The sequence below is a fragment of the Mauremys mutica genome, unplaced genomic scaffold (assembly GCF_020497125.1).
Source record: "Mauremys mutica isolate MM-2020 ecotype Southern unplaced genomic scaffold, ASM2049712v1 Super-Scaffold_100350, whole genome shotgun sequence".
Taxonomy (NCBI): domain Eukaryota; kingdom Metazoa; phylum Chordata; order Testudines; family Geoemydidae; genus Mauremys; species Mauremys mutica.
In genome coordinates this window covers 70,770-139,008 of record NW_025423321.1, presented here as the reverse complement: position 1 = coordinate 139,008, position 68,239 = coordinate 70,770, and the positions used below count along the sequence as shown (strand labels likewise).

Here is a 68,239-nt window from a genome sequence, read left to right as displayed (position 1 = left end):
GATCAGTAGCAATAACTATGAAATGACGGAGTGCTTTCTCCTCTGTGCTGACATGATTGAATTGTGTTACTTTACTGTGAGAATAAGCTTTAAAATATCCTGCTCTAATTTCAGGATGCATCTGTAACCATAACTGGACCCTGTGGCCTCTGGATAGTGATCTTTGGGCAGAGCTGGCTGAAGAGCCTTCCTACTCACCAGGAGATCCTGGCTTGGCCTGACAGTTCCTCCTTGCAGAACCTGGCTTGTCTGTCAGGCTCCTTTTTTGTATCTCTTCTCATACAAAGAAAAGACCTCACTGCACAATCCTTGTAAGTGCTTGTTCAAGACACAGAGACCCTTCCTTGCAGCTAAGTCTTGGAAAGTGTTAAATGGTAAGTCTGGAGCTGATGGAAAGGTTACCATGACTCAGAGTTGAGCTGAAGCTGCTGTGACTGAAACACAGAGCACTAATCAGTATCTGATCACGGCAGCTTGTGGGAGAAGCGCATGTTAGAAGCCCTCTGTCAACTCAGCTGTGGCTTTCTGTTCACAGAGAGCCAGACAGCAAAAAGTCTGCAAGTCTTGAAGGAAATGGGGAATGTCTGTACTTTGGAATTTGAAGGTGTAGTCTTGGACCATCAAGTGGAATGATTGCAAATACTCCACAGGGGCAGGCACCGTGGTTTAGCTGGCTAAAGCACCTGTTTAATAAACAGGAGATCCAGGGTTCAATTCCCAGTGGTGCCTTGGTGTATGGCTTCTACCTTCTCTACTCACATTTTCCTGTGTCTTCCTAGGAAACAGATGAGACCTCCCTTGCCAATCCAAGTAATTGCTTGCTAAGGAAAAGGCTTCTTTGCAGAGGAGCATTGAAGAGAATCAAGTCACCAGCCTGGAGTTGATGAAAAGGCCATTGCGGAGGCAAGGAGGTTGCTTAGACTGCAATTGCTGTGACTCGAGAGCCTGTGTTGCGCCCATGCAATTCGCTGGGAATATCTATGCACAGAGCCCCTTCTAGAGGGTTCTCTGCAGGGCTTGCAGGAAATGGAGAATTACTGTCCTTTCACCTTTCATTTTATTGTTGTTGATGAAACACGGAGCAGTTAGGGGAGAAGTCCCAGCGAGTGGCACCATGGCAGAGCTTGCCAAGAGAGCTGCTGGATAAAGAGCAGATTCAGGATCCAGCATCCAGTGCTGCCTTGCTGAACGTGCCTCCTCTTGTCACCTTTTGGTCAATCTTTTTTGTTAATGGAGAAGCCCAACTCTGGCTAGCTATAGAAATGCTTGCAAAAGAAACGGGTCTTTTTGCTGACAACTGTCAAAAGGAGGCTTTGGATAAACATGGAAACAAGGTCAAGGTCACTGAAACTCATCTTGCATGTGCAGCTGTTGAAACTACAAGGCAGAGCACTAAGCACAGTATTACCCATGGCTGGTCACAGCAGGATCTCTGTGTGGTGGGATCCGCGGGGTACAATCCCAAACTGTGGAACTGCTCTGTCCTCTTATCTCTCCAGCCTGGGTTGTGTCTTACAATGCTTCACTAGTGACAAGCAGCAAAACCCCCTCCATGTGCTGTGATCACTCAACCAACAACATGCAGCAATGTACCCAACTAAGTGGCATGAATGCTCTATAAGCCACTCCTCAATTATACATAGAGAGACACCAGCATATCTCCCCAGCCCTCAGCCTTGCACCTCAGAAATGTACCGTCTTACACTGCTCAAAACCTCTTGAAAAGTGCAAGCTCATTAATTAATTCACCACTTCCTCAAAAAGAAAGTGAACATGCACCAGCCTTTTTAATCTGAGCAGCTTTCCCAAGCACTTTGAACAATTTCACAAGTAAGTATAAAACATTAAAATAAGTTTATTAACTAAAGAAAGATAGATTGCAAGTGATTATAAGTGTTAGGCAGAGAGGTCAAAGTTGGTTACATAAATGAAAATAGAATCTCAGTGTGACATTCTAGACCTTTGGGGGAGTGGGCTGTAACCCCCATATTCCTCATTTTCATATAATCGTGATCTTACATATAGAGCATGACTTGTAAGGTATCAGGGGAAAGGATATGATCTGCTGAAAGTCATTTCTCTACCCATCTATGTATACCATTCATGCATATGAAGTTATGAGAATTGTGCAGTATGGTTGTCACTATGCTGTAAGTTGGGGGAATCAGCCATCACCTGCATGAGGCCAGACGAGGGGAATTGCTCAACCTTGCTTGGAGAGACGCAGTGATGCTCACCTGACTCTGAAGAGGGCCACAAAGCCAATGGGGAAGGAAGGACATGATAAAAGGAGAGTCATTCGCTAAGCTTTATCTCTCTCTTCCACCTCCACCTACTGACACCACCACACCAAGCGACTGAGGAGCTGATCAAAGGGGAGACCCCGGCTGAAAAGCAACCAGCCAGCCTGTGGTGAGAAGCATCTAAGTTTGTAAGGGCACTGAAAGGGTTAAAATCAGCTTAGAATGCGTTTTGCTTTTATTTCACGAAAACAGCGAGGAGTCTGGTGGCACCGTAAGGACTAAGAGATTTATTTGGGCATAAGCGTTCGTGGGTCAAAAACCCACTTCCCCAGATGCATGGAGTGAAAATTGCAGATACAGGCATAAATATATATTGGAACATGACATGAAGGGACCTTACAAGGGGAGAACCAGTGTTGAAGGCCAATTCAGTCAGGGTGGATATGGTCCACTGCCAATAATTGATGGGGAGGTGTCAATACCAAGAGAGGGAAAATTGCTTTTGTACTGAGCCAGCCACTCCCAGTCCCTATTCAAGCTCAAATTAATGGTGTGAAGTTTGCAAATAAATTGTAACTCTGCAATTTCTCTTTGAAGTCTGTTTTTGAAGTTTTTTGAAAGGCTACTTTTAAATGTTAATGAATGTGAATGTGTGAATGTGTTAGTGAATGTGTAAATGGATTATTGCTTGTGCAAGTTCCATATGGTCTACTGATCAGGGTTCCTGGTTTTTACGCAGGTGGCCTGGGTTCAATTCCCAGTGTGGGAACAGAGGGAAGGCAGGAAATGAAAAGAATGGGAAGGGATCTGGCCAGCAGGGGAGTTGGACAGTGTTCAGAGGGGATCCCAGAAGTGGGGATGGGGGGCAGACATCTGAAGGGAGATCAGGGAAGGATCCCAGCTGTAAGGGAAGTTGACACTCTGGAGAGCACAGGCCTGGCATGGGCAGTGGGAAGAGTGACTCTGTCCCGCTAAACTCACCACCAGCAGACTAGGCAGGCTTGGAAGAATTACGTATTTGTTGGTGAATGTCAATTTCTGTGTAAACACACGACCCAATGGCAAAATATTTCCATCGATAATAATCAAAATTGACAGATGGGCAAAGTAAGAAACCTGCTGCTTGAGAACGTGTCCTGTTCTCATCCTATAGGGGTCCCTTCTGCCTTAGGCACCACCATGTGGGCGTTTCATTTCCCTCCCCATTTTCACACAGAGACACAATTTCCTTTGCATGGATCCATGAACAGCAAAACCTCCCTGTGTCTCTTGCCTGAGCCAGGGCATTCGATTCCATTGAAACCTTCTCTCCTGCAATGGCAATGGTCAGACAGAGGGGATGTGTCCACCTTCCCCCCCATCCCCTCCGGCAGTGAGATATTCCCTCTCCTCCTCATGCTGCTGTTGTTATTCCATGAGTCATCAAGGATGGAATAAAAAGCTGAGGTTACTCCAGGGTGAGGAAAGAAAGGAGCCACCAACTCCCTGAAAAATCTCAGTGCCCAGAGAAAACCTGCCCTGCTATCGGACTCACAGAGGTGCTGACGAGACGACGGGAAAAGGGACTGTCTGAATTGTCAAGGCAGGGAATGAACAATCTACAGCAACATCTTTAACCACAAACACACTCTAACCATGCTCCAGCCAGTAGGGAAATGGGCAGGAATTCTTGCTGTTCAGCCATGGCCACACGTACAGAGCTGCACAGCAGTGAGTGTGCTGGGGAAACTGGTCTGAGCAAACAATTGGAAATGACCTTTCAGTGAGAACAGAATCATAGTGTAGAAAGGCCCCTGTGTTAAGTGGCTGTGGCTGAAATCTAAGGGAGCTGGGCTAGAAAACCATGAGTGTCTTTCTGTGGAGGCTTGATTCTTGCTAGCAAGGCAAGGCTGGTGTGTGGTACCTTCATGGTTGTACTTTCAGTGTCAGATCACCCACAGTGCGCCAAGTCTAGACGTATTCAGAGGCTAAGGACAAGTCAACATTTAAAACATTGAGTCTATATCACTGCAGCTCATTAATGGAGATGCTCTATGCCAGAGTTTCTCAAACGTCCTTTCACTACAACCCCCTTGTGCCAAAAAACTTACTACATGGTTCCTGGGAAGGGAGGTGGAAGGATGCCATATCTTATACTGACATATGCCAACTTCTCATAAACTCAAGGCTGGATCTGTGGGAAGACCATCTCCCTACAGAAGGGACTAACACAATAGGAACAAGGATTCTTTGTTCAATCTGCAACTCTGAATAAGACACAATTCTTTAGTTCTTAGCTCCAACACCTGGCAATTTGCTGACCAGGCCTATCCTAGCAAGCAAGGCTTTCTGTTTACCCCAGCTTTCTCTTAGCTGATCACGATTTGTTAGGCCTCTGGTCCCTTGACCATACTCTGGACTTTGGGTCTGGAAAAGAGCTGGCACAATCCATACACCAGGTTGTTATATAAAATGCACATGGATTTTAACCCTTCACATTTAGTAATGGCAAAGTTCTTGGTTCAGGCTTGTAGCAGTGATGGAATAAACTGCAAGTTCAAATCAAGTCTCTGGAGTCCATCCACAGCTGGGATGGGTCATTCAGTCCTTTGTCTAGAGCTTCAGCTTGTAGCAAAGTCCCTCTAGAGGTATGAAGCAGGATTGAAGACAAGATGGAGATGAGGCATCAGCCTTGTATAGACTCTTGCCATGTGGTCTTTGCTTTCTTTGTCTCAAGGACACTCTATCCAGCATGTGGCATAGAAAAACTTAAGAGTTGTGTCCATAGGCAGGTCCCTGCATACCTTGCTGAGGCACAAGGCGTATCTGCCTTCTCTCAGTGGGTTGATTGTATAGCTGATGGTCCTTAATGGGCCATCAAGCAGGTTAGGCAGAACTGACACCAACTTGTATGGCTGGGGTGTTCCCCGGAAGCATAGCACAAGTTTGAAATACGGGCAGCATAGACCCAATGTTCATAATGTCAACTACAAAAAGGATACACATATAGAGATAGCATCATTATAATCAGCCAATCAGAACCTCTCCATAGACCCCTCACACGACAACCTTTCTACCATATTGGCTGCAAATATAGAACAGTGGTCCCAACGGTGATCTATACAGTTACAGATTATGTCAATAACGTCACAGGAGGTGACATGGCATCAGCGAGACTGATACTGGAATACTGCCTCCAGTTTTGGTGTGTTCGTTTGAAAAAGATGTTGTGAAATTGGAGCTGGGGTAACAAAGAGCCACCAAATGTTCTGAGGGCTGGAGAAAAATGCCTTCTAGGGAGCTATTGAACGAGCTCAACCTGTTTAGCTTATCAAAAGAAGATTGAAAGGTGACTTCATTGAAGTGTTGAAGGGCCTTAATGGAGAGAAAAGATTGGGTATGAAAGCAGAGAAAGGCATAACAAACCCCAATGGCTGGAAGGTGAAAAGAGACAAATTCATATTACAACTAAGGCACAAATATTCAACAGCGAGGATGATTCACCACAGGAACAAGCTACCAAGGAAAGTGGTGGATTCTCCATCTCCTGATGTCATTTAATGAAGACTAGATGCCTTTCTGGAATGTGTTTGCCCTAAAAGTAGTTATTGTGTCATACAGGAGGCCTGTGATATGCAGGGGGTCAGATTAGATGCTCTAATGGTCTCCTCTGGCCATAAAGTCGACTAATTTCTGAAAAACTGAGTGTAGCATTGGGAGCAGCGTCTGATGTTTTCCTGTCTAGCCGGCTTGCTTCCTAGAACGAACGCTCCTTGAGTGGGGTGATCCACAGGGAGTAGCTCAAACCTCCAAAGTGCCTGGCCAGGGGCAGGACATTAGCACAGCAAGGGAGGGGTGTAGCAGTGACATCACAAAGGCCTTTTACAGGACATCAGACTATTGGTCAAAGGTGGTGGGGAGGTGGTGACATCACAGAGAGATGCTGACATCAGCCAGGCAGGACAGGAGCGGGGGGCCAGGGAAGCCTCAGAGACCCCTGTGGCTTTGCTTCAGCAAGTCTCCTTCTCCAGGTCTCTCTTTGAGGACTGAGAGAGTATTTGGGTTCAGGTACGTGAGCGCCAGGAGGAACCTCTTTTGAGTTTTCTCCTTCCCTTTTCCTGATTTTACTAGAAAACAGATGTCCCTGTTTAGAAGGTAAGAGCCACCTCGAGGTTTGAAACCTGTTCAGTCTGATCCATCTGGTGATAGTTGAATTCTACGCATGGAAAACACGAGCTTAAGGGGGCCGAATTTTATTCTGCACCTGGGATTTTGTCCCTTAGAATCACTGGGGACATTAGGGTTTGTCCTTTTTGTTTCACCTTTTCCTCCATCAATCCCTTCCTCCTTTCTCTTTGTCTCTTGCTTCTTTTGTCCTTTCTCCTGTTCCCCTCCCAACACCAGGAGGTGTGTGTGTGTGTGTTTTGCGGGGGAGTGCTCGGCAGCTCCCACTGTGGGTGGTCCACCCAAAAATGTGGGGCTGAAATAGTGCTCGGGCAGTGATCCCCACCAGTGACCTGGGCCATCCTTTGGGCTCTCTGGTGAGAACCCTCAGCCTCCCGTCCTCTGTCTCTACCCTGATTGGCTGAGCAGGGGGTTATTGACAGGGAGGAGACTCAGGTCCTTGTTCTTCTCTTTTAAAACCAAGTAAATAAGTCAGAACCAGTCATATGTTTGACAAATTTTGCTGCTTTCTGCATTAATGGTCTCTGAGCAGTTCATGATTCTCTCTAACATTGCAGTTCTCCTCAAATACTTGCTGAATAATTACTGTGCACTGTTGTTGGTGTGGAACTCATCTGAGAGCACTTTATTCAGGTCATTCAGTGTGTGAAATTCAAGATCCGATGGTTAGTTTGAAAATCAGGGCTCTTGGGTCCTATTCCCAACTCTGCCACTGGCTGGCCGTATGACCTAAGACAAGTCAATTCTCCTTTCTCAGCCTTTGCTTCTCCCTCTTTCAAGTAGGGATAATAATGATCCGCCCCTGCCTACCTCACGGTGGGTGGAGGATGGGGCTCCATTGGAGAGTGTCACTAGGAGTAGTGCATAATATGAGGTGTCCTATCACGTTTACACAGAGCAGATTAACACATAATAGAATAGCTGAAATAGTCTATTTGATTTGTATTTTTTATTTTGAAATTGTTAAGAGCAGCAACTACATAGCTCAGAGTGAAGCATCTTATCTAATTTTCAAGATCTACGTGTCTCTTCTTTGTGTGCGAGGAGACAATTTAACACACTATGAGAAACAGGAGATGCTTTTGTTTTGCAACAACATATTTTTGCAAAGAACTTTCATCCCACTTGTTATGATTTTGAGAAACAAACTGGTTTAGTCTGAATGGGCTTTTCTGACAGAAACGGTTTCAATGAAATTTCCCCACCATCTCGATTCCTGGGCTCTATCCCTGCCTTGGGCGGGGGGGGGGGGGCGTGTTTGTCTGTTAGAACAGGAGTCAGGGCCGGTGGCTTCTCTTTCTGGCTCTGCCACCATCTTGCTGGGTAGGTCACTTCCCTTCTCTGTACCTCAAGCTCCTCCCCATCTGCCCAATGGGAACAGGGATAATTCTAGAACTCTGGGCAGTTTTGAGCCTGAGTGAGATAAGGGGCGTTAAAACCCTCTGTGAAGGAGAAAGGGGAGTTTCACAGAGTTTAGCACCAAGGAATTCTAAAGTTTGCTAAAATGTGTAGTCTGCGGAAACAAGAAACCACTGCCTTTTTAAAGCCCATTCAGGTATGTGAGTCCCTGTCTTTTAGGTACCTGGGGTTCTTTGCCAGCAGGAGAGAAGAGGTTCCTGCCTCCATTTTTGTGGCCTTAACAAACCAGGTGTTGTGCCCCAGTTCTCGTCTGAGATCCCTGGAAAAAAAATCCTCCCATCCATGAACAAGACAGGTCCTATCTTTAAAATTGGAACAAAGAGACCCCTGGGACTTACAGACTAGCTAGCCCGTCACAGCCTGGGGCAGGGAGATATTGGGGGAGGGAGAGAACCAGCCCCGTAGACCCTAGCCCCACTCCCTCTCAGGGTGCGCTGTGCAGCGTGGCTGGGGATTGTGCAATGGCCTCGCACCAGGCAACGCAGAATGGACACCACATGCCCTGCTCTGCCTCACCTGAGCTGCTCTCCAGGTGCATTGGAGCCCAGCACCCCACACCTTAGCACTCCTGCCCCACAGGGGGTGAGCTGCAGCCCCACCACACTCCGCAGAGGGGAGACAGGTCAGGCCAGCCAGCCTTTGTAAGATGGGGAAATCACCATTGGGGTTGACGGTACGGGGGCTGTGACATACGGAGAAATGGTTGTCGTGCCGGCAGAGGGCAGCAGAGCATGCACATGCACACACAATTGCAAACATACACAAACACATGCATGAATCCAGCCACATACACACAATTGCTAATATACACAAACACCCGCACAAATCCAGCCAATACCAACACAAGCATGGGAGCCAGGGGAGCAGAGCAGGCTGGGGCCGGGTCACTCCACTTCCCGCAGGAAGTAGCCATCCCCCCTGGTCCCACGGTGGCCTGGGGCCAGCCCCCCTCTGCTTCCCCCCATGGAGGCCTGGGGCCCCAGCCTGCTCTGCTCCCCTGGCTCACAAACTTGGGGGGGGGGGGAACTGCCCCACAGCACTTGCTGGCGGCGTGGCTGGGAGCCAGGGCAGTGGACCAGGCTGGGGCTGGGTCACTCCACTTACCATGCAGTGAGTGCAGGGGTGGGGGCCATGAGGAAGAGCCGGGCAGCCCCCACTGCAGCAGCTCCCCACCCAACCTCACCTCTGCTCCGCCTTCTCCCCTGAGCACGCCGGCGCTGCTCAACTTCTCCCACCTCCCAGGCTTGTGGTGCCAATCAGCTGTTTAGTGCGGCAAGCCTGGGAGGGGAGGAGAATCAGAGCGGGGGCGGTGTGCTCAGGGGAGAAGACGGAGCAGAGGTGAGCTGGCACAGGGAGCGGTTCACCTGCACACACACACCCGCCCCCTGTTATTGCTGCAGGCAGCCCTCCCTCTCCGCCCCACCCCCAGACCCCTGCCCCAGCTCACCTCCACTCCACTGCCCCCCCTGAGTGTGCTTTTTGGTGCCCCCAACCACTTGGCACCCTGGGTGGCCGACTAGTTCACCTAGTGGTTGCACCGGCCCTGGACACTGCCTGTCAGCAGGATTCCTCCTCCTCCTCAGTGAGAATAAATCTCCGCACCTAGACAGCCGGTCCGTCCGCTGCACCCCAATTCCCCATGCCTGAGCCTCCCTGCCAAAGCCCTGCACCTGGCTCCAGATAATTAAGTCTCACGTGTCGCTGGGAACTCGACTTCTTGTGCCCAGAGAGTCTCAGCCCCCTCAGTAGCTGACATGAGAAACACAGTGTCTGAAAAAGCAGCAAAGAGTCGTGTGGCACCTTATAGACTGACAGACGTATTGGAGCATGAGCTTTCGTGGGTGAATACCCACTTTGTCGGATGCGTCAGTTTCGGCCTTTTCCAAAGAAGTGCCTGGAGGGCCTTTTTCTGTTTGTCCACGTGGCCTAACAGATAAGGCGTCTGATTTCGGATCAGGCGATTGAGGGTTCGAATCCCTTCGTGGTTGTGCTTGCGCAGTTTTACCGTTGTGCTGAAAGTCCTGCTCCCTTCAGGGCTGGAGCCTCTTCTTGGCTGCTCAGGCCAATGCTCTGGCTTCAGCTAGAGCCCCGGGAAGGAGTTGGGGATTGGGTGTCACAAAGGCTGGGGCATGAGCCCCAGGTGCTTCCAGTCTCGCCTTTGCCATTCCTGACTTGCCAAAGAAAATGGGCAGCTGCCCGGGCTAGCGTGTGGAGCAGTTTCCCTCTTCCAAGTGTGCGCCTGTCCCTGTGCTTGAGGGGGGTTGCTACATAGCACCTTTGGAGCCTGGGTGTTTCTCTGCTTCTCGCCAGCTGGGGAAAAGCCTCTTGGGGTAAAATCTCCTGCCCCACTGCCAAAGTGAGCACCTGGAGTGGGAACAGTAAGAGGCCCCACCAGGGGGGGCTGGCCCTGCTTTCCTACCATCTTCTGATGTTGGCCACAAAGCATCAGCAGCCGCCCCACATGCTGGTCTGTGGGTGGCCTTCAGTGGGTGTTTGGCATGGCAGGGAGCAGGCTGGCTAGGGGTCTTTGTCGCTGTCTGCTGGCCACACATAGGCATGGTCCTCCCCTCCTCTGAACAGCCAGAGTTAATCTGTGCTTAGAAAGCAGAGACACAGGAGACTCAAGACAAGAGGGTGAGAAAGATTGAGAAAGGACCTATGAAGACAGCCCACACTACAGGGACACTGCCTGGTTAAGGGATGTGGAGGCACCAAATTGCCCCAAATTTCCTGGTGCCCTACGCAGCTGCATACTTCTCCAGCGGCGAACTCAATCCCCCGGCTGGCTGAGCCGGCCAGGAAAGCTGCCCCTGCCCCTGCTCTGCCTCTTCCCCACAGCCCCCACCCCTGGTCTGCCCCCACCCCCCTCTTCCCACCTCTGCTCCACCCCATCCCCCCCACTCCGCCCCTTCCCCTGAGCTACACCCCGGTGGACGGCAGGAGGGATCAGGCGCACCCGGCACTCACCGGGCGGTGGGAAGTGGAACGACCTGTCCCCAGCCTGCTCTGCTCCACCAGCTCCCAGCCGCGCCACTGGTGAGTGCTGGGGGGTGTTTTCCCCCCATCCTCCAACTTCCAAGGCTGGGAGCAGAGTGCAGCAGGCTGTGGCCGGATCACTCCACTTCCCGATGCCCCGTGAGTGTGGGGTCGGGCCTGCCCTGCAATTACCGGGCGGCGGGAAGTGGAGTGACCTGGCCCCAGCCTGCTTCGCTCTGCCAGCTCGGGCTGGGGGACGGGGGTGCTGTGTAGGGCACCAAAATGTCTAGGGACAACCCTGAATAGATCATTTTCCCACAGGGGCCGATGGCTGTTAGAATACAGAGATTCAGACTGCCTGTACAGGCCTAGACTTTAAGAACTTAGGTGTATTTTTATCACTTAGCTAGTGACAGGGGTATAACACAAAGACCCAAAATCCCAGTCTGCCTGTGTCTGGGCCTTCTCTCCCTAGGAGAGTCTGAGCCTTGTTCGTAGGCGAAGGCCTTTGGCTAAGCAGCAGGGGCAGCCATAAGCTGGGAAGCGAACGGTCCCATCCTCACCTCCCAAACCCGTCACACTGAACTACGGTGGGGTTGGGCTGTTAGGAAGACGATCCTGTCCCGATAGTGCCCATCACCACCAGATAAAGAAACAGATCTTAAGGGAGCATCCGGTCTGGCAAGAAATCCCTTCTCAATGGTTGTGGTTGTGAAACCCTCATTTCTGTAGGGTTTATCTTTCTGGCCCCCACTTTTCTATTGTCAGTCTGTCTGGTCCTCTAATTGTTTCTGTCTGTTGCCAAATTAATTTTGCTGGGTGTAAGTTAATTAGGGGAGTGGGAAGTAATTGGTTAGAGAATTCTGTTACAATAGGTTAGAATTGGTTAGTTACAATCATTGGTTAAGGTCTAGCTGAGAATATTACTGTGTAAACTGGGGTCAGACAGGAAGTGGAAGAGGAAATTGGAATCATGCTAATGGGGGGATGGGAATAGGGAACGGGGAACAGGGACACAGGCCAGGCTCTGCGGTGTCAGAGCTGGGAAGGGGGACGTGGGGTAAACACGCTGCAGTGTCAGAGCTCATAGACTCATCGACTTTAAGGTCAGAAGGGACCATTATGATCGTCTAGTCCGACCTCCTGCACAACGCAGGCCACAGACTCTCACCCACCCACTCCTGTAACAAACCCCTGGCCTATGTCTGAGCTATCGAAGTCCTCAACTCGTTGTTTAAAGACTTCAAGGTGCAGAGAATCCTCCAGCAAGTGACCCGTGCCCCACGCTGCAGAGGAAGGTGAACCCGCCCCCGCCCCAGGGTCTCTGCCAATCTGCCCTGGAGGAAAATTCCTTCCCAACCCCAAATATGGGGATCAGCTAAACCCGGAGCATGTGGGCAGGACTCACCCGCCGGCACCCAGGGAAGAATTGTCTGTAGGGATGTGGGGTAAACGCTCTGCGGTGTCAGAGCTGGGAAGGGGGACACTGGGGAACAGACTCTGTGGGTGTATAGAGATAAGCCCGACTTTGTGAAGGGCTTTGAAATCTGCTTGCTTGGAAACTAAAGCCAGTATCCATCCCTTTGTCTGCGCTTCCGACTTCTGGTCTTTTGCTGCTTGCTGTCTGCGTGACAAGAGCCAGGGAAGTGGGCGGGGGAATGGAAAGCCCTCTAACAATGGCTCCTTGCTCCTCTCCCTCCAGGCTCAGGGGTCAAGGATGGGCAGGACTCTAGGCTCTGCTTGACAGATCCTGGCACAGGGGCTGCAGGGGGGGGGGCAGAAAGGATTGCAGGTTCTGACTTGTGCTCTAGAGAAGAGGTAATAGGTAAAGGGGGTGTTTTTGACTCTTCCCCTGCCTCAGGGTCCCCAGGGCTAGAATTCTACCTTCCACAGGGCCAAATAACTGGGTGAAGCCATTTGGCTAATGAAAACCAGTGCTCTCGGTGCGGCTTGAACTCACAACCTGAGCATAGCTCCTCTCAGCACTGCCCTATAAGTACAGCGGGCTAACCAATTGCACCACTGGAGCACCTGTTAACTGGGATTCTCCAAAATCCCTAGGTTGATACAGGCAAGGAGTGACCCCAAAACATTCTCAGTGGAGCTGAGAGCAGGTAGCGATAAGTGTTGTACTCGGTGGGGTGGATTCTTCTTAAGGGTTCCAGGCACCATTTGACCCTTTTGTTCTTCTCTGTGTAATAACAGAGCTGATTAATACTCAATGTAGAGTCTTGCTGCAGACCAACAGATCTGAAATCACTGATAGCCAGCTCTAAGCATTAGGGGACCAGGAAGCACTGCAGCCTCATTCCAGGACAGGAGGACCTCGCCACACCCAGGCCTGCCTCTTGCCTTCAGCCCAGGGAGCCAGAGGCGCCAGGGAGCTCCATGGCAGGCCGCCGCTTCGCTTCAGCCACCTCTTGCCTCATGGCCCAGGCTCTCGGTGGTTTCGATCCATCAACCTCTAGGTTATGGGCCCAGCACGCTCCCGCTGCGCCACTCTGCTGCTTCTTTAAACCCTCCCCCTGCCACCTAGCCGCCACTATCCGGATTAGTGCCTTACACGCTCTCGCTCTGGCAGACAGATGCGCAGGCTGCTAGGCAGCTGCCCTGGTCACAGGATTTTACAGCTAGCTTCTACAGGGTAGAAAGGATTTATTTGGGGTTTGGACCCCATTGGGAGCTGGGTAGCTGAGTGCGGGAGACGGGAGCACCTCTTAAACTGTTTTCAGTTACGCTTTCAAGCTTGTGGGGGACGAGGTTCAGCCTTGGATCCGTGTCTGCAGCAGGCAAGTACCTCTGGCTCAATCGCTCCCCGCCGTATTAGCAGACTAAAACGCGGAGCGAACTCACACACGTTGCAATGGAACAGGAGCCGGGATCTCAAACAAAAGTCAACATTTTATTAAGATGAGGTTCAAAGAAAAAAAAAGTGTACGGTACAGAGTTTCGGCGTAGAAGTTTCTGGTGCTCGGGGAACAACATACAGCTTACCCAAGGGGTGCGAAATTCGGTTTAAAATGGGGTGGAGTAAGTAATACATAATCTGCAATAGCCCGGACTGGGGGTAAAAGGTTAACGTACAGACACTGAATTAGGAGGGTATGTTGTCCATATGAGGGCTACGTTCGGGTGTGGAGTATAACGAGCGGTTACGACGATGAGGATGGATTGACCACCGTTAGGTGAGTTTTAAGGTTCGGTGTTTTGGAATCTTTGCCACAATCTAGTCGAAGCAGGGTCAGTATGAAGTCTGCCCTGCCATCTGTTGGTGATCTGTCGTCAAGGCCTTTTGGGGCTGATGTCATTTGCATGGTTACACCCACCCCGGATTGTATGATGGGAGTGCTTGTCCAAACGGTCATTTCAGCTGCTGCGGGATCCCCAGTCTCTTTGTTATTGGGGCAGGAGTAATCCAGTGTATTTTCCTGTTGATTTTGGGTCAACTTTGAGCTCAGATCATGTGTAGTACCTGGCATTTGAGGCCTGAGAGCGTCACCCTCGTCTGAAAAGTACTCACCATTAAGGGGTATGGGTTCCTAACGGCAGCCCTTGGAGGGAGGTAGAAATGGATGTTTGTATGTCCTTTCTGTTGTCCCTGGTGTGGAAAGGCAGAGGTGGTTTTGAATTTCTTAAAATTGTTATTAGTGCTGCAGTTGCTCACCCTAAGCTTATGTTGTTAGATCTCTTTCACGGTGTATTTTGGTCCTGAGAGGTAAAAGGTGTGTTGTTAGGGAGTGAGGTAGCAAACGTTAGTTGCAGAGGTGGTGCATGTGCCACAGAAGTCGTGTGCCCCTTCCCTGCTCCCATCCAAGAGTCCAGTATTTGCATAAACCCACCAACTGACCTGTGACTAACAATCTCACTCTGCTAACTCTTCCAGCAAAACTGTTCTGCCAGGTTCTCATTCCGCCCTATATTCCTGCAAACTTAAGCTTTTAAGTAGCATCAGATACCACCTGCTTCAGTATAACTAAAATTTTTATTTATTTGTCTGAGATTTTAGGTGTATGTTATATTACATTATTTGTAATAGGATAATAATTAATTCTATTTTTCAACTAAAGAGAGAAGAAAACCTTAAAATGTGCATTTAGAAAGTTCAGAAGAATCTCAGAATGTTAAACACAAATATTTTATTTTCAAACTCTCTTAAATTGCTATTCTTTGGAACCCATGTCCCTTGTCTAACGATTTTTATGTAGGTTCGGGTGAGTCCTGAAATCATGAATTGCTAAGTACCGTTCTACTGTTTTTGATTCATATGACCAGGATTACTACACTTTATTACTCCTGCCCTATTAAGAAAGAATTTGGGGATCCCACAGCAGCCAAAATCACCATTTGGACAATCACCCCCATCATGCAATGCGGGGTGGGTGTGACCATGCACATCAGCAACAAAAGGCCTTTACAACACATCACCAACAGATGGCAGGGTAGAGGTCATTCTGACCCTGCTTACATCCTCCTCCAGCCAAGAATTGGTGATCCTGATAAATCACACTCCTTATACCAGCTCACTGGTATTGAATGCTGAAGTTATGGCTAGCAAAAGTAGCCACCCATCTCTGCCCTGTAGCATCCAGCTTAGCCCTTGTTAACACACATGTCAGTTGATTGTTCTCTGTCCATACCTGAAACTGAGCTCCGGACAAGTAGTCTCGAAATTTCTCAGTGATGGCCCATTTCAAGGCCAAGAACTGCAGCTGGTGGATGGGATAGTGAGTTTCGCTATCAGACAGTCCTCAGCTGGCAAAGGCCACAGATTTACATTTGCCTTCCACTTCCTGGTAGGAGACTGCTCCTAGACCCTCCAAACTGGCATCAGCATGCAGGATAAACAGTTTGTTGGGTCAGCAGGGACTAGGACTGGCACATGAATCAGGCAAATAATGATTTCCCATAAAGCCCTGTCACATCTCTCATCCCGCCATGTCCCCAATGGAGAGGTGAGGAGCCCCTCCCCTGTCCCAGGCCAGCCACACCAGATCTTTGGGGGGAGATGTCCATGGCCTAGCCCAGGTGTGCTGGAGCTGCTGGGCAGATAAGTTCTTTCCTCAGCTCAAGCCCACCACTGATGTTGCAGTGGGGGAGAGATGTCTCTCACCTGGTTTTTAGATGCTCGGATGAGAGGGAGCAGGTAGAAGATTTTTCTTCTTCTTCCATTTCAAACTCTTCACCCCCCCCAACCACTTTCTGCTCTAGCCTGATCTCTCTCTCATGTCTCCAGGGCCATCCTTTGCCATAGGCAGCCGCCTAGGGCACCACTAGGTCTGGGGGCACTGCTCTGCTGGGAGCCTGGACAGATGGGAAGCAGTGGAGCATGTAAGAGCAGGGCTGCTGGGTCCTAGAGAGAGCCGAATGCAGCACAGTCTGAGGGAGGGGATTGTCTGCTGGGGTCTCGGGGAGGGGGAGGGGATAGAAGTTGGGGAAGGAGCTCACCTGTGAGTGTGACTCTTCCCCCGGCTGAGGTGAGGTGAGGCAAGCTCTGCGGCTCTGGAACCAGTATCCTCTGTTGTCCCCCATAACATCCATTCTTCTCCCGCCCCTGCCCCATGGAGCACCCCCTCCTTTCTCCCTCCTCCCCAGGAGCATCCCTCTCTCTCTCCTCCCTCTCCTCCGTCAGGGCTGGGTTGGGTGAGGTGCTGGGGGGTACGTGGGGGGAGGAGGCTGGCTGGCTGCCTGCTGAGGAATGAAAGTGAAAGTAACTCACTTCCTGGCAGTGAGCCAGGATTGGAATGTCACACAGGGCTGGGCTGGGGTTAGCCAGATGTGTGAAAAATCAAGACAGGGGGTTGGGGTAGGGTGAGCAGATATCCCTATTTTATAGGGCCAGTCCCAATTGTGGGGTCTTTTTCTTATATAGGCTCCTTTTTACCCCCCACCCCCGTCCTGATTTTTCACACTTGCTGTCTGGTCACTCTAGGTGGGGGTAATTGGTGCCTATATAAGACAAAGCCCCAAATATCGGGACTGGCCCTATAAAATCAGGACATCTGGATCTGGTCACCCTAGCTGGGGAGCGCCTCTCCCCCGGGCTGGCAGCTGCCAGCGATCCATCTCATCCTGGGGGAGCTGCACTGGGCAGGATGAGCTGCTGTGGCTCCATGGGTGACCTGTCCCTGAGCTCAGATGCTGTGCTAACTTCACCATGGTCCGTAAGGCTGGTGGTGCCCATTGGCGTGTGATTGGACCTGAGGGTTTGCTGCTGCTGCTGCCACTCTGCAGAATCCCAGGCTGGTAGCGGGCTGAGGGGAGCCTGTTACTCCTGATAAGAGCCCTCCAACAACTGTAATATGCTCATCTCCTTACTGGTGTATAGAGCAGGGGTCGGCAACCTACGGCACATGTGCCAAAGGTGGCAGGTGAGCTCATTTTTGGTGGTACGCAGCAGCAGGCTGAGCGGCTCAGCCCATCACTGCTCTGGGGTTCCGGCTGCTGCCCTATTGCCAGCTGGGATACCGGCCGTCGGCCCCACTCAGCACCTGCTGCTGGCCTGGGGACCCCCAAGGAACCCCAGGCTGGCAGCGGGCTGAGCAGGCCGGCTGAACCACTCAACCTGCTGTCAGCCTGGGGTTCCATTCACTCAGCCGGCAGCGGGCTGAGTGGGCTGGTGGCGGGCTGAGCAGGGCCGGTGGGGGGGTTGAGTGGCTCAGTCTGCTGCCAGTCTGGGGTGCTGGCAGCACTCAGGCTACTGCTACTCCGGGGTTCCAGCTGCCAGCCCCTTGCCAGTCAGGAGCCCAGCCGCCGGCCCCACTCTGCCTCCTGCCAGCCTGGGTGAGCAGAATCCCAGGTTGGTAGCGGGCTGAGGGGAGTTGGCGGCCGGGATCCTGGCTGGCAGGAGTTGGTGGTCAGAACCCCAGACCAGCAGGGGGCTGAGCAGGGCCTGGGATACTTGTCTAGGGTTCCAGCCACCAGCCCCGCTCAGCTTGCTGCCGGTCTGGGGTTTCATTTACTCAGCTGGCAGTGGCCTGAGCAGGACCAGTGGCCAGGACCTCAGATAATAACAATAGTTTATTTATATAATATAGAGATAGAGAGAGACCTTCTACAAACGTTAAAATGTATTACTGGCACGAGAAACCTTAAATTACAGTGAACTTGGCACACCACTTCTGAAAGGTTGTCGACCCCTGGTATAGACTGACCATATGTTGTACTAAGATTCTCCTGCTTTTTTTTTTTCCTGTGAGTCAGTATAGCTTTTGCCAGCCCAGAAGTTGGGCAGCCAATGTTTTACGTTTTCACAATGTTTTCTCCAACTTTCATAAAGTAATTACATAGTTAATATGAGTTAAAAAGGCCAGGGACACTTCCTTGTGAAGAATCTGTACAGCAGATCATGCTAGAGCTGTGAAAATGTCAGTTTTTGATGGAACTTTAGAGGCAGTGATTTATCATGTATTTTATCATGTGACTGTGCTGCTATTGCTAATGTCTTTCCAAACAAAAATAAGGCACAATAGGACTTCTGTAACATTTCTGTGCTACCTTAATCTAGATTAGATGATTCTGTGCTGACTTCATTTTGGTCACTTTGTCGTTTACCTAGCAGTAAAACTAGGGTTATATTTTCCCACTGTTTGGAGACCCAGCTTATTAAACTGATTTTGCAGCCAAAAAAGCCAGAAAGATTGCTTTTAATTAAAAACAAATCTTTGTTTCAATACCTCTTCATATACATTTCCAATAAAATTTTGACAAAATTAAAAAAATTATACTATTTGCATCATTCTGTCAAATCAGAATTTTTTCTATAGTGCTACTTCTTTAGTGCCAGTGCATCAGCATTACATTGTGCTTCATTAAATTAAACTGGTTTTAATAACGTGAATGTGGCAAGTTTTTCAATACTGTATGCTTATATTTGTGTTGCTAAGAGCAGATCAGGCACAGGGGCACCAGTTTCATAATCTCGCCTAGGGCACCATAAATACTAAGGATGGCCCTGCATGCCTCAATTCTCTTTTTCCTGGCCTTGTTCCAGAGCCCTCACAGCCCAATTCTCTGCCCTAACATTGAGCCCTCTACTGCACCCTGAACCTCTCATTCCAACCCGACCCCAAAGCCTGCACCCCCTAGCCAGTGCTCTCATCCCCCTGCACTCCAACTCTCTGTCCCATGTAGCCTGATTTAGGGTGTACTAATAATATTAATTTGGAAAATATGATGAAAATTTAATTTATTAGCTTACATTTTATTTAATTTAATTGAGTTATAAAGTTACAGTTGCATTACTGCTATTCAAAAGATACATATGGCATATATGCAACAAAGTTTTGGTTAATATACTCACACCCTTCCTTGATAACCTGGTGGTAAGAGACACAGAACCAGCCTTGCAGTTCAGGTTTCTCAATTCTTGAGTGAAAGATGCAGTGCTTAGAAAAAGCTAATGTTTACTTGAATAAGTTAAACTTAAAATCAAATCCTAATAAACAAAGAATAAAAACTTAGGGAAATCGAGCTTAGCCGAGTTACTTTGAAACTTAAAGTTTAAGAACAAGTACAGCCTACTGATAGTAGATAGAGAGAGAGTGGAGGAAGTAAGTCAGAATGATACAGCGAAGTGTTCTAGTGAGGTGTGTTACCTCTTTTATAGGGCACAAGTGCCGGAAATCCTTCCTCCTATGCCCAAATTTCATTCCTTACCCACAAAACATTAGGGTACGCTTACTTCATAGGCTAGTATGTTTGTGCGTGTTGATGACATGTACATATGCACATAAGTTCCCTTGTGGTGTACGTGTTAATTCTGTGGGTACAACACTGAAAAACCCCTTATGCCATTCTCCATTGTCGATTGGTCTAGGTAAAGCTCTTAGACAGGCGTGGGTACTTCTCTCTTTAAGTAACAAGCTAGAGGTCAATTTTCCTTTCTGAGTAAAAGGTCACACTATAGAGATGCTAACTTTACCTTATCTTAACATACAGGATATGGCCTGTAGGTCCTCTTAAGTCATGTGCCCCAGTCCCCTAATCATTTTTATTGCCCTCTGCTGGACTCTCTCCAGTTTGTCCACATCCCTTCTCATGTGGGTCCCAACCCCAAAAGTACTCACATTTCACCCCAATGGCTCCAAAATGTACATAGGGTGCTGCCATGGTCAAGTCACTCCCGAGCTCTCCAGTGGAGCCTGCTGGCAGAGAACAAGGTGAAAATTAGCCAGGACGTTGCTCAGTCAATTCCCTCTGCTCCCAGCAGGTGGTATCGGAAACCTCCAAGATCACTCACTTCCCTTTCTCTCATCAGTTTCAAGCCCCAGGGTTACAAATGCACAAACCAGTTGAGATTCTCCCCTGGGCTCAGGGTGTGGGGCTGCTCTGAGGGGATGGACTTGCACATTTGGGATATTAGTGCAAAGATACAATTTCAATTTCTCATAGAGAAAACTGAGGGCATTGGGAAAAGTTTTCAACTAGCAATAATCACGCCTCGGATTAACCTCATTGGCTATGATACTGCCACTTCTTATTTAGTGAAAGGAAAGCTGCAGTGACAGCCTGGTTACTGAGATGCAAAACACTTTCCTCCTGGGAGAAACAAGAAGTTAGAATTAGAAATTTACATAGTTTGTTCCAATGTTGGCACAGGTTTAATTTTGCTTCTGTGTAGGTTTGTTTCAGGCTGTGACTGTTTTGGTTTATTGGGTTGTTTTGTTTTTTTTAATTGGAATGGAGCTTTTAATTGACATTTTCTGGATTCGAATGGCTGACCTGCAACACCAGTTTTGACATAGTTCTGCATATTTTATACAGATTTGGCCAGTATTCAAGGATTCAATTCCTTTATAGGAGGCTTTAGTGGTCAGGCTTATTTATTTTATGTTATTTTCTCATCCTGCTGTAGCACACCTTTTGGATAAAATGTTGAAATTATTAATTTATGGCATTTGTTAGTTTTTATTTTTAAAAACAAAGTTTTTCTTAATGTTTGGGTTTTAAATTAAGCATTGTTTTTGGTTTCAATTTTTCATTTAGGTTTTTGTTGTTGATGGGATCTTTAAGAACTTTGGATTTAAATAATTTAAATAATTTAAATAAAGAGTGGGGCGGAGCTAAGGAGAGAGCAGGAGCCCGAGAAGAGCTGGGGAGCAGAGCTGCACCAGCCAGGGAGAACCAGAGCAGATCTGTGCTGGGAGCCGAGCCAGAGCAGCACGAGCCGTAGAAGCTGCCCAGGGAGCAGATCTGTGCTAGGAGAAGAGCTGCAGCAAGCGGAGCCAGAGGAGCAGCCCAGGGAGCTGGAGGCAGAGCTGCAGCAGCACTGGGGCTGGAGGTGGGTGCAGTGAGCAGCGTGGGAGAGGGAAGGGGACCCTGGGCAGAAGGCCCAGTGCAAGGAGATGCCACCCATCAAGAGATCTTGCAGGCCAGACTTTTGGGGGTGGGGGGATCATATCCCCTACATGGGGGCTGACACTGGGAACAAGGGGCCTGTCACCTAGAGCATGTGGCCACTGCCAGAGCAAGTGTCCAGCCTGTGGTGTCCCTGCAGCACAGCCAGGGCCTGGGGAGGAGGCCTGGGACATGTGAGGGAGAGACTGTGACCTGCCCTGACCCTCCAGAGACGCTGGTTGTGATCTCCCTGCGCCACAGAACAGGGTGATGTGTTTTCCTTTCCCATCTTTCCTTGTGTTTTACATTGATTGCTGGGTAATAAATGGTGTTTGCTTGAAGCACATGCAATGAGGAGTGGGTCAGGGAAGTGCCCAGAGTGGGGACACTGTAGCCCTGTTCAAGTGATCATGACAAGATTGGGGGTCATCAAACCCCCCAGGATTCCTGGGCCCAGCCTTGTTGGGGTTACGAGGTCTCTGCCACACAGGAGAGTATAAAGAGCGTCCTTGGGGTCAGGCAGCCTCTGGGTAAGGGGGTGGGGACTCAGATCCTTTCTCTGGCCAATTCCACCAGGGTCATGTATAAACCAGGGAAGTTCCCCACAATTGCCAGACCTGAACCCCCTGCACACTTGTGCTCTGTCCTCATTGCTTCTCTGTCTCTTTTCCCCTCATCTCTGCTGCTCCCCCTCTGGGCTTTCTCAGCACCTGGCCCCACAGCGCTTCCTGCCAGCCAGAGACTGTGTGTTCCAGGCCTGCTCCTGTGGATGTGGCCTCTCTCCTGATTCCTGAGGAAAGGAACCTTTCCAGGAAATGGCCACAGCTTCTGGGAATCCGCATGTGGCAGGTGGACAGCACCAGGAATCATTTGGCTCCTGGCGCACAAGGCAACTTAAAAGCTGAGTGCCCAGAAAGGGGCTTGAACCTTGGACCCTCAGATTAAGAGCCTGATGTGCTACCAGTTGAGCTACCTGGCCTTGTTGAGACCATCTTCACCATTCAGCACAAGAGCAAACAGGCAGGCAAAAGAGAGGCAAAAAAAGTCCCAGGAACCCCTCCTCTTTTTCTGCACAGCCACTGCCTGTCAGCAGGATTCCTCCTCCTCCTCCCTCCTGTGCCTCAGTGCGACTAAATCTCCGCACCTAGACAGCCGCTCCATCCGCTGCACCCCAATCCCCCATGCCTGAGCCTCCCTGCCAAAACCCTGCACCCGGCTCCATAGAATTAAGTCTCACGTGTCGCTGGGAACTCGACTTCTTGTGCCCAGAGAGTCTCGGCCCCCCTCAGCAGATGACCTGAGAAACACAATGTCGCCTTTTCCAAAGAAGTGCTTGGAGTGGTTTTTCTCATGTTACCATGTGGCCTAATGGATAAGGCATCTGAGTGTGGATTGAGGGTTTAAGTCCTTTGGTGGTTGTGTTTCTGCAATTTTACCGTTGTGCTGAACGTCCTGCTCCTTGCAGGGCTGGAACCTCTTCTTGGCCGCTCCGGCCAATGCTCTGGCTTCAGCTAGAGCCCCGGGAAGGAGTTGGGGGGTGGGCGTCACAAAGGCTGGGACATGAGCCCCAGGTGCTTCCAGTCTAGGCTTTGCCCTTCCTGACTTGCCAAAGAAAATGGGTGTTTGGCATGGCAGGGAGCAGCCTGGCTGCGGGTTTTTGTGCCTGTCTGAAGGCCACACATAGGCATGGTCCTGCCCTCCTCTAGCCCTGACCTCAGTTGCTCTGTGGCTTTTAAGCCTTCCCTTCTCAGCCGCCTCTGCTCTAGGTGCCCAGAGGAGGAGAGATGTTGCTGGGTCACTTTTACAGATGCCCCTTCCCTGGTACTGCCCTTGCTCAGCTGCGTAGAGGAGCTTCCATCCCCAATCCCTGCCTGTCACTGCCCAGCAGCCCTCTGGCACCATTCCTGAGGGTCACCCTGCCTCACTCTCTCCCTGCCGTCTTTGGGAAAGACAGCTCCCATCTCTCCTTGTTAAAGGTCAGGTGGGCCAACTAGGGGCAGAAGCCCATTCTATGTTTTCCTACTGCAGAGCCCAAGCTCAGGAACTCAGCTTGGGTGCAGACACTGCTGTGCTCCCAGAAAACAAGCCACCCCTGCACAAAGAGAGATGAAAGGGCCTGCCAAAGCCTGGGATTGAGCCAAGGACTTCTAGATCTTCAGTCTAACACTCTCCCAGCTGAAATACTTTGGCAGATACATGGTAGTATTTTGGCCTGTTGCTTCTCTGTCTGGGATGTTTTTGTCAGCAGTTGCACACAAAAAGAACAGGAAAACGAACGGCTGCTCCACACCCCCACCGGAGGAACCCGACGCCCTTAGCTGTGGGGAGTAAGAAGTGGCTGTTGGCTGACAGGGCCTGTCCCCGAGCAGCTGGAACAGCAGCTGCTGCCTCCCCCTCGGCTTCAGGCTGTGGGAAATGCTCATTGCCTGGCTGCATGGGCGGCTGCTGCTCCGTGCTCTGGAGAGCGTCTGTATTGCTCTGTCAACCCCCCGTCTTCACTGAGCCAGTCTGGTAAGGTCCCAAGTGCCCCCTCCGGCCTGGCAGCTGAGAGTCTGTGCAGACATCAGCCCCCCTCCCAGCCCCACAGGCAGCAGCAGCGCCAGCCCCCCAGCACCACAGGGGCACTCGATGCACTTCCTGTGGGGAAATGGCTCCTTGGCGTCCAGCTGCTAGAGTGAGAGCCAGGAGAGAGCAGTGTCTTGCTCACCGTGGGGGAGAGAAGAGACCTGGTGAGTGCGGATCTCCCTCAGCCTCCCCAGCAATGCTGGTGAGTTTTATTGTCACTGTGATAGTCGGTGCTTCCCTGCAGGGCCGGCCCAGAACAAACCCCCCCCTTTCCTCCCCAGGCCCTGCCCCCACTCCACCCCTTCCCCCAAGCTCCCACCTCTTCCTCTCCTTGCTCCTCCCCCTCCCCCGCCAGCACCTCCTGCACCCCACTGAACAGCTGATCACTGGCAGGTGGGAGGAGCTGAAGGGGAAGAGGAGGAGCTTGTCAGCAAGGCCTGTAGTAGGGGGGTGGGGCGGAGCTGGCTGCCAGTGGGTGCTGAGCACCTATTTTTTAATTGTTGGTTCTGCAGCCCCGTAGCTCCTATGGATTTGCTGACTCAGCTCCTTTCGCACTCTAGAGAGAGGAGCAGAACCAGGGCTATGGCTGATCTATGGGGCACCAGGTGAGTGGCAGAGGCTACAGGTGCTGAGAGTTTGCCTGACCCCTCAGGGACACAGTGTGAGGGGGTGTCCCAGGGATCTCTAGGAAAGGAGCAGAACAGGATTTCCTTGGGGTGGGGAGAGAATTGAGAGTGTCTCAGGGGGTTGTACAGAGGTGTTGCCCGGGTGAGAGACTGGCTAAAACACAGGCCTCGCTGTGAGCAGGATTCAAACCTGTGCAGGGGAACCCTATTGGATTTCAACTCTAACACCTTAACCACTCGGCCATCACAGCTGTGAGCACAAAACTGCCCCAATGCCAGAGAAACTGGTAAAGAATCACAATGCCCAGGCTTGAAGTCATCTGAACTACAGAATTCCCACCACAAACCTGGCTCCCAAAGCACAGGGGGGATTGGGGGTTTGTTCTGTTTGCTTAGCCATGTGCAGTAGCTCATGCTCCAATACGTCTGTTAGTCTATAAGGTGCCACAGGACTCTTTGCTGCTTTTACAGATCCAGACTAACACGGCTACCCCTCTGATACTCCTAGTGACACTCTCCAGTGGATCCCCATCCTCCACCCACCGTGAGGTAGGTAGGAGCGGATCATTATTATCCCTTCTTGAAAGAGGGAGAAGTTAAGGCTGAGAAAGGAGAATTGACTTGTCTTAGGTCACACAGCCAGCCAGTGGCAGAGTTGGGAATAGGACCTAAGAGCCCTGATTTTCAAACTAACCATCAGACCTTGAATTTCACACATGGAATGACCTGATTAAAGTGCTCTCAGATGAGCTCCAGACCAACAACAGTGCACAGTAATTATTCAGCAAGTATTTGAGGAGAACTGCAATGTTAGAGAGAATCATGAACTGCTCAGAGACCATTAATGCAGCGAAGCAGCAAAATTTGTCAAACATATAACAGGTTATGACTTATTTCCTTGGGCTTAAAAGAGAACAACAAGGACCCGAGTATCCTCCCTGTCAATAACCCCCTGCTCAGCCAATCAGGGTAGAGAATGAGGACGGGAGGCTGAGGGTTCTCACCAGAGAGCCCAAAGGATGGCCCAGGTCACTGATGGGGATCACTGCCCGAGCACTATTTCAGCCCCACATTTTGGGTGGACCTCCCACAGTGGGAGCTGCAGAGCACTCCCCTGCAACACACACACACACACACACACACACACACACACACACACACAGCTCCTGGTGTTGGGAGGAGAACAGGTGAAAGGACAAAAGAAGCAAGAGACAAAGAGAAAGGAGGAAGGGATGGATGGAGGAAAAGGTGAAACAAAAAGGACAAACCCTAATGACCCCAGTGGTTCTAAGGGACAAAATCCCAGGTGCGGAATAAAATTCTGTCTCTTAAGCTAGTGTTTTCCATGTCTAAAATTCAACTGTCACCAGATGGACCAGACTGAACAGGTTTCAAACCTCGAGGAGGCTCTTACCTTCTAAACAGGGATGGTTGTTTTCTAGTAAAATCAGGAAAAGGGAAGGAGAAAACTCAAAAGAGGTTCCTCCTGGCGCTCACGTACGTGAACCCGAATACTCTCTCAGTCCTCAAAGAGAGACCTGGAGAAGGAGACTTGCTGAAGCAAAGCCACAGGGGTCTCTGAGGTTTCCCTGGCCCCTCGCCCCTGTCCTGCCTGGCTGATGTCAGCATCTCTCTGTGAGGTCACCACCTCCCCACCACCTTTGACCAATAGTCTGAGGTCCTGCAAAAGGCCTTTGTGATGTCACTGCCACACCCCTCCCTTGCTGTGCTAATGTCCTGCCCCTGGCCAGGCACTTTGGAGGTTTAAGCTACTCCCTGTGGATCACCCCATTCAAGGAGCGTTCGTTCTAGGAAGCAAGCCGGCTAGACAGGAAAACATCAGACGCTGCTCCCAATGCTACACTCAGTTTTTCAGAAATTAGTCAACTTTATGGCCAGAAGAGACCATTAGAGCATCTAATCTGACCTCTTGAAGATCACTTGAGCTGCAATCAAGCACTCTACCACTGAGCTATACCCCCACAATGACCTGAATAGGGAATCGTGATTTCCAAGACTTTGAAGGACAAACCCTGCTTCATCGAGCTCCTTTGCCATTTCCAGACCACAGGTGGTTTTTAAAATGGGGTTTGATTAAACTTCTTAAATGTGGTAAACACCACAGCTTGCACACCCACCGATATAGCTTCTCCCACTGACATAGCTGCCACCTCTTGCAAAGTGGCTTAACTACACCCACAGGAAAACTCTCTCCCCTCAGCACAGAGCAGTGGTTCTCAAGCTGTGGGTCAGGACCCCAAAGTGGGATGTGACTCTGATTTAATGGGGTTGCCAGGGCTGGCATTAGACTTGTTGGGGCCTGGGGCTGAAGCCAAAAGTCTGAGCCCCACCACCCAGGGCTGAATCCCTCAAGCTCTGGTTTTGCCCTCCCCTAACTGGGGCAGGGCTCAGGCTTTGTCTCTTCTGCCTGTGCTCAGTGTGGAGGGGCTTGGTCCCTCTTTCCATGGCCATGTAGTAAGTTTTTTTGGCAGAAGGGGGTTACAGTGAAAGGAAGTTTGAGAAACGCTGGCATAGAGCCTCTGAATATGTCTAGACTTGGCTCCCTGTGGCAGATCAGAGACGGAAAGTGCAGCCATGGAGACACCACACACGAGCCTTGCCTAACAGGCAAGAATCAAACCTCCACAGAAAGACGTCCGTTGCTTTCTAACTCATCTCCCTAAGCCCTCAGCCTCCACCACTTAACAAAGGGGCTTTTCTACACTATGGTTCTGGTCTCACTGAAGGGTCATTTCCAGTTGTTTGCTCTGACCAGCATTAGGGGAAATGGTGCCCTGGGCAAAGCTTGTACTTTGGCACTTCCCCATTGCCCCTGGACAATCCCCACTCCCCCTTTACTGCTAGCTCCTGCACTCCCAACCCTTGCGCCTCCTTCACCCCTAACTCCTGCCCCCTCCTGTGCCCCCTATGCCCTTAACTCCCTGGGCCACCAGCCATAGCCCCTCTCCTGCAGCCCCTTCACATGGTTCCAGTGCTGGGGGCCCCGCACTTGTTCTCCCTTTCCCTGGGCTTTGGCATCACTAGCCACTGATTAGTGAGTAGGGTTCAGTGGTTCCCAAAATGTGGGGCATGACTCCTAGGGGGACACAGAGGAACATTCATGGGGGCACCTCAGGGCCTCAGCCAGCCCCCATGGAGGGACCAGCACTCAGCCCCACTCTGCCCCAGCTCTTCCCCAACCCCACCCTCAGCCTGGGCCTCTGACTCCCTGCTCTGCCTCGACCCCCTTACCCCTATCTGCACCCCTCTTCCCAGCAAGCAACAGCCCCACTCCCAGCCTCGGTTCTTGACTGCAGCTTCCGAGGGGCCACAGCCATGGCTAAGAGGGCACAGTGTGAAATGTTTGGGGACCACTGGTTTAGGGTGATGTTCTCAATCACTTCTACGAAGTCCAATAAAAGCTATTCCTCACCCACCTACCCCTCCATCAGGACGGACTAGGTATGTTCTGCTGCCCTTCACTCATGCAGGAAGGATAATAACATTTCATTCCACTCAATCCTAAAGTGATTTGTAACCCGCCACCAGCCAAAACTGGTCATTTTGGGAAAGCGGCCCCATCATGCTGCATACCTAGGCAGAGTAGGTGTGTCTATGCAAACACGGTCTGTTCCTGAAGTCTTTCCCCCAGCTCCTCACTAGATGTGAGCGGGGAGCTCATTCAGCCCCTGCTTCCGCTTAGTATTTAAAAACTCCTTATTGTCCCTAGCTCTGCTGGCCTTAGATTTCTCCTCCTGTCCAGTTTTCTAACAGCTCAGATGAGGTGGCCGAGTGGTTAAGGTGATGGACTGCTAATCCATTGTGCTCTGCACGCATGGGTTCAAATCCCATCCTCATCGGATGCGTTTAGTTTTCACCCCTCCTTTGTAGACAACCATCTCCCCCTTTGGTACAATGACAGATCAAACAATGTTGCTTCTTGCAAACAAAAACCTTCTCAGAAACTCAGAACTCCCTTGCTTTAAATAAAATGTCTAAATCCCAGATTTCTTTAAAAAAGAAATTCTCTACTGCTGTATTTCTTAGTTTTTATCTCAAAAGGGAACATCCTCATCATCTCCCCCAAACACCCTGGCACCTGCCCAAATTATTAAAATACCCTCACCCCGAGCAAGGCCAGAGCTGTGAACCAGAGCTAGTGTCTAGGCCAAGCTGTTCTGAAGGAGGCAACTCCATCATTTTCTCCCTGCTTCCCTTGGCAAGGTCTGACTGAGAAAACAAAATTCCCCAAACTGAAAATTTTCTGCTGAAAAACTAATACTAGTCTGTTTGGGGACTTTGGTTTGAAAGTATTATTGTTATTATTCTCTTCTGATTTCTGAATCAGTTCAGTCTTTGTCCTCCAGGTGTGTTTCCACCTGCTGAGTTGTGGGGGAGAGAGGCCAAGTCATGATGTCTCTTCCCCTCTTTCATAGTTTCTTCCAACTTGCTAGGAAGCTCCTTTGTTACCATGTGACTCAAGCAGTGTCCCTTGTCTCTGTGCTATCTCGGAGAAGTCTGCATTGTACACGGTTCCTGGGATAGTCTTTGGGAGTGTGGATCCCTTCAATGGGCCAGCAGCGAGTCTGGCTCCTCCCTTGTCACACCTGAAAGGCTGGTGGGGGGCATTTCTCAACCTCATAACATATCTCAGTAAAACACACAGAGCAAAACTTCATAACTTCCCAACCAATGCGAGCACACACAATCCAACACGATATTAATGTTCAACAGATCAAGACTTTTGAAATGATACGTCACAAGGCAGACTTTGAACAAACCATGTCATCATTATATGAGAGTGGTGAATATGGGGCTTCCCGGTGCTGCTCTGAGCACAGCGTGCCACACCTGGGCTTCCATTGCAATGGAGACGTACCCTTAGAGTCCATCTCTCCTGGGATAAAGATGGCCCACACCTGACTCTCTGCCAATCCCCACTGGGCCCTGAGAAGTGTTGTTCGTGTTTGTATTCTATAAAGCAGAGAAGCAGATGAAGTTTTGCTCCCAAGGTGTGTGTGTGATTCTTTGGACAGGTCTACACTACAAAATTAGGTTGGTGTAATTACATTACTTAGGCTGGCAATGCAGTTCTATCAAACTAATCCCAGTATAGATAGTGGCTCAGCTGTCAGAACTTTCTGGAGCTATGAAAGGGGAGGGACTCAGCCTCTGTAGCAGAAATGCAGGGCAAGCGAGTTCACGGCAGGCATGGTGGGATACTGGTGGAGGCCAGTTATGGTGATATAATGACCAGCAGCATTTACACTGACATTTGTCACTTTAAGTTTTCTGCAAAAAGCACTAGGCCTCTCGTTGAGGTGGTTTTATTTTGTCACCAAAACAGGGCAATTTTGTCGCCAGACGTGGTATTGCAGTGTGTGCACCAGCCAAAAACTGCTGACCGAGGGAGTGTTGTGTGTTTTTCACACATCTAAGCAATATAATGATGCTGAAGTAACCTTGTAGAGCAGACCTGGCCAAAGATTCACACACACACACACACACACACACACAGCTTGCAAGGAAAACCTCACCTGCTCCTCTGCTTTGCAGAATCCAAACACAAGCAAAGCTTTTCAGGCCCCAGTGGGGATGGCAGGGAGTCAGGTGTGGGCAGACACTGTGCTGATGCCACAGGCAGGCACCATGGCTTAGCTGGCTAAAGCACCTGTCTTGTAAACAGGAGTTCCTGGGTTCAATTCCCAGTGGTGCCTTGTTGACTAACTCTTGAGCAACCTGGTATTGGCTACTGTGGGAGGACAAGACACAGACCTCTTTGGTCCAGCCCAGTATAGTTGTTTCAATTATACTCACAGGCACTGATAACAGACTTACTGAAAATTTGGGAGTTAAGAGCTGATAGGTCAGTGGTCCAGCCTGTCACAGATGATCCTGCTTCCTCTGGGACAGGGGCAGGTCTGGGCTCTCACGTGGAATGGCTCATTGTGGCTGCCAGAATCTGTGAGCAGCTCATTTAGTTTGCACGGAGGGTTGAGTCCTGCTTTGTGCACCGTGTGTGAGAATGAAAATCCTAAACCGCCCTTTGAAATAACAAATGCAGCAGGACGTGTTACTGTCCCTGCCCCAGAGCAGACAGACCAATGGAGAAATGCCATTGAGTCCAGGGTAATACCCCACTGCCATTTTACCTTGTTTGCTTGCTAAACTCCCTCCCAACCTTGAGGGCTCCCAGAGCCCGGTATTGAGCCTGAGCCGAGATGTCTACACTGCAAATTTACCACCCCACGGCCCTAGCCTGGGAGCCTGCACTGGCACGGGACAGCGCTGGGTGTTTCATTGCAGTGTGGACATAGCCTAGCGTTATGTCTACACTGCCATTAACACTCCCAAGTCACTAGTCTCAAACCCTGGGTCAGCTGATTCAGGCTTGTGGGGCTTGTGCTGCAGGGTTATAAAATTACAGTGTAGACACTTGGGCTTTAGCCCAGCCTCCGAGACCCCACGAGGGGTGAGGGTCTCAGAGCCTGGGCTCCAGTCTGAGCCCAGATGTCTATGCTGTAGTTTTTAGCCCCACAACCTGAGCCCCAGAAGCCCAAATCAGATCATCCAGGCCAGTGGGATTTTATCACAGTATAGATGCCCTCTCAGGGTATGTCTACACTGCAATGTAAGCCCAGGGTTAGCAGAAGTCACGTCAGCAGCCCCAACACATAAACATAAACCACGAGGGAAAGACCCACCCCCCAAATACGCTGGGCAGTGTCCTTCTCCCTACGATTTGTAAGTCCGGCAACCAAAAGTCCTTTAACATGAGCCATCCCCTCTCTGCACCCCACTCACAGCTGTTGTCCTTAGTCAGTGCAAGATGAGAGGATGCCTCTGTAGAGTTCACCTGCCATCCTGGGTGGAAAAGGGGGAAAATAAGAAGGCACCGTAGTCACTATGGTGTCTAATGTCCCCTGCCTAGCAAGTGCTACTGAATTGAGGGTGAGTCCCTCAATCGGGGTCTGCCAAGCACAGTTGTGCTGCCCTCGATTCACACAACAAGGATAACAACCCTTTATTTCTCCTGCCCCTATAACATGGAGGTTGGGAATCCAACACCAGCCACAAGTGATCATTTCGGCAAGCAACCCAACCTACTTCCAACACACTGTAAAATCCACATGCAGACTCATACACGAAACCTTGCAAGAAAATCTTCCTGAGGGGGTCTGAAGCACCTGCTGCTGGAGGGAAGGAGGGAGCTGTGGGTTGGGATTGAGGAGCAGCGTGAGGAGGGGGGGGCTGTGGGTTGGGATTGAGGGGCACTGGGAACAGGAGGGGGCTGTGGGTTGGGATTGAGGGGCACTGGGAATAGCAGGGGGCTGTGGGTTGGGATTGAGGGGGCACCGGGAATAGGAGGGGGCTGTGGGTTGGGATTGAGGGGCACTGGGAATAGGAGGGGGCTGTGGGTTGCGACAGAGGAGAAGGAGAAGGGTGAAGAGGAGCAGGCTCTGGTTGGGAGTGAGGAGCAGTGAGCATAGGAGGGACTGAGGGTTGGGATTGAGGGGCACTGGGAAAAGAGGGGACATGGGTTTAGGCTGAAGAGCATCTTCATTTGGGGATCCAGCAGGACAGGGGAAGGCAGCAGGTGAATCTAATTCCTTAGGGATATTCTCTGTGTGTGTGTGTGTGTGTGTGTGTGTGTGTGTGTGCGCGCGTGCAGGGGAGGAACATGCTCTATGCCCAGAGGCCTTTATTCCTCCAGGCTGCAAGGACACAGCGGCTGTCAGGAAGTTGCCCCTTCAAACCCACACACAAAAAGGCCCTTCTGAGGAAAGGGAAAATCCTGCAGAGAAAAACTAACATCAAAGAGGACTCCAGAAAGACAGTGTAAGATCTTTGTGAGTAGTTTATCACCTGACCAGGGACTTGAAGCCTGGACCCTCAGATTAAAAAATCTGATTTTCTGCCAACTGAGCTAGCCAGGCTCACAAAGCAAAAGAGCAAGTTGGTGCAGAGGAGAAACTAGTCAAGAAAACAAGAGGGAAACAATCGTGGAAACCTGCTGTTCTCTCTGGCCTGGTCAACACTACAAGTTTATATTGAATTTAGCAGTGTTAAATCGGATTAACCCTGCACCCGTCCACACAACGAAGCCCTTTATATCGATATAAAGGGCTCTTAATATCGGCATCTGTACTCCTCCCCGACGAGGGGAGTAGCGCTGAAATCGGTATTGCCATGTCGGATTAGGGTTAGTGTGGCCGCAATTTGACGGTATTGGCCTCCGGGTGCTATTCCACAGTGCACCATTGTGACCGCTCTGGACAGCAATCTGAACTCAGATGCACTGGCCAGGTTGACAGGAAAAGCCCCGCGAACTTTTGAATTTCATTTCCTGTTTGCCCAGCGTGGAGAGCTCATCAGCACAGGTGACCATGCAGTCCCAGAATCAAAAAAGAGCTGCAGCATGGACCGTACGGGAGATACTGCAGCTGATCTCTGTATGGGGAGATGACTCTGTTCTATCAGAACTCCGTTCCAAAAGACGAAATGCCAAAACATTTGAAAAAAATCTCGAAGGCCATGATGGACAGAGGCCACAGCAGGGACTCAACACAGTGCTGAAACTTAAGGAGCTGAGACAAGCGTACCAGAAAGCCAAAGAATGAAATGGATGCTCACGGAGGGAGAGGCGGCTGATGTCTGTAGCTATCCCACAGTTCCCGCACTCTCCGAAAACCATTTGAATTCTTGGCTGAGTTCCCAAAGCCTGAAGGGTCAAAAACATTGTTGCGGGTGGTTCAGGGTATATGTCGTCCCCCCCTCCCCCCGTGAAAGCAAAGGGGAAAAAATCATTTCTCGCCTTTTTTCAATGTCACCGTATGTCTACTGGATGCTGCTGTCAGACGCGGTGCTGCAGCGCTACACAGCAGCATCCCCTTCCCTTCCCTTCCCGACGGCAGATGGTACAGTACGACTGGTATTTGTCATCGTCATCCTGTGAGTGCTCCTGGCTGGCCTCGGTGGGGGCGCCTGGGCAAAAATGGGAATGACTCCCAGGTCATTCTCTTCTTTAAGCTTTGTCTAATGGAGATTCAGTCCTGCCTGGAATATCATAGCAGCTGTCGAAGAAAAACTAAGTTCTCGCTTTTATTGTTTGGGTGCAGCAAAATCAAATTCTTTAATTTCTCCAGTAATTACCATGGAGGGAGAGAGTGCCATAGGACACAGGGTCACCCCAGTCCTGGACAGGTCTCTCAACTGGTAAACAATCACAGCAAGCCTTTATACCTTTTACAGACAATTTCTAACAATAATACAGACAGTAAAAAGCAACAACTACATTTTGTTTATACATAGCAAAAAGGCTTATCTTATTTGTCTCAATCCTAGAAAAAGCAAGCCTGCATTTTGGTTAGTGATTGCAAGGTCGTAATAACTTTGTACACAGTTCCTGTCCTGTCGCCTCGCACTATCTTTGCTCCTACAAGTCTTACGTCATTAAGGTTACAGTATGGCCTGACTCTTGCTAACTAACATTCATTAAGATCTCTTCAAATCCTTGTTAATTATTTACTGGCTTCCACACTCCCCCCTTTTGTACTTCTAGTACAACAAACAATTGCAAATCTCAATTCGCATGAAACCATGGACTTCAGATTCTACAGCAAACCTGTCAACCGTCATGGGACGTAATGACAATGCATGATTAGCATGAACATGAAAAGGTATTATAACTATAATTATGTTTTTTTTTTCAAAAACAACAACAATAACATAATCCTAAACTAACTAACACGACAAACAATAACAGTCCCAGAGGAACAATACAACGGGGCTGTTGTACAGTTCTAATCACAAAGCATAAAACAACATACCTAGTACATAAAGGAAACACTCTATAAGCTGTATGAAAGGTATCCTTTTCAGCTTAAAATATATTCTAAAGCAAGTGAATTTGCCCTTGCAATTCAGAGATTCTTTGAACCTTAGGTAACAATGAAAGCAAATTTATGAAACCGATCAGGCATTATTCTAGTCCAATCAAAATATACCTAAAATCTAAGAGCTACTTGCAACATTCTATCTGCATTCTATCTGCATTCTATCTGCAGGCCAGTAAATGATATAATTGCCTGCAGCAGTGGTAAGATCAATATGTATATCTTGTCAGGTGTTATTCTAGGGGTACTGTCTATAAATCAGGTAGGTATACCAGGTGGTCTAATTTCCCAGATGTCTCGGTAAATAATTCAGTTCCACATGCATCCTCCCCATGGACCCAGCAGGATTCGGTATGTGGGAGCCCACACCCCCTAACTGGTCCATATGCTTGGAAGGAGCACTGTGAATGTCCACACTTCCATCCAGAAAGTGTCCAAGTATGTCTTCATGACCACAGATCAGATGGTACTCCTGACGTGTCTGTAAGGGCAGTGGGCCAAGTCTGGTCCAGATCCCACTGCAATGCCTTCCCAGCCTCAGTGATATTCAATACCATCTCTGTCAGTAACTTCTGGGTCATAAAACTAAGGGTGGAAATGACATGTAACTCACCAACTCCAGCCTGTACTTAAGATAGCTGAGCTTCAAAAATAAGACTAGTGGCCTTTTCTAGTTGCCCCAATTTCTTATCATGTTCTTGGCCTTTAAGAATAGTCCAAATGACTACTACACTATTGGCCCCAGCCCACAGGGATCTGGTCAATTCCCTTCATGTCCAGAGGAAATAACCCAGGCCTTTTGTTGTGCTAATCTAATGGCAGCCCCTTGTGAGCAATCTGGGTATGTAGAAAACTGGATAAGGGCAATGTCAGTTAAAATCCAATTAGGGAGGGCAATACATACTGAAGGATTTATCCAGAACACAGGGCGCAGCCTGTAGAATAAACCCCAAAATCCAATTAATACCACAGTCCCAAGCATGGGTCCCACAAATTTCTTCCTGCCAGTATGTAATTCTGTGTTTCTTCACCAGGGTCAGTTCTCAATGTCCTTTTAATCAGGAATTCCTGGACTTTGGCAATGTCAGTGGAGTGAGTGCTTCTTCTGCCTTCCCAAAACAATCAAGGTTTAGCATCCTACAGGGGAGAGGTTTCCAGCACATATCACCCTGTAATAGCTGTGCTTTTTCGAGAAAAGTCTAAAGGCACAGTTGGTCTGTCAGTGGACAAGGGAGAGGTTGTCCAGAAGCTGTCCAGAAGCACAGTAGAACTAGAAGAAAGAATAGGCTAATCATCAACAGGAAAATTCTTCTGATGTGGAGGGGTCTTTTTTTTTTCATTTAACCTACAAAGAAAACTTTTACTCTTCAATTATACACCTTTTTCATACCATGAACACATAAACAGTACTGTTATACAGTACAGAAGTATTATCATTCAATGTATGCCACATATACCCTTTCACTAAAATAACCTTATTACAGAACTTTGGAAGAACAAGCCAGGACAAGCACACCCACTTTGAGAAGTTCACTTAATATAACTTCTAGTCCAATAGCTATCCACCATCCCCAGCCCTCTGGCTAAAAGTCTGAGGTAGCCAGAAGGATCCCTTGTACAATATGGGGAGTGGGTTAACTTTTCATGTCCTCGCTTCCAAAGACTGTCAGTATGCAAATTTTAACAACAATTCTCAATTAAAAGATTTGGCCAATGTAGTTTCTTTCTCTTACTTAAGAAAATGTATTAGACTTTAGTATATCACATTTTCTGATGTAACCAAACACTTTGTATTCCAATTTGAACAAAACAAGTATCTGCATCTCAATCCAACATTTCCGCTTGATATCAAATCAGACCATCTCATGAAAATATTAAACACAACAATTCTGGCCACAAAAAAAAACCACAACAAGACAGAACATAGAACACACAACATAATCTTCTACTGTGCCAGTAAATCAAGGTACGTTGAATGCTGTGCAGCTGGCATTAGTTTTCTTTGATTATCTGAAAGACAAAAACAGAGGTCCACCCCGTCTGGGCAATTAAATACTTAAAATATACAAATACTCTTGTTGATTCTAGGCAAAACAGAGGAATTACCCCATATTTTCTCGTATGTGTTTCTTAGACAGCCTTGGTTTCAGCGGCCTCCACCTTATCAGTTAGTTAATTTGCATTATCACAGATGCTTTCCGGCTTGCTTTCCTATTGTTAACTCCTGCTTTTAAACACTGAAAGAAAACATCACCACTTATAGTGCCTGTAGAGCCTAATAAAATTATCATTACATAGTACTGTATACAGTCTTCAACTGATTTAACAAAATTGGTCACAGCCAAATTATTACAATCCAATAAATTTATTTGCCTGAATTTATTTACAAACATTTCAAAGACACCAAAAAACTGTCCTCACTTGCTTTTCCCTTCCAACAGCCACTTTACCAATTCAAATCACCATTCCAAATATACTTCTGAGTATTTGAAATTCTCATGCTTATATTCACTTACTCCTTTATTCCACTACACCCTCAAAGTTTCCAACCTGTTGTCCAATCACTCTGTCTGTTGCCTGCTCGCCTGGGCCCGATCCTTTTTTCTTGCTGAGCCGTCCCTTCCATTTTGCACCAATTTGCTCCACTACCAGTTTAGCTAGGAGGGTGGGCTTCACAACTAGCCCTCACCCTTCTGGTCTTGTCCCCAAAACATTTCTACTCACAAGACTACCCGAGTCCTCCCTAGTAAGGCTTGCCACCTGGGCAAAAATACATGGCCATTTACTTAACACATAATCCAAACCCCTTTGGGGGTCTACCCAGAGACCCACCCATTTGTCTGCTGACACTTAAACAGAAAAGAAAATTACACAGAAAGGAGAGAAAATTACAGTCTAAGCCAAATTTTTCTACTTCTATTATATTGTCCGCTACGGGGGGGCGGGACTGTAAAAAATCTCAGGACAACCTCAGAGCTTCATCGCACACATGGCTTCCACCCTGAGGAATTACGAACGAGAAGTTCAGTTCCGCTCACACACCTAACGGCCAAATGAACAGAGCAGAAAAACATCAGTAACCGGTTAAACAAAACAAAGCCAAAGCTAAATAATGCACCAAAACCAAATAGTGTTTCCGTATTCTATATCAAGTTTTAAAGCTTCATTAAAAATAATAAAACAACAATGGAGAGTATTGGGAAAGCTCCCACCTCACACAAAAAAAAACATGAATGCCCCAAGCCTTAAACCACTTTAATACTCACACATGTCTCACTGGGAAGTTAAGCTTTGCAAATATAATTCCAATTCCGCAATCTGTACTGCCTTCGGTTTGCCCGTCTCTATGTTCCACAAGTGCAAAGCAGTTTTCCTTTGCACTTAGCATAGTCCGCACTGATTTCGACCTTGAACACAAAACAACTTCTCCTATCTCTGGGTGAAGCCGAATTTCAAATTAACCCGTTCCTAGACAAATTGCTCACACCGTGTCAGAGGCTTTTCTTTGGTGATTAAAAGCTCCTCTTAGATATATGATCTTATCTCGATTGAAGGTGCCTTCTAATGGACATTGTTTAAATGATTTTTTCACGCATGTACAGATTCCAATCATTTAAATACCTGCAGATTTTAGGACCATAATGTACGTACATGTAATATGCTGGGGCACCCTTAGGGGGTAAGGTGGAATATTTAGACTGTCAGTAGCCCACACGGAAGGGAAAGGGGAGGGAAGATGGGTTCACACACCCCTAGACCCAGGCAGCTTCCTCGCCGGACTATGCCAGGCTGAGTCAGCCCACCGTGGGTCGGATCTCCTAAAGATCCACTAGTTACTGGGCTAGCCCGGTAACAGCCACTCACACTGGTGTACACACACACACACCAACGCCTCTTTCTTTTTTTCTTTTTTTTTTTAACCCTTTTTTTTTTTTAACCTTTTTATCTCTTTTTTTTTTAATTTTAACCATGATGCATCTTTACCTGGTCCGGACCAATACCATGAGGCGGTATGACAACCCCTCTTGAGGCGGTAAAAACCCCTCAGCACCGGTGCATTCTAATGCATTTACCTATGCATTTACCTTATGCATTACCTTATGCATTTACCTTGGCCAACTCAGCAGTTCCCAGTACTGCTATAAACTAACCTTATTGGGGCCTCTCCCCAATACCACTTTGCATCTGATCCTGCTGCACAGTCAATAAGTTCAGATGGCGTGAGCCCAACAGAGACAGACGTCCTCACGGAAAGTCCTCCTCCGATACCCCAATAGAGATTTCAAAAGGTCTCATACCTCTCATGTGGTGCCATGGGGTTCGAAGGGGAATGATCCGTAGTAGCCGTCTGTGGGTCCGTGGGCGTTGCCATCCCGGACGAGCCCCCAAATTGTCGAAGAAAAACTAAGTTCTCGCTTTTATTGTTTGGGTGCAGCAAAATCAAATTCTTTAATTTCTCCAGTAATTACCATGGAGGGAGAGAGTGCCATAGGACACAGGGTCACCCCAGTCCTGGACAGGTCTCTCAACTGGTAAACAATCACAGCAAGCCTTTATACCTTTTACAGACAATTTCTAACAATAATACAGACAGTAAAAAGCAACAACTACATTTTGTTTATACATAGCAAAAAGGCTTATCTTATTTGTCTCAATCCTAGAAAAAGCAAGCCTGCATTTTGGTTAGTGATTGCAAGGTCGTAATAACTTTGTACACAGTTCCTGTCCTGTCGCCTCGCACTATCTTTGCTCCTACAAGTCTTACGTCATTAAGGTTACAGTATGGCCTGACTCTTGCTAACTAACATTCATTAAGATCTCTTCAAATCCTTGTTAATTATTTACTGGCTTCCACACAGCTGAAGGCTGCCTTCACCTCCCCCCTTTGATCTCTACTTGCAGAGGCAATAAAGTCAGTGTTGTTTCAAATTCATGCATTCTTTATTACTTCATTGCTCAAATAGGGGGATAACTGCCACAGTAGCCCAGGAGAGGTGGGGGAGAATGGAAGGACTGGGTGGCATTGTTGCAGGGGCACCCCCTAGAATGGCATGTAGCTCATCATTTCTGTGGGATGTCTGGGGCTCTGACCCGGAGTGGCCGTTTGCCTCTCTGGTTCTTTAGTAGGCTTGCCTGATAGTCTAGACAGGACTGACTCTCCCTTTAGACAAAACGTAAAGAAGGGAATGACCTGGGGAGTCATTCCCATTTTTGTCCACGCGCCCCCAGCCAACCTCACCAAGGCAAGCCAGGAGCACCCATGACAGCAGTAGACAGTACAATATAACTGGCAACTGTCATTGTCAACTTGCAAAGCAGCAGACAGGACGGTATGGCTGGTAACTATCTTTGCTAATTTGTAAAAGGCAAGGGGATGCTGCTGTTTAGCGCTGCAGTACTGCGTCTGTCAGCACTATCCAGTAGAGATATGGTGACAATGAAAAAAGGCTGAACGGGCTCCATGGTTGCCATGCTATGGCGTCTGCCCGGGCAATCCAGGGAAAAGGGTCTGAAATGATTGTCTGCAGTTGCTTTCATGGAGGGAGGATTGAGTGACGACATTTACCCAGAATCACCCGCGACACTGTTTTTGCCCTATCGGGCATTGGGATCTCAACCCAGAATTCCAATGGGCGGGGGAGACTGTGGGAACTATGGGATAGCTATGGGATAGCTACCCACAGTGCAACGCTCTGGAAATCGACGCTTTCCTCAGTATATGGACGCACACCGCCGAATTAATGTGCTTAGTGTGGCTGCGTGCACTCGACGTTATACAATCTGTTTCCAAAAACTGGTTTCTGTAAAATCAGAATAATCCCATAGTGTAGACATACCCTGTGATTAACAACTTTGGTGGCTAATTGAAAGGTTGATGGTTCAAACCCAAGTAAAGATGGAGGTTGGTTTTTTTAGTGATGAGAATCCAGTACATTTTAACAGGCAGAAAATCTCCTCAATGCTGCTCTAGCCTCATTGGAAAAGCATAAGTAGCATTTTTCCCAGATGCATTGGTGGTATAGTGGTGAGCATAGCTGCTTTCCAAGCAGTTGACCTGGGTTCAATTCTCAGCCAAGGCAAAGATGTGATGTTTTCTCATGGAGGAAGAAACGGGCAGGACTATACAATGAGCTGTTGGAGTTATCCTGGTATTACAATGTTTGGTTTAATTTTTTTAAAAAATTTCCTTTACTTCCCTCTCCCTTTTAGACTCAGAACCTTTAAGGTCAGAAGGGAGCAATGTGATCATCTAGTCCGACCTGCTGCACCTTGCAGGCCAAAAGACCCCACCCACCCACTCCTGTAATAGACCCAGGAGGGGAGGCAGCTCTGTGCTCTGCCCCTACCCCAGGCAGCACATGGAGGCTCTCTGCTCCCCTCCCCCCAATGGGTGTGCAGAGATGTGCCAGCAGCACTGAGGTGGCTCCCTGCCCACTCTGCCTCCATCCCTCCGTGCCACTCCCAGAAGTGGTTGGCATGTCCCAGCATCCCCTGGGGCGGGGGGAGTGTCTCCATTCATTGCCCCTGCCCTGAGTACCAACTCCGCAGCGCCCATTGGCCAGGAACTGCAGCCAATGGGAGCTCTGGGGGCGGCGCCTGCAGGCAGCGGCGCCTGCAGGCAGCGGCGCACAGAGACTCCCTGGCCCCGCTCACCTAGGAGCTGCTGCCGCAGGGTTGTGTGAACCAGTCACTTTGGGAGCTGCACTGCCCGGGGTAAGCGCCACCCCTCCTACACCCCAACCCCCTCCCCCAGCGCAGAGCCCGCACCTTGCACCCAAATTTCCGCCCAGAGCTTTGCTTGTCTTCCTTTCACCCAGAACTGTCCTTCTCCTGGGCTGCAAGTAGCCATCCCTGGGAAGCCAAGAGGCAGGCACAGGATTCTACCTCCCAGCAGCCAACCACACCTCCCCAGGCTTTGCAGAACGACTGGTGACGCTCTACTAACCCCACTTAGCCGCACTGAGGCGCTTAGCTTCTGCCCTGCCTTCCTCAGCTCGACTTTCCTCTTTTGCCCCATTCCCGCCTCAATTCCATCTTTGGAAAATCACGCAGAAGAGCCGGCCGCCATAGGCCAATCTCCAAGGGCAGAGGAGACCAAGCCACAGGGCTTCAAAAGGTGACTGGCCAAGATCCTCTAGCTTTCCCCTGCTGATGCCAAGGCTTTTTCCTCAGCTTATTTCACCACCCTCTATCCTGCAGGGGTTGGGGTTATCGCAGGTGTTACCCGAAATTGGGCCAGCTAGTAAGCGTAGGGAGGACTAATGACCCACCAGAGTTTGCCAGAAAGCAGCACGTTTGTTATAATAACAGCTAAGCTCAAAAGAAGAAGTGGGGGGTGTCACACTCACACTCGCATACTCACGCTCCTAGGACAGGCCCGGCACTGGAGATGTCAGGATTCTGCAAGGTAAGTGTCCCACAGCGCAGCTATGGTCGGTCCGATGAAGGTAAGTCTCCCTGAGGCACAATGAAATACAACGCAGAGAACCACTGGCCAGGCGGTCCGGGCAACAGGCATTCACTGGAGGTACAAGCTTGTGAGTGCTCTCCTGAGCACAGGGCCCCTTCCCCTTTTAAGGACCTGCACCTCATGGCCTGCGACTAGAGATGACTTGGCTGCATCTGGTTGGTCACACTCCACCTTGGGCAGTGTCCATGCTCTGGGTGTGTGAGCGCTGCCTAATTAGCGTCCCAGACACCTTGTCTACCTGGGAGCTCTTCTGCTCTTCAACCAGCCCCTTCATCCCACGAGCATTCCAGGGGGGAGCGGGAGGGGGAAAACTACTTCACAGGCATTCAGAGAGGGAGAGGAGACAAAAGTGGGAGCAGGGGAAGTATAACAGACCTTCTGAGCATAGAAATCACTGCTGCTCCTACAACAGCAGGGACAGGCCAGGAGGAGCTGGGAAAATTAAGCCTGCGTGTTTTTGAACCAGGAACCTTTTGTGTGTTAGGCAAATGTGATAACCACTACACTACAGAAACTCTGTGACAGGGTTCTTTCCCTTCTTTCATAAGACCATAAGAATGGCCATACTGGGTCAGACCAAAGGTCCATCCAACCCCACGTCCTATCTGCCAACAGTGGCCAATGCCAGGTGCCCCAGAGGGACTGAACCTAACAGGTAATGATCAAGTGATCTCTCTCCTGCCAGCCATCTCCACCCTCTGACAAACAGATGCTAGGGATCCCATTCCTTACCCATCCTGGCTAATAGCCATTCATGGACTTAACCTCCATTAATTTATCTGCAAAAAGAAAGAGGAGTACTTGTGGCACCTTAGAGACTAACAAATTTATTTGAGCATAAGCTTTCGTGGGCTAAAACCCACTTCATCAGATGCATGCAGTGGAAAATACAGCAGGAAGATATAGATATATATATATATACACAGAGAACATGAAAAAATGGGTGTTGCCATACACACTATAACGAGAGTGAGCAGTTAAGGTGAGCTATTATCAGCAGGAGGAAAAACCTTTTGTAGTGATAATCAGGATGGCCCATTTCCAACAGTTGACAAGAAGGTGTGAGTAACAGTAGGGGGACAAATAAACATGGGGAAATAGTTTGACTTTGTGTAATGACCCATCCACTCCCAGTCTTTATTCAAGCCTAATTTAATGGTGTCCACTTTGCAAATTAATTCCAACTCAGTAGTCTCTCGTTGGAGTCTGGTTTTGAAGGTTATTTGTTGTAATATTGCGACTTTTAGGTCTATCATCAAGTGACCAGGGAGATTGACGTGTTCTCCAACTGGTTTTTGAATGTTATAATTCTTGACATGTGATTTGTGTCCATTTATTATTTTACGTAGAAACTGTCTGGTTTGGCCAATGTACATGGCAGAGGGACATTGTTGGCACATAATAGCATATATCACATTGGTAGATGTGCAGGTGAATGAGCCTCTGATAGTGTGGCTGATGTGATTAGGTCCTATGATGGTGTCCCCTGAATAGACATGTGGACAGAGCTGGCAACAGGCTTTGTTGCAAGGATAGGTTCCTGGGTTAGTGTTTTTGTTGTGTGGTTGCTGGTAAGTATTTGCTTCAGGTTGTGGGGCTGTCTGTAAGCAAGGACTGGCCTGTCTCCCAAGATCTGTGAGAGTGAGGGATCGTCCTTCAGGATAGGTTGTAGATCCTTGATGATGATTAACCAAGTGGCATCATCCCCTCATTTGGCCCTGTGGAATGTAGAATTCCAGCCTAGGGACACTGAGGAGGGGAAGAGTCAAAAATGCCCCCTTCAATTATTACCTCCTCTCCAGAGCGCAGGTCAGAATCTACAATCCTTTCTCCCCTGCCAGCCCCTGTGCCAGGATCCCTCAAGCAGAGCCTGGAGTCCTGCCCAGGGAATCTGTACTATTGACAAAGACTAAGTGACAGGGACAAAACACTCAAATCCCGCCTGGTGCAGGGAGCCAGGTTTGCTCTTCAAATTCTGTCGTTGGTACATTTCCAGGCCTGGGAATGTCCCACAACAGCATTGAATGGGAAGCTGCCTGCAGAACAGTTACACTGCACAGAGCTCCTGTGGAGGAGGGGTGGGAATTAGTAACATTTTGAGGATTGTTTGGGAAATGAGCCTTTGCTGACAAGGTTTGTCTCTGTTTATATTTCACCTTCAGGTGTTATGCTGAGGGATCTTTAGTATATTTTTGTGAGGTTAATAACTATCTCCTCAACTTTATTTACTCAACTTAAAAATTGGTGTCACTTGATTTTTGCATCTCACACGTGTGGCTTTCTACAGGGGGCCATGATGTTAAAGTTGGGGAATTCAGTCTCTGTACTTCTGGGGGGAGTGTTGCTTTTTTACAGCTGCCTCAGGGCCAGGCACACCGGGCTTTTAGCTGCACCCACGGTCCTTGCCAGGGGCCCCTGCTGAACCCTGGGCGGCTGCACTGCCGTGCTGGGGTGACTCTGCAGGTGGAGAAGCTGCTGTGGAGCAATGTTGAGCAGGTGCAGGAAGGAGACGGGGTCACTATTCACATTCTGAACTGCACAGTTTTCCAAATTTGGGAATAGATTAATAGATTCATAGACTTAAGGTCAGAAGGGACCATTATGATCATCTAGTCTGATCTTCTGCACAATGCAGGCCACAGAATCTCACCCAACCACTCCTGTAACAAACCCCTAACCAATGTCTGAGTTACTGAAGTCCTCAAATCGTGGCTTAAAGACCTCAAGGTGCAGGGAATCCTCCAGCAACTGACCCGTGCCCCACGCTGCAGAGGAAGGCGAATATCCGAGAACAATTCTAAGGGGAAGGTGAATGCAGAGCAATGACACTGGAGGTGCCCAGACCTCCAATGGGGGCAGCGTGGAAATTAATAATGGGAAGATCATTTGCGAAATTAGTCATCACAACAAGCTTTGTCTCTGTTCCTATTTCACGCTGTGGTGTTAGTTAGAGGAATCAGTACAGATTTTTACTATATTAATTAAATACTTAATGTTATTTAACCAAGCCAAAAACTTAGTGTCACTTATTTTTTCTCTCTCCTAGCAAGAACGAATTGAATTTTGTGACTTTCTGGAAAGTGCAGCGAGATTAAATGTGGGGAATTCAGTCTGTGTGTTTGTGAGCTGATGTTTTCCTCTCACAGGTCAGTGCCTGCATTGAAATACCAAGAGGGATCTAAGGGCTGGTGTACGCTGAGCACTTAAGTGACAGAGCGACGTCTCTCAGGGTGTGAAAAACCCACACCCCCAAACCCATAGAGTTAAGGTGACCTAAGCCCTGGTTAGATAGTGCTAAATAAAAGGAAAAATTGTTCTGTCCATGTAGCTATTACAGGGATGGGAAAACCCCGCCAGTCACTGTCTACTCCAAAGTGCTATAGCAGTGCCACAGCAGCATTTTAAGTGTAGACAGAGTGAAAGTAGATCTGGCTCCAGTTTGCACTGTGGATGCTCAGGCACTAAGACTAGAGTAATAATAACAGCAGTGCAGCACTTGCATAGTTGGCAGGATTCAAACCTGCGCAGGGAGACGCCAATGGATTTCTAGTCCATTGCCTTAACCACTCAGCCACAAGTACTTGATATACAGATATTCCACTACATGATGATTCTGTTCTCACTGAATTGTCACTTCAAATTGCTCAGACCAGCTTCCCCAGCACACTCAGGACTGCACATCAGTGTAAGTGTGTCCTTGGCTGAACAGCGAGAATTCCTGCCCATTTCCCTTCCAGCTGGAGCATGATGAGAGTGTGTTTGGTGAACGACATTGCTGTAGATTGTTGTTCATTCCCCACTCTGACAATTCAGACAGTCCCTTTCCTAGTCAAATCTCCAGCACATCGTTCCAATAGCCGGGGGCAGGATTTCTCTGGGGCACTGAGGGCTGGTGCGTGAACTCAGTCTTGCATTCCACCCTTGATGTTTCATGGACTAACAGCAGCAGCAGAAAGAAAGAACTGAGCCAATATCTCCCTGGCAGAGATGCAGGTGCCATGACCCCTCTGTCTGACCGTCGCCACTGCAGGAGAGAAGGGTTCACTGGAATCGAATGCCCTGGCTCAGACCAGAGACACAGGGAAGTTTTGCTGTTCATGGATCTGTGCAAAGGAAATTGTGTCTCTGTGTGAAACTGAGGTCGGAAATGAAACGTCCACATGGTGGCCCAATGCTCTAAGGAAAGTGGGTGAAGGACTCGGGCTGAGAAATGATTTAACAGGGGGTTGTTTCAATTTATTGCCCTGATTAAAATCTATGGCTAAAAGGCAGCCACTGTTGTTAGTACTTGTACCTGTCTTGGGACACCCCAGTGTGTGTCAAGTCCACTGCCTTCACCAGGGGCAGTCAATTATTTTATCAAGTTACAAATTTCTTGGTCAAGGCCTAGACTCCAGAGAAAACAATACACTGCTGATAAGAAGAAGAACATAAAAAGATTTAGCAGCCACCATGGGCATAACTGTCGTGTTTGATGTGTCGTGTTTCACTCTTTATACCTGGCACCACCTCCTTTCCCTTTGGCCTTGTAGTTGACCAAGGGCAAAGCTGAACATCTCCTCAGATACCAGGGAGTGTTTATGTTCATTCCTGCGAGCTACACAGGGGTTTGATGTTGTTGCTTTCAATCCTCTGGCTCTGCCGGGATAAGGAACAATTCAGGCTGTCACTGAACTGAAGGAGGAAGATCAGTTTTTGACAGGGAGAGGGACGCCTCCTCTTAAAGGTGTTTGTCTGGCTGGCAGTCCTGGCTCCCAGGTCTCGCCCGTGGGGTGCCAGCAGTTTTGGGACCAGGTCACTCCCTTGGCCCCACCGGCCGCCCCCAGGCGCTCCCCCCTAGGGGCCCTGGCAGTGCAGTGGAGCTGAGCAGCGTCTGCCTGCTCGCTCCAGTGGCTGCCGGCCCCTCCGCGTGGCAGGGCAGGGCAGGGCTGTGCCTCCGCATGCTGCCCCCGCCCCGAACACCCTTACAGGCAATGAGACGCTTCGGGGGCGGTGTCTGGGGGCAGCAGCACATGGAGGCCCCCCAACCCACCCCGCCTTGTAGCCTCAGGTAAGTGCTGCATCCCTGACCCCCTCCCAGAGCCTGCAATGCCAGCCCCTCCCCAATACCTCCTCCCACTCCCAAACTCCTTCCCACAGCCTGCACCCCGTCCCTCCATACCCCCAGCCCCCAAACTCCCTCCCAGAGCCTGCACCCCCTCCCCCTTCCCACATGCCCCCTCCTGCCTGCCCGCAAGTTCCCACCCAGAGCCTGCAACCCCACGCCTCCTCCTGTTCCCGCTACCCCCTGCCCCAGCCCAGAGCCTGCACCCAGCACCCAAACTCCCTCCCAGAGACCAGCCTCTCACCCCTCTGCACCCAAACTCCCCCCGGAGCCTGCACCCCTCCTGCACCCCAATCCCCAACCCAGAGCCTGCACCCTAGACCTCCTCCCCCCACACAAACTCCCGCCCAGAGCCTTAGGCAGCTGAGGGGCAGAGTTTTGGGGGAAGGGTTCTGGGTGGTATGAGTGACATTATTGGCCCACTTGGAGGACTGGCCTTGGCCCTAAGGTAAATTGTGGTTGAGACCCTGCTTTAAGGGATTGGAGCAATACTGGAGAGACTGACGGGCAGGGAGCTGGGGAGCTGTGTGTGCCCCAAGGAGGGTTGTTGTTGTGCTCTGGTGACACAGAGTGGGGGTGGGGAGTTTGTAAGCTGTGGTGTTTGTATAGAAGAGAGAAAGTTTACTAACCCCCAGGTTAAAAACTGTTCCTGCTCTGGGCTATACATGACACTCTCTGTTGTGAGTGTAGGTCAGTGGGTGAATGTTTCCCTACAGAATAATGGGTTTCTAGTTCCAATCCAAGTGATTCCCTTTAAAAACTTTTTTGAATGAATATAGATTTCCAGACCCATCTCCAGTATGTTCAGGAGTTCGCTGAAGGGGGGTGGGGGGCTTGAAATGAATTTAAACACTCAGCATTTTCCTGTGCAAATGAATAAAGACCTAGCAGAGCTGTCCAGCAGCTGAAATCAGTTCCAGTCCTTGGTGTCTCTAAGGGTATGTCTACACTACCAGATTAGTTCGATTTAACTTAATTTGAATTTGTGGAATCGACCTTACAAAGTCGAATTTGTGTGTCCACACTAAGGACACTAATTCGACTTTGTGAGTCCACGCTAACGGGGCAAGCCTCGACATTGGAAGCTGTGCACTGTAGGAAGCTATCCCACAGTTCCCGCAGTCCCTGCTGCCCATTTGAATTCTGGGATTTCCCCACAATGCATGCTGGGGGGAAAAATGTGTCGAGGGTGGTCTTGGGTAACTGTCATCATTCAATGTGCTTTTGGACATCTCAAGGGGAGATGGAGGAGCTTACTGACTCGCTCGGATCTCAGCGAAACCAATATCCCCATTGTTATTGCAGCTTGCTGTGTGCTCCCACAATCTCTGTGAGAGGAAGGGGGAGACCTTTATGGCGGGATGGGAGGTTGAGGCAAATTGCCTGGCTGCTGATTACACTCAGCCAGACAGCCGTGCAATTAGAAGAGCCCAGCGGGAAGCGCTGTGCATCCGGGAGGCTTTGAAAGCTAGGTTCCTCAGGGAGCAGGGTAACCTGTGACTGTTCAGTTTCTTTACAGAGAAGCTGAACCTGCCCCTGCTTCAGTTACTGTTGACTTTCTTCTGCGGTTACATACCCCGTTCACCACGTTTCCCCCCCTTCCAACACACGTTTAAAAATAAAGTTAATGGAACATTGTTAATAAACAACGTTTTCTTTATTAATGAATTCACGTTAAAGGGTTGAAACAGGGACGCAGACTGTGGTGGGTAGGGTGTGCAGTGATGTTAACACCACTTCTACACTCGAGGAATGACAGGCTCCTACTCCTAGAGCGGTCTGCAGTGCCAGACTGATTGTTTCAACGGAGCCTGCCATCCCTCCTTTTCGGGACTCTGTGTGCAGGGGCTACGTGACCTTGTGGTAGAGGAGGACGGTTACAGATTCCCCTGCTGCGTGGCTCTGTGGTCCGGAACAAGGACCACTGCATAAGTTCTGTAACCGCCCTCCCATGCCACAAAGTCACGTACCCCCCACCCACACAGAACATGGAAAACACCTCCCAGACCGACCAGGGTGCCTACTGACTGCACTGTGTGTGTGACCTGCTGTTGATCCTGCCCCCGTGTCTGTACCCTGGTAAAGGTGACTGTCCTATGCAATTACCAACCCCCTTCCCCCCCTCCCCTTCACAGACAGTCTTCTGTAGAAAAACTTGACGGAAATAGTAATTAACAGCAAACTACTTTTAATAATCAACTACACAGTTAGGGGATGAAACTGGGATTGGGGCTTCGGTGAGCCAGGAAGGGAAGGACTTCTCAACATTTAGGGAATGAGAGCCTTCTTATACTTGTGCACTCTGTAGGGGTGCAGTGACAGTTTTCACGGCCCCTGTCGCCCCTCCTTCTTGTTACTTTGGGTGAGGGGGGTTTGGGACTTTGTGGCGGGGGAGGGCGGTTGCAGATACAGTGCAGGGGGGCTCTGTCCTGCTGTCTGCGGTCCTGCAGAACATCCACAAGGCGCCGGAGCATGTCAAATTTTCCCTGGGCATTTCCTGTGTTGCTGGTCAGAACATCCAAGCTCGGACTGCTGTCCAGAGCATCAACAGAGTGGTGCACTGTGGGATAGCTCCCAGAGCTACTAAGGTCGATTTCCATCCACACATAGCCTAATTCGACATAGCCATGTCGAATTTAGCGCTACTCCCCTTGTCGGGGAGGAGTACAGAATTCGAACTAAAGAGCCCTCTAGGTCGAACTAATTAGCTTCCTGGTGTGGACGGGTGCACGGTTAAGTCGAATTAATGCTGCTAAATTCAACATAAACTCCTAGTGTAGACCAGGCCTAAGAGGGACACTCAGTAGCTGAGGCATGTGCGACACCTCTGTGGTGAGGACAGGTGAAAAAATGCTGGATTCAATGAAAGCTGAGACCGTAGGAGGGGAAGGTGAACGGCGGCACCACACAGGGTCATTACACTCAGACACGGGGCTTCACTGTCACCTCCCCTGAGTTTTCCATCATTTCTATCCTAAGGAACACACCCTCCCCCTCCTCCACACACTGTCACACACAAGTTTCTCCCCTTGAGCCCAGTCCAACCCTCCCACTCCCCCACTCCACGGGACACAGCCTCTCGGTGACTCACCCAGATGGGGGCTTGTCTCTGCATCTCCCCAACAGGGGAGCAGAGAGCCAAAAGGGCCATAGGAGACCAGTGGAGCTAGGCAGGGATAGAAAAGACTTCCCCTCCCTTCCCTTCTCAAGAGTCTTGTTAATCTCACCCATGGGACATTCCAGCACCAGGTGGGCTCAAAGCACCAGCCTTCCCCTGAGCAACGGAAGGGGGAACCAGCTCTATCACATGGAAGGAGGCTCCCCACCACTGCTGCTGCCATCCTGCAGCCTTTAATATGGATTTGTTTTAGCTAATGCAACCCTCCCCCCACACTCTGCTAATCCATCCATGAAACAAGGAGACAAGCTCCTGAAAGCAGGGTCCAGTGGTGCAATGGGTTAGTGCCCAGTACTTACAGAGCAGTGCTGAGTGGAGTCATGCTGAGGTTGTGAGTTCAAACCTCACCTACAGCACTAGTTTCCTTTAAGCAAATAGCTTCTGCCAATCACTTTTCCCTGCAGAAAATACAATTGCAGCTCAGAAGACACCAAGGTCCCCTTGCTTTACAGAGAGTTTTCGTTACTAGAAGCTGAAGGGCAGCCTTTAAGCTCTCTCGCCTCGGATACGCCGGGCTAACTGGATGTCCTTGGGCATGATGGTGACCCTCTTGGCATGAATAGCGCACAGATTGGTGTCTTCAAAGAGCCCCACCAAATAGGCTTCGCTGCCCTCCTGCAGGGCCATAACAGCCGAGCTCTGGAAGCGCAAGTCGGTCTTGAAGTCCTGGGTGATTTCACGCACCAGGTGCTGGAAGGGCAGCTTGCGGATGAGCAGCTCAGTGGATTTCTGGTAGCGGCGGATCTCTCGCAGGGCAACAGTGCCGGGTCGGTAGCGATGAGGCTTCTTCACTCCCCCAGTGGCAGGCGCGCTCTTCCGGGCAGCTTTAGTAGCCAACTGCTTACGGGGGGCTTTGCCGCCGGTGGATTTACGGGCAGTCTGCTTGGTCCTGGCCATTTTCAACAACTCACGGTATTGCTTTACAGAGAGCAGGGCAGATTCCACAGATCTACCAGGCTCTGCTCTCCACCAGCCGCCTGTGTCAGGAGGGGTCGAGCAGAGCCCAGAGCACTGCCCCCGACTCCCCCTCAGTCTTTGCTCCCCAAACCACCTGTGTGCTCACCCTCTTCGCTGTGAGACTCAAACTCTGCCTGGCTTTCTGTATGTTGGGGTTTTTTGTTGTCTGTCGTGTTGATGTGCATGTGGGTCCTGTGTGATTTTTGTGGATGCCATATAGTTTTTTTTGTGTGTGTGTGTGTGTGTGTGTGTGTGTGTGTGTGTGTGTGTGTGTGTGTGTGTGTGTGTGTGTGTGTGTGTGTGTGTGACTTTTGCATGCAGATTGTTTTTTGCTAAGTATTCTTTTGGTATGTGGTTTTTGTGCTTTCTTGTTGTGGGCTTTTGCTGTATTTTTTGCTGTGGATTTGTTCTTTCTATGTTTTGTGTGGCTTTCCCTTATGTGTATATGGCTCTGTGTGCTGTGTGGATTTGGTTTTTGTTTATGTCTGTGTGGGCCTGTGCAGTCTGTGATGGTCTCTTTCTCTCTAGTTGTCTCTCTGTTTGTATCTTCATGTGTAAATTCACTGAAACTTTTCAAACTCTCCACAGCTTTGCCAATTTTCACCAGGAATTTTACTCATTAACAAATTCTCACTTGTTCCCTACCAGTTGGTGACCATTGCCCCAGGGGCATGTCAGTCTCAGGGTCCTGATTTCCCATTGACCCTTCCCCCTTCTATTGGGACTGGGAACTAGCCAACCAAAAATACCCCACTCAGTTTTAGTAAAGGCCCAACAGTCCCTTACACAAGCTGGGCTTGTGAGAGAGGGAGAGCTCAGTGGTTTGAGTATTGGCCGGCTAAACCCAGGTTTGTGAGCTCAGTCCTTGAGAGGGCCATTTAGGGATCTGGGATAAAAATCTGTCTCTGGATTGGCCCTGCTTTGAGCAGGGGGTTGGACTAGATACCTCCTGAGGTCCCTTCCAACCCTGGTATTCTATAATAGGGTCACCAATGTTCAGAGAAACTAGCACAAGCTGGTCCCATGGTGAAATGGTTGGCATGCTGAAATCTGAGTTCAAATCTCAGTGGGACCTTGTGGTAAATCCCTGGAGATCCAAGTGCTTTCCTATCTCCAGCTGTCTAAGAATGAGTTGTTTACCTTGTGCTGAGTGACTCATCCCCACTGGAGCCAGGTCTTTGGTTGGAATGGGGTCTAGAAGTGGCTATGGTTTGACTGGGTGTTTGGGATTTCTGATGCCCACAAGTTTGGCCCTTGTGCTTTCTACCACACGTTTCCTCTTGCCCACCTGGCACTTGAAGAAAGGAGTGTCAGGGCCAGGTTTCATAGTCAGGGAAAGGCAGGAGGGAGGCAGAGTCCCAGGCTGGAGCCCAGCACCTCTCCTCCTCTGGGCACCTAGGACAGAGGTAGCTGGTGCAGACATCTCCAAGGGAAAGCTTAAAAGCCACAGAGCAACCAAGGGTAGGGCAAGAGGAGGGGAGAACCATGCCTATGTGTGGTCAGCAGACAGCCACAGAGACACCCAGCCAGGCTGCTCCCTGCTCCCTGGCATGCCAAACACCCACTGAAAACCACCCACAGCCAGCTGCTGATGCTCTGTGGCCAACATCAGAAGATGGTAGGAAAGCAGGGCCAGCCCCCCTGGTGGGGCCTCTTACCATCAGGGGCAGCTCTATAAATTAGGCCGCCCCAAGCAGCGTGGCACGCTGCGCCGCCCTTCCCCAGTCCCGCGGCGGGTCCCCTCTTCCCGCGGCTCCGGTTGAGCTCCCGCAGGCATGCCTGCGGCAGCTCAAGCGGAGCCGCGGGAAGAGGGGACCCGCCGCAGTCATGCCTGCGGCAGGTCCGCTCGTCCCGGGCTCCGGTGGACCTCCTGCAGGCATGCCTGCGGGAGCTCAACCGGAGCCAAATGCCACCCCCCTGGGAAAGGGCCGCCCCACGCGCCTGCTTGGCGCGCTGGGGTCTGGAGCCGGCCCTGCTTACCATTCCCACTCCAGGTGCTCACTTTGGCAGTGGGGCAGGAGATTTTACCCCAAGAGGCTTTTCCCCAGCTGGCGAGAAGCAGAGAAACATCCAGGCTCCAAAGGTACTATGTAGCAAGTACCCTCCAGCACAGGGACAGGCGCACACTTGGAAGAGGGAAACTGCTCCACACGCTAGCCCGGGCAACCGCCCATTTTCTTTGGCAAGTCAGGAATGGCAAAGGCGAGACTGGAAGCACCTGGGGCTCATGCCCCAGCCTTTGTGACGCCCAACCCCCAACTCCTTCCCGGGGCTCTAGCTGAAGCCAGAGCATTGGCCTGAGCGGCCAAGAAGAGGTTCCAGCCCTGAAGGGAGCAGGACTTTCAGCACAAAGGTAAAATTGCACCAGCACAACCACGAAGGGACTCGAACCCTCAGTCGCCTGACCCAAAGTCAGACGCCTTATCCATTAGGCCACGTGGTCACAGGAACAAAACCTTTCCAAGCACTTATTTGGAAAAGGCAGACACTGTGTTTCTCAGGTCCTCTACTGAGTGGGGCCGAGACTCTCTGGGCACAAGAAGTCGAGTTCCCAGCGAGATGTGAGACAATTCTCTGGAGCCAGGTACAGGACTTTGGCAGGGAGGCTCTGGCATGAGGGATTGGGGTGCAAAGGATGGACCGGCTGTCTAGGTGCTTAGATTTGGTCTCACTGAGGAGAAGGAGGAATCCTGCTGTTAGGCAGTGGCTGTGGAGAAAACGTGGGCTGTCCAGGCTGCTCCGGTCTCCTTCTTCCAGCTCCTCATCTGGCTGAGCTGCTCCACCGGTCTGGACAAGTCCTCTGCATGCACAGCAAATAGCTCAAGAGCCGTTTCTGCCCAAACCTGTGCTGGGGGGTGAGCTTCTGTCTTCCTTGTCCCATCCACGCTAGAGCAGACCACTAGATTGAGAGAGACAGTCAACAATGATTAAGGCCAAGATTATATAAAGGGGGGGTCACAGAATTTGTGACTTTCAGAGATCTCAGTGACATTTTCCACCTCAGCCCTGGGGCAGCAAGACTGGAGCTGTCGGCCGGTGGGGGCCCCACAGCTATCAGCCACCAGTGGCGGAAGGGGCTCCCACAGGCCCATGCCACCACCGATGGACCCCACAGCTCCCAGCTACTGTGGGTGGATCCCAGAGCTCCCAGCCACCACATGGGAAAGGGGGACCCTGGAGCTTCTCGCGGGCGGCGCTGCGCTCTGAGCGCATGAGGCCCTGGCGGCTCCGCCCCGCATCACTGTTAGACAACATCACCAATGGGAGATGAGCCTGTCAGAAACGTCAGTTGGGGAGGGCCCAATGGGAGACGAGCTTTCAGAGACCCGCCCCGCACGAGGGCCAATGGGAGATCAGCTGTCAGAAAACACTAGACAGGCCGGCACCAGCCAACCAGGAACCGCCCCTCATCTCAAGGACCCAGACAGCCCCGCCCCCACCTGTCCTCTGCCCCACAGCAGCAGCCAGCACCGGGTGGCTTGTGTAACGCCCCACAGCAACCCCCAAACCAGAGTCTCAATTCCCCTCCCCCACCACTGCTCTTCATTAGGTAACAAGAACCCCACCCAGAGACCAAAAAAGAGGAAAAACTTTCTGCTTCCCACAACCTTCTACCTTCCTTCTTCTGCCCCCCCCCCCCGGCCCCCCGCAGCCGCTTCCCCATGTTGGCCACACGCTCCCAGCTCAGGGTGACCACACACCCCATCGGGGCAGGCTCTGCTCAGCCCGGCTCCCCACAGCCTGCACTAAACCTGTGAGGCCCAACCCCAAAACTAACTCATATTTTACCCCAATGGTCTCAAACTGCCGCTTTTAATATATGCAAATAAGGTGCTGCCACACACAGGCCACGCCCCAGCTCTCCAGTGGATCCACCCGGCAGAGAACCAGGTGATATTTAAATTAGCCAGGATGTCGCTCAGTCATTTCCCTCTGCTCCCAGCAGGTGGCGCCGGAGAGCTCCGAGCTCGCTCACTTCCCTTTCTCGCGTCGGCTTCAGCCCCCGGGTTACAAACGCACCAACCGGGGAGCAGGAGTGCAGGGCTGCTCCAGGGTGACCAGATGTCCCGTTTTTAAAGGGACAGGCCGGTCTGGGAGGACTTTTTCTTATATAGGGGCCTATTATCCCCCACCCCTCGTCCCGTTTTCCACAGTTGCTTCAAGGTCACCCTCTGGGGCTGCTCTGCGGGGACGGACTTGCACACTTGGGATGTTAGTGCAAAAAACTTCTCCTGGGCTGAGTAAAGGGCAGAGACCTGCCCTCAGCCTGCCCTGAGTGGGGGTCACCCAAACCGACCCTCACTCGCCAGGCAGGTGTCACCCTTCTGCCTGGGGGAAAGGCAACACGCCCCCACTCCCCAGCTCTGTGTGGGCGGAGAGCCATTGAGAACTTCTATTAAAAGGGAAAGAGAATCAAGCCTGAGTTTGGGAAAACCCCACAACCACATTCAAATCTACGCTCATCAGCAAACCCCCCACCCCAGAGTATGCTGGGCAGTGCTGTGCCTCAGTTTCTCACCTTGCGGTGTGACAGGCCAATCCAATGTTCCTTTAACAGACCCCTCCGCTCTCCTCCCCCCAACCCCCACTCCCCTTGGGCAGCAAAGCCCCAGGGGTGGGGGAGGGAGGGGAAGGCATCAAGAGAAACCTCAGCTTCTGCTGCCGACTCTCCCTCAACTGGCTCTCGGTTTGCCCTGTTCACTCTGCGTCGCTGCCGCTCCACGGCATTGTCCTTCACCCTGCTGCTGAGAGCTCCTGTGTCGCCACTTCCCCTGCTGCCCCCTGCCTGTCTCCTGCAGCCTCTGCGCGGCCACCTAGTGGGGGAACCTCGCTACAAGTGCAGCCTGGGCAGCCTCTGTCATTGCAACACCATGGGCAGGGCGTGAACCACCAGCTGGGGGAGACTAGTGCCCTGCCCCGCCCCTTCCGTCTGAGGCCCCGCCCCTTCTGCAAACACCTCTGTGCCCAGCGTACACCAGCCCTTAGATCCCTCTGGGTATTTCAATGCAGGCACTGACCTGTGAGAGGAAAACATCAGCTCGCAAACACAGAGACTGAATTCCCCACATTTAATCTCGCTGCACTTTCCAGAAAGTCACAACATTCATTTAATTCTTGCTAGGAGAGAGAAAAAAATAAGTGACACTAAGTTTTTGGCTCAGTTAAATAAAATTAAGTGTTTAATTAACATAGTAAAAATATGTCCTGATTCCGCTAAATAACACCACAACGTGAAATAAGAAGAGACAAATCTTGTCAGTGACGACTAATTTCACAAATGATCTTCCCTTTATTAATTTCCACACCGCCCCCCTTGGAGGTCTGGGCACCTCCAGTGTCACTGCTCTGCATTCACCTTCCCCTTAGAATTGTTCTCGGACATTCCCAAATTTGGAAAATTGTGCAGTTCACAATGTGAATAGTGACCCCGGCTCCTTCCTGCACCTGCCCTACATTGCTCCACAGAAGCTTCTCCCCCTGCAGAGTCACCCCCGCACTGCATGGCAGCCGCCCAGGGTTTTGCTAAAATTAATAATACAGAGTTTGGAGGAAAGGAAACATTTGTGAGTTGTGGAAATAGCAAAAGGCAACAGTTGTGGTGTTACAAGAAGGCAGGTTTTGGTTTAATAATAAAACCCAGTTATATAAATGTAACTGTATGTGCAGCTCTGTGCATGCACGTTGGATGGAAGCTTAGTAATTAAATTATACAAGAGGGTCAGGTAAAGTGGCTACTACCACCGCTGTGTTTTGTCCCGAGAAGCCTTTACAGCCATTCTGAGGGGAAATGGGCCCTTTGCCCACAGAAATGGTCTATAGGGGACGGCTGCAGGAAGCAGGCGGAGAGATAATCTCATCAAAACTATTTGACTCCTGGGCAATGTAAGCAAAATCACTAAAGGAATGTCCGGGGTTTCTATTGGCACTTAACGTGCCTGCCCCTAGCTGGCTCTGGTTGTACAAGATGGACGTGTAATCGGGGTACAGTTGTGTAAAAAAAAATTATTGCAGTGCAAGGCCTGTTAGACAAAACAAAATGTTGTGTGTAATTGTGTAAGGTTTTAAAAACCTAAACTGAGACTTATGGTTTGTAATATAATGTTATGAAGGTTAAACTATGGAAGGAATGTGCATTTTCCCAGGACGTGTGCAGTGTATATTAGAGAAGGGGTAAAAGAAATGCAAACAAAACATGGTACTTAATTCAAACCCCATTAGGGCTCCAAAGGGAGCCACAATAGGTTGAGGTTTCTTTTTCAGATCTGTGTGTTTTGAAGCAGAAGATGAAAGTGGAAAGTAAACAGAACTCGGGTGGAAATTGATTGTGTCCCTTTTAAGACAGTCTCTGAGCTGCTGATGGCTTTGGATCCAAAAGCCAAGCCCGAAAGCTGGTGTGAATGCAAATGACCTAGCTGATGGGGGAAGGAGAGAACTGCCCATCAGTGGCAGCACAAAGGAGCTGCAAATAATAAATACATCTGGTCAGCAAACAAGCTACTGGAAGACTCAGATTGTGGCCCTCCAGGAAAGGGAGGTGAAAAAACTAGTCAAGCCTGAAAATAAGGGGGACAGGTTAATCCTAAGGAGTGTGTGTGTGTATGTACAGTGCTAAAGCTAAATCTAAAGCTGTCTCTCAGCTATTACCTGAGGATAAACTTAAAGCTTGGTACAGCAGAGAAACTATTGCAAACTGGGTCTGTTGTACAAGAGGGGAAACTGAGGCACGCCACCTCATGAATTTCATAAATGACCCGCGAGTGGGGTAATTCACTATCTGACTAGAGAACAAAACAAGGACAGCCTGGAGGTAATTCTTCTGTTTTTTTCCTGCAATTAGCAAGGAAATTTGTAAAAGGAAGTGGTATTATTATTATTAAGCACTAATCTGTCCCCACCGGGGATGTGTGGAAATTGTTTCTTTTGTTTTTAAGACACTCTACAAGCAAGCTGGTGCCAGCAAAAGACTAACCCATAATACCATGAATCTATGTTTTGTGTTGTTTGTCTGTGGTGTTAGTCTTGTTGTTAGCATTGTTGTGTTTCAATGCACAGAAAACCTCATGACGTGGGTGGGGGTGGCTTCAAAAGGCTGACCTGGGGGAAGATGTGTGTGGAAATTCAAAATGCTCGACCAGGAGGCCAGCACCTGTGTAATAGCTACCGTGGTATCTGGAAGTGAATCGGCAGCTAAGGTGGGCCCCACGAGCCCAATGGGAATAATGAAAAGGGGATTTGCTTGCTGGGAATCAATGGAGGGGTGTGTAAAATGGTGTAAATCCAGAGAAGATGTTTGAATGTGCCCCTCCCTGATGGCCATGGAGGAGCACACCCAATGGCCCATGGCAAGGGGTGGACAATTGGGTGTACTGTGTATGAGGTGTTTTGCTGGAAATGTACATATTACTGGGGGCACAATTACACCAGCCCCTAACCAAATTCCACACTACACACTGCTCTCTGGGCTTTGGCGCACAGATAGATCTGTGACTCTTACTGCTGTGAATAATCGAACCAGTGCATACAGCCTGATTCCACACCATGAGGTTAAGTTGGTTTGGACAATAACCCATTTCTCTGTGGACATTCAATGGACTTATGAAATGGACAAAAGCACGAAAACCTGCAGTGGCAGCGTGTGCAACTGCCAGCAACTGGACATGTTAAGAGCTTGACCCCGTCAAAGGAGGAGAGGAGGTGTTTCGGTGGTGGCCAGGATGTTGGACCATGCGGCAGTGCTCAGGTCTCTCGGTGTTGCTGTGGATTATTACAGCGGCTGGTGTATTGCTAAGTATACTTGTGTTACGTTGCCTATGGAAATAACCTAGAAGTAATGGAGTAAGCCCCTCCCCTCTGTACTAGACAACCTGGACCCAACCTTCCCGGGCCCACTATAGTGGGAAGTCTGGAACGCTAATTGGAACAGGTGTGGCACGCCCGTACGAGAGAAGGTGCAGGGCACTGTACTATGCAAGGGGCAGTGGGACAAATGGAATATCAACACCTTGCACCTTGATGCCTGGCCCTATCAGGAAATGTGTCACCACATGTCCTATGCTTTGCTAAGGGGGAGAATGGGAACAGGGACACAGGCAAGGCTCTGTGGCGTCAGGGCTGGGATGGGGACACTGAGGAAGGAAACTGGAATCATTGCTCGCTGGAAGTTCAATCCAATAAACATCTCACTGTTTGCACCTTCGGACTTTGGGTATTGCTGCTCTGTGTGTACGCAAGAAGGACCCGGTAATGGGATGGTGAAGGGATAAACCCTCTAACACTAACTAACACCTAACACACATTTGAACCTCTTCTTCTCACACCCTTGCTCATTCTCAGGGGCTGCTTTGTCTCCAGACAGATCCATTCTCTTTCAGAACAGCCTTGCTCTTTCCCTCTGTTTCACTCACTGAGGTGTGGGAGTAAACACTCCCCTTCCCTCTAGTCTCAAACACTAGTATTAAGTGTTTGCTACTGATGGGTTTAGAAAGCATTTGTCAAGGTGCCATTTCTGGGGGATTGTTCCCAAGATCCAGTATTTTGTGTTCAAACATCTTCCAGATTCCTTGGTGAAAATAAGACCAAGGTTTCCTTGCAATATACAGGAAAAGGCAGTTTTTCACCCCAGATGGGACTTGAACCCACAATCTCTGACTTAGAAAGCCATTGCCTTATCCATTAGGCCACTGGGGCCCTGATGGAAGAATGGAAATTCCATCTCATAAATGCATATTTCTCATATTAACTTGGAAGCCAAATACCCTTTTTCTGCACCTTACAGAAATGTCTGCATCCCCTGGCAGTGAGGCTACTGGGCAGGTCGCTTACAGAGCTGAGCACCACCTTTCTGCCAGCCATCTTTAGAGAAGAAGGCTCTTTCCCCTGACAGCCACACACACAGCGCTGCCTAGCGCCCCGAGAGCCTCCCTCGTGTTTTCCCGCAGCAGCCGCCTGCCGGTGTGGGTGGGAAAAGGGGACCAGGAAGCAGTGCGGCCTCATTCCAGGACAGGAGGCCCTCACCACACCCAGGCCTGCCTCTTGCCTTCAGCCCAGGTAGCCAGAGGTGCCAGGGAGCTCTCTGGCAGGTTGCTGCTTTGCTTCAGCTATCTCTTGCCTTGGGGCTCTGTTGGTCACTGGCTTGCTAGAAGGCCCAGCGGAGAAAGAAACAAGCACACGAGTAGCAGATGATGGTTTTGATCCATTGACCTCTGGGTTACGGGCCCAGCATGCTCCCGCTGCGCCACTCTGCTAGCTCTTCACCCCCCTTGCCACTATCCAGATTAGTGCCTTACGCGCTCTCGCGTTGGCAGGCAGATGCAGGGCCGCCCAGAGGATTCCGGGGTCCCGGGGTCTTCGGCGGCGGGGGGGCCCTTCCGTTCCGGGACCCGCCGCCAAAGTGCCCCGAAGACCCGCGGCGGGAGCCCCCCGCCGCCGAATTACCGCCGAAGCGGGACCCGCCGCCCGGTCTTCGGCGATAATTTGGTGGCGGGGGGGGTGTCCCCGCCGCGGGCCTTCGGGGCACTTCGGCGGCGGGACCCGGAACAGAAGGGGCCCCCCGCCGCTGAAGACTGGGCTGCGCTTCGACGGCGGCGGGTCCCGCTTCTCCCCCCCCCAGCCTGGCCCCGGCCGCCGCCCTTTCTCTCCCCCGCCCCGGCCTGGCCCCGGCCGCCCTTTCGCCCCGGCCGCCGCTTCTCCCCTGGCCTGGCCCCGGCCTAGCCCCGGCCGCCGCTTCTCCCCCGCCCGCCTGGCCCCCGCCCCCGCCCCCGCTTCTTCCCCCCGTCCCCGGCTTTTCCCCGGCCCCGGCCTCGGCCTCTTACCGAGCGCGTCGCCGGCGGGGCCTGAGCTCCGTCCCACTCCGAGCCGCGTGGTGAGGGGGCGGGGCTGTGAGCTCCACGCCGAGCGGAGGCAGCTGCCCCGCCCCCTCCCCACGGCGCTCTGAGCGGGGCAGGGCTCAGGCCCCGTTGGAGCTCCCAGCCCCGCCCCCTCACCACGCGGATCGGGGCGGGGCTCAGGGGCTCGGCTGGAGTCTCGGCGCTTGATGCGCCGAGGCTCCAGGAGAGGGGCGGAGGCGGGAGCCTCCGCTCTTCTCTTGGGGGCCCCTGCGGAGCCCGGGGCCCGGGGCAAATTGCCCCCTTTGCCCCCCCCTCTGGGCGGCCCTGGGCAGATGTGCAAGCTGCTAGGCAGCTGCCCTGGTCACAGGATTTTACAGCTTCTACAGGGTAAAAGGGATCTATTTGGGGTTTGGATCCCATTGGGAGCTGGGTAGCTGAGTGCCGGAGACGGGAGCACCTTGTGAGGGACGAGGTTCAGACTTGGATCTGTCTGGCTCAATCTGCCCCCTCGCTGTGTTAGCAGACTAAAACCCGGAGCAAACACACACCCCTCGCAGAGAAACAGGAGCCTGGATCTTGAACAAATATCAACAAAAAAGAAAAGGAGAGCACGTCGACAGCCCAGTGCAGGGTGGAGCCAATGGGCTGTTCGGATCACGCAGCTCTCACCGTGTGCTCAATGTGGGCAATTCCCTGACCCAGGGCAGAGGATATTGGAAACTGAACAGCCAGAGCTTGCACGATAAAGGAGCAGGGGGTGAGGCCTGGCGGTGTTGGCAGAACGGGAAAGCATCAGAGGGTTCTATGGTAACTAGGGGGATTGGTGGGAGTCGGTGAGGGAGGAGTTGGCGGCTTTGTTCCGGTGGCCTGGGAAACACCACAACATTAAAGAAACCAACAGTGCCAAGTCCTGCAGCGTCATCTTTGGGATTTCCACAAGAGCATCCAGGCAGGGGAGCCCAGGACCGCCCCAGGGGGGGGGCAAGAGGGGCAATTTGTCCCGGGCTCCTGGAGCAGGGTCCTTCACTCGCTCCAGGGGCCCCGGAAAACTCTTGTGGGGCCCAGGCCCCCGGAGCTTCTTCTGCTCCCGGGATGGAAGGACCCCCCACTGGCGAATTACCGCTGAAGACCCGGCTGCACTTCGGCGGTGGGTTCCGCTTTGGCGGTAATTCGCTGGCAGGGGCACTTCGGCGGCGGTTCCCGGAGCAGAAGGACCCCCCCCCCCGCCGCCGAATTACCGCTGAAGCAGGGGCCGCCCACCGCCAAAGACCCCAGGCCCCTGGAATCCTCTGGGCGGCCCTGGGGGAGCCAGTCAGCATGTGACTGTACGACTGGATGAAACGACAGCTGGCCAAGTTCCAGGAGATGAGGCTGCAGCTGGCTGATATGAGCAGAAGCACCGAGTGAAGGCTTCCCTGACATTTTTGCAGCCTGCAGGGAATGGAGACAAAGCAGGGGGATGCAGGGACTCAGGGCAGGACCCACGGATCTGGTAGAGCAGGACTATAGTCGCTGGAGGAGGAGAGAGAGTCCTGCGAGAGGAAGCCGCTGGTGGGAAGCAATAAGTGCAGAGTGCAAACCAGCCAGCTAAGAGTCACAGGGGTCTAGAAAGAAACATAGCAGCAGGTCCCATGGTGTAATGGGCAGTACTCAGGACTTTGAATCCTGGAATCTCAGTTCAAATCTCAGTGGGCCCTCCTGGACACATGTTGTTTTGCTGCAAAGCCCTGGAGCTCAATGTATTTGGCTACCTTCTCTCAGGGTGAACTAGAGTGAGGTTTTTTCCTTCTTGCTGGGTGACTGATGCCCACTGCAGATAGGTCTTTGGTCTGGCTGGTTCAATGGGCTGGCGGCTATAGGTTGGGGTCCTAGAACTTAACACTCCGGCTCGAGAGTCCTGTGGGTTGACCATATGGTTGTTTCTCGCTGCTTCATCTGATGTCCACAACTTTGGTCCCTGCAGCTGCCACACGCTTCCTCTTGTCCACCTGGCACTTGAAGAAAGGAGGGCCAGGGCCAGGCTTCATAGTCAGGGCTAGGCAGGAGGGAGGAAGAGTCCCAGGCTGGAGCCCAGCACCTCTCCTCCTCTGGGCACCTGGAGCAGAGGCAGCTGGTGCTGACAGCTCTAAGGGAAGGCTTAAAAGCCACAGAGCAACCAAGAGCAGGGCAAGAGGAGAGGAGAACCATGCCTATGTGTGGCCAGCAGACAGCCACAGAGACACCCAGCCAGGCTGCTCCCTGCCATGCCAAACCCCCACTGAAGACCACCCACAGACCAGCATTCGTTCTACGGCTGGCCAGCATCACAAGGTGATTGAAAAGCAGGTGGGGCCTCTGACCGTTCCCACTCAAGGGGCTCCTTTTGGCGGTGGGGCAGGAGACATTTCCCCCAAGAGGCTCTTTCCCAGCTGCTGAGAAGCACAGAAGTACCCGGCGTTTGCTCTTGCGGTGAAAGGGGTTAATACATTTAGGCGGCCTGGCTAGCTCAGCTGGCAGCACCTCTGGCTCCTACTCTGAAGGTTGAAGTTACAATTCCCTGTCTGGGTGCTTGGGGCTCCTCTTCAACAATGCAACACACAATCTGCTTAAGCCCCCACCCAGTAACCTGGGGAAACTAACCCTGGCCACTGGGTGCCTCTAAGAGGTGATACTTTCCCCACTCACACGCACTGAATGTAGAAAAGAAACTTTAAGAAAAAGGAGGAAAATCACCTTGTATTAACTTGGGAAAACACCACAATCATAACACAACACCATGAGCAAAACACCCGCCCCACAGTGCGCTGGGCAGTGGCCTTTTGCCTCGGGCTCCTAAATCCAGACTCCAGAAGCTCTGTGGATGTGCCCCTCCCTTCTCTGCACCTCACCCACAGCTGCTGCCCTGGGTCAGTGAAAACCCAGAGTTCACCTCTCACCTCCTGGGGGGAAAGCCCCTTTCTCCCTCCGCTGTCTGGCCACATTGCCGGCCACTTGCCGTTCCCCCCTGTCACTGCTCTGCTGGGCACCCTCTCTGCTCTGGGACATCTTGTGGTCCCACCAGGAGCGGAACAGGCTCCCTAAAAGCAGGGCCGCCCAGAGGATTCGGGGGCCTGCGGCAAAGCGGGGGAGTGGACATAAAAAAAGGAGCCACCCGCTGCGACGCTTGTACTCACTGGGCGGCATCCGAGTCTTCAGTGGCGACGGGTCCTTCACTTGCTCCGCATCTTCGGCAGCACTGAAGGACCTGCCGCTGAAGTGTCGCCGAAGACCCAGACTGCTGCCGGGTGAGTAAAACTTAAAAAGGCGCCTCTAGCCAGGGGAGGGATTCTTGGCCAGGGCTTGCGGGGCCCCTGCGGGGGCGGGGCCTGGAGCAAATTGCCCCACCTGCCCCCCCCAGGGTGGCCCTGCCTAAAAGTAGCGGCCACCAGAGCCCGAACAGTAGCCCCACCCCTTCCACTCGAGGCCACGCCCCTGCACCACCCCTTCTCCCCAAGGACCCGCTCCTACGCTGCCTCTTCCCCCAAGACCCCACCTCACTGCTCTCCGTCCCCTCCCCACCCTCACTCCCCTTACGGTCATTACAAAGTGGCAAGGCAGAGCCCTCCCATTTTTAAAAGTCCTGGGGTGTTGTTCCCCCCTGTTCAGGCACCCCTGGGGCCCTGCACTTCACACAGCTCTCCCTGATTTCAGCTGTGAGTGAGGGAGCCTCACTGCTAGCGCAGACTGGGCAGTTTCTTGCATGAGAGACACTGTCCCAAAGCAGGACTAATGCTTAGAGCTGGTTATCAGTGATTTCAGATCTGTTGGTCTACAGCAAGACTCTCCATTGAGTCTTAACCAGCTCTGTTATTACACAGGGAAGAACAAAAGGGTCAAATGGTGCCTGGAAGCCTTAAGAAGAATCCACCCCACCAAGTAAAACACTTGTTGCTACCTGCTCTCAGCTCCAATGTGAATGTTTTGGGGGGTCACTACTTGGTTTTATCAACCTAGGGGACTGGAAGAACAGCAATTAACAGGTGCTCTAGTGGCACAATTGGTTAGTGCACAGTACTTATAGGGCAGTGCTGAGAGGAGCTATGCTGAGGTTGTGAGTTTAAGCCTCACTTGGAGCACTGGTTTTCATTAGCCAAATGGCTTCACCCCCTTATTTGGCCCTGCGGAATGTAGAATTCCAGCCCTGGGACACTGAGGAGGGGAGGAGTGGGAAATGCCCCCTTCAATTATTACCTCCTCTCCAGAGCACAGGTCAGAATCTACAATCCTTTCTCCCCACCAGCCCCTGTGCCAGGATCCCTCAAGCAGAGCCTGGAGTCCTGCCCCTGGCATCTGTACTATTGACAAAGACTAAATGACAGGGAGAAAACACTCAAATCCCCCCTGGTGCTGGGAACCAGATTTGCTCTTCAAATTCTGTCGTTGGTACATTTCCAGGTCTGGTAATGTCCCACAACAGCATTTAATGGGAAGCTGCCTGCAGAACAGTTACACTGCACAGAGCTCCTGCGGAGGAGGGGTGGGAATTAGTAACATTTTGAGGATCGTTTGGGAAATGAGCCTTTGCTGACAAGGTTTGTCTCTGTTCATATTTCACCTTCAGGTGGTATGTTGAGGGATATTTAGTGTATTTTTGAGAGGTTAATAACTATCTCCTCAACTTTATTTACTCAACTAAAAAATTGGTGTCACTTGATTTTTGCATCTCCCTGTGAAAATACAACTGACACGTGTGGCTTTCTACAGGGGGTCATGATGTTAAAGTTGGGGAATTCAGTCTCTGTACTTCTGGGGGGGGGGGGGGGTGTTGCTTTTTTACAGCTGCCTCATGGCCAGGCACACCGGGCTGTTAGCTGCACCCACTGTCCTTGCCAGGGACCCCTGCTGAACCCTGGGCGGCTGCACTGCCGTGCTGGGGTGACTCTGCAGGTGGAGAAGCGGACTAACAACAGCAGCAGAAAGAAAGAGCTGAGCCAATATCTCCCTGCCAGGGATGCAGGTGCCACGTCCCCTCTGTCTGACCATCGCCATTGCAGGAGAGAAGGGTTCACTGGAATCGAATGTCCTGGCTCAGACCAGAGACGCAGGGAGGTTTTGCTGTTCATGGATCTGTGCAAAGGAAATTGTGTCTCTGTGTGAAACTGAGGTCGGAAATGAAACGTCCACATGGTGGCCCAGTGCTCTAGGGAATGTGGGTGAAGGACTGGGGCTGAGAAATGATTTAACAGGGGTTTGTTTCAATTTATTGCCCTGATTATAATCTATGGCTAAAACGCAGCCACTGTTGTTAGTACTTGTACCTGTGTAGGGACATCCCAGTGGGTGTCAAGTCCATTGCCTTCACCAGGGGCAGTCGATTATTTTATCAAGGTACAAATTTCTTGGTCAAGGCCTAGGCTCCAGAGAAAACAATACACTGCTGATAAGAAGTACATAAAAAGATTTTGCCGCCACCATGGGCATAACGATGATGTGTCGTGTTTCACTCTTTATATCTGGTGCCACCTCCTTTCCCTTTAGCCTTTAGTTGACCAAGGGCAAAGCTAAATATCTCTTCAGATGTGTTTATGTCCATTCCTGCGAGCTACACAGGGGTTTGTTCTTGCTGCTTTCAATCCCAGAGCTCCCAGCCACGGGGGGTTGTGCCGATCGGGTGTCCGCACTAAGTTCAGCATCAATATGGTGATCCCGGGGAAGCTTGGGGTCCCCAGGTTGCCTAAGGAGGGGTGAACCGGCCCAGGTCGGAAACGGAGCAGGTCAAAACTCCCATGTCGATCAGTAGTGGGATTGCGCCTGTGAATAGCTCCTGCAGCGTAGCCTGGGCAAGACAGTGAGACACGGTCTCTTTTTAGACTCCCACCCCCCCGCAGAGACTGTATGGGGGGATGGGAGCACCCATTGTGGGGATCCTGAACTGGTGGCAGGGAGGCACCATGTACCAGGGATCCCGAAACGCAGAACAGGGACACCCACACACCAGGTGTCTTGCAGCAAGAGCTGTGGTCTTGATTTACAAACTGCAAGTGATGGGGAATTTACCACCTCCCTTGCGGAGCTTGTTCCACTAGATAATTAGCCGCACGGTTAAAAAATGGTCATTTCCAGTTGGGATTTTCTGACATCGACTGCAAGCCAATGGGGTCTTGTTGAACCTTTGTCTGGTGAATTAAAGAACACTTCAAATCACATATTCCCCCCTCTGGGAATTTGTGAAACGTATTTAAACCAGTGATTAAATCGCCTCTTAACCTCCAGTCAATGAAATCAATTGAGCTTCTTCAGTCTCTCGCTGCAGACATTTTCCTTGTTTTTAAAGGCAAAAATCCTGATCTTTCCAACGGGAGCTGCTGCTTCAATGTTCAGTTTGGGGAAGGATTTGGCTGCACTCAGAGATCTGCCCGCGGGTTACAATCTGCGATCCGAAGGGTCGAACGCAAACAGCGTTTTGATGGGACCGTTAGTGCCGCCCCCGTGTGGCCAAAGAGTAGAACTGATGAGCAGAGTTTACAGCTGGAACCTGGGACGCTCCTGAACAAACTGGGCATAAAGCCTCTCGCGTGGGATCCTCGCTGTCCAGCCGGAGGCGGAGGGAAGCTGATTGTCAGGGCTCAGGGCAGCTCCCTGCCAGGCTGAGCCGGTGTCTGTGCTAAGCTCGGCATCAATCAGGTGATTCTGGGCAGTTCGGTGTCCCCGGGCTCCCAAAGGAGGGTGAAGTAGGTCACCCCTGGAGCAGGTTAAAGCTGCAGGGTGACAGTGGGGTTGCTGCCCCTGTGAACAGCTGCTGTAGCACTGCCTGGGCAGGTCAGGGAGAGCCAGTTATACCCCCCCCAGCCTGTATCGGGGGATGGGAGCACTCACACCCAGAGGTCCCTGCACCCCAACTCCGCAGTCAGATGTGACTCTCAGCCAGACTGTAAAACAGAAGGTTTATTAGATGACGGGAACACAGTTTAAACAGAGCTTGTTGGTACAGAAAACAGAACCCCTCTGTCAGGTCCCTCTTGGGGGGTGGGGAGCCCAGAACCAAGTTCTGGGTCTCTCCCCATTTCCCCAGCCAGCTCAAAACTGACACTCCCTCCTCTGATCTCTGTGTCTTTTCCGGACAAGGAGGCCACCTGTTCTCTTTGTCCCCAACACCTTCAGTTGGCATCTTGCAGGGGAAACTGAGGCACCCACACAGTATTCAGAGAAAATATTAAGAACATTCCCACTTTGTGACAACAGGTGCAACAAAATATAATACTGTATATTGAAGCAGGCAAGTGCTGCTTCTGACTTTCCACTTTTAATTGACCCTTGTAATCTTGTGGCGCTGACGCGTTGTAGCTTCATTTTATATCGGCTTACAGGGCGGGAGCGGGGGGGCACCACCATTTTGGGCCCCACCAAAAATTATACAAACCTGCCGCCTATGGGCAGGCACGGGGGTTTCTGACAGGGGAGGGAGAAGGTGAAAGGAGGCGAGTGGTGGGTGGGGACTGACTAGGAGGGACGCAGCAAGC

General features: G+C 50.7%; 1 protein-coding gene and 7 non-coding genes across 8 annotated transcripts; 4 read left to right on the top strand and 4 right to left on the bottom strand.

The window, feature by feature from the left end:
- Positions 1–20,145: 20,145 nt before the first annotated feature.
- On the bottom strand, positions 20,146–20,285 carry LOC123361028. Its single transcript, XR_006576103.1, has one exon. It is a non-coding gene; the product is annotated as a U4 spliceosomal RNA (small nuclear RNA).
- Positions 20,286–24,497: 4,212 nt separating this feature from the next.
- On the bottom strand, positions 24,498–24,579 carry TRNAS-UGA. Its single transcript has one exon. It is a non-coding gene; the product is annotated as a tRNA-Ser (tRNA).
- A 3,527-nt stretch (positions 24,580–28,106) lies between these two features.
- On the top strand, positions 28,107–28,188 carry TRNAS-GCU. The gene has a single exon. It is a non-coding gene; the product is annotated as a tRNA-Ser (tRNA).
- A 1,783-nt stretch (positions 28,189–29,971) lies between these two features.
- On the top strand, positions 29,972–30,045 carry TRNAT-UGU. Its single transcript has one exon. It is a non-coding gene; the product is annotated as a tRNA-Thr (tRNA).
- A 10,187-nt stretch (positions 30,046–40,232) lies between these two features.
- TRNAG-UCC lies at positions 40,233–40,304 on the top strand. The gene has a single exon. It is a non-coding gene; the product is annotated as a tRNA-Gly (tRNA).
- Positions 40,305–50,463: 10,159 nt separating this feature from the next.
- LOC123361023 (histone H3-like) lies at positions 50,464–50,907 on the bottom strand. The gene has a single exon (XM_045001298.1). It carries the CDS (start codon positions 50,872–50,874, stop codon positions 50,464–50,466), a length of 411 nt encoding a protein of 136 aa, XP_044857233.1. The 5' UTR covers positions 50,875–50,907.
- Positions 50,908–59,549: 8,642 nt separating this feature from the next.
- Positions 59,550–59,622, bottom strand: TRNAR-UCU. Its single transcript has one exon. It is a non-coding gene; the product is annotated as a tRNA-Arg (tRNA).
- A 5,139-nt stretch (positions 59,623–64,761) lies between these two features.
- TRNAI-UAU lies at positions 64,762–64,855 on the top strand. Its single transcript has 2 exons — positions 64,762–64,799; positions 64,820–64,855. It is a non-coding gene; the product is annotated as a tRNA-Ile (tRNA).
- The last annotated feature ends 3,384 nt before the right edge of the window (positions 64,856–68,239 follow it).

Coding starts and splice junctions, on each gene's coding strand:
- LOC123361023 (XM_045001298.1), bottom strand. CDS start 50,874: ATGGCCAGGACCAAGCAGACTGCCCGTAAATCCACCGGCGGCAAAGCC.